We start from the raw sequence: 72,089 nt of genomic DNA on the forward strand, positions 1-72,089 counted from the left end.
AAGAACAGTATGGAAGTTTTTCAAAAGACCAAAATATGAACTATCATAATATCCAGATACCCACCTACTGGGTACATAAGCAAAGGAAAATTAAATCAGCATAGCAAAGATAGCACTATGTGTTACAGAACTATTAATACTTAAGGTCTGGAATTCACCTATTATAATGTCATGTACTTAGATGTTACCCCCAAAATTTGTGTCCTCATAGATGGAACTCTTCAGAAGTGCCTGAAACTCCAGTGTGTAGATATGACTTATGAATATGTGATAAAATAATTAGTTCACTGATTGAATTAGCACATAATTGTAGATATGCCTTATGAGTGTGTGATAATGGAATTAGTCCACTGATGGAATTAGCACATAATTGTAGATATAGATGCAGATGACACCACCCAAGAGGTTTGTAGCCTATAGAGAACATAAAGGGATAGAGGAAGGATACTACTTCCTCTTCATTCCTCCTGAATGCCACACCGTGAAGTGTTTCTCCTTAGGCATCCCCCTATACCACTATGCCTTGGAGTCAGCTGACTATGGTCTGAAACCTCCTCAAACTATAAGTAAAAATAAACATCTTTTAACTTGTCCGTGTTTGGTTTTACAAGAAATTAATGAATATAAATTTTAGTACCACAGTGTGGGTCTTGGCTGTGACATTACCTGGTCATATGGTTTAGGAGCCTTTGGAACTAGCTTGCAAGAAGAGTTTGGAAAGTTTTTGTGATGCCAATCCAGTTAGAAACAATGGAGCTGAGATGTCCCTCCCTTCCTTCCACTTAATTATGAACAGTACCCTATAAATATTCCTGATTCCATTGTCCTAAAAGAGGTAGAAAATCACATAGCAAAATGTTTGGAAATCAGATATCCATGCATATTGGATCTCCTAGGTTGACCTTCTGCTCACCTTTACCCTGATTCCACCTCATTACAGCCTTATAGTTGTGCACTATCTCTCATAAATATGATTAAAATTAGCTCAAATTCTGGCTTGAACATGATGCAAAGAGTGCCTAAGATGACTTAGCACCCTGTCAAGCACACTTAGAGATTCAGTGGGAAGCACTTAAAACAGAAGTGTCTGACCTTTAAGTTTTGAGAGCCTGAGTTATTGGCCCCCTTTATTGTTGTTGCTATTTTTGATCTATTTGGACTAATTTTCTCTCACCCTGACACCATTCTTAGTCTGTGTTATACCTTTGTTGGCAAGGACAGGCCTTGAGCATCCTTTCCTATGACCTCCATAAATGTAGGTGTTTACTACCTACTACTGGGTGTAGTATTGGCAAGTCTTTGCTCGGTGTACACAATAATATGGACTGATTATTTGCCAATTCAAATGTAAAAATGCTAGCTGAAGAAAGAACCCTAGAATGCAGTAAGCTTAAACTGATGGAAGATATAGGTCAGAGCCCTGAAGTCCAGAATGTAGATAGAAATGCAACTGATAAACACTAGGCTCAGGATCTTTCAGTTAGGTATAAGAACTGCATTGTGTGTTGGACTTCAGAATATAGGAAAATGAGTCTCTAGGTAGGGAAAGAACAGAATTAGGGCTTCATTAGAATTTCTGGCTAATCATGACTGGGAAGATTTAAAACTTTACTAAAAGAATTAGTTTTGGAGCAATGAAAAGATAAGGGTAGAGAGAGAAGAAAACCAGATATAGAAAGCCGCAGATAGCACATATGGTGTAAGAATTTACATCAAAGGACCAATGGTAGAGCTGACAGGCAAGCACAGAGGAAGCCAGGTGCATGGAAATAAAGATAATCACCCTTCCCTACAAGCAATAAAATGCAAAGGAGGCAAGGGTTGGCTATGTACCTTAAAAGAAAACTGTCATTTACTGTATAAAGTAAGCACTTTCAGGAAGATGGAGGAGTGTCAAACAGGAACAAATAAATCTTTCTAAGCTTCAGAATTCATATCCACTTGTTCCCAAAACCCATACCAACACATGTGGCACATTTCAGGGATAGATTCTGTGACACATCCTGTTTCCCTGCTCAGCAGCAAGCAGAATCTCCCTGGTGTGAGGTCTCTCCCACTGCACTGGGTTTCTTAGAATGTTTAGTAGTTCATATACCCTCCCTAAACCCCAGGGCTAGTCTGCCTGCTCCCCTTCCAGGGAAATAGGATCCTTTGGGAAGATATTCTGTGGACTCCTCAGTCAAAGCCCCTATGCTGCTTATCAGGGTCTGGCGTGTTATCCCATGCCCCACCCGTTGAACCAAGACACATTTTGATACTCCTGGCTCAGAATTCCTTAGTTTATTTGTGGTTTCAACTGAACATCCTGTGTGAATTGAATTTGGAACACAAATGTTTAAGGTTAGTGAAAACCTTAGGGCCACAGAAGTAGGAATGTCATGGGCCCCTACTGTCTGTATGACCTTGGCCAGGGTTTCACCTCACAGGTCCAATACAACCTTTCCAACATGGATAGATCCACCTTCTCAGAGAGATCTGTGGGTTTCACACACAATGGTGCAGATGACAAAGGACAAGTCCAAGAGACCAAATTTAGGGGGCCCCAGGGCACTTTGGGGAGCAACCAGGTACCTGGGAGAGTGCCCGTGATAGGAGGGTGCTTTCACCTCACAGAGCTCCTCTATTCTGAACCCAGATGCTACTGCCTGCCCCTATCTGCCAACCCTCAGGCACCAGGACTCCTCCTCTGGGATCCCAATAATGGGCAATTCCAATCACCCCAACATCTAGCTCTAGTCCTATATTCCCCCTAAGACACACAACCATATGCTATATGCTAGGACTCCCACCTTGGAACACCATTTCCTTCCCAACTCCTAGGGTCACATTCCACAACCCTGGATCCTTTTTGGGATCCAGATCTCCCTAACTATTCCTGAACCCCACTCACCCTCAATCCCCAAGACTTACTACAGCCTCTACCCCACCATCCTCACAAACCCCAGCCTCCAACCCCTAACCTGCCCTCAGTCTCCATCCTCAGTTGCCCCCCCCAACTTCTAGTACAGCCCACTGGTGCCTGGTCCTCAGTGGAGCTCCAGAGAAACCACACACCACACTGATCTGGAGACCTCAAATCTCCTCCACTGGATTAGGAGACATTGTCCACTTTTTCTGGACTGAGAACATGGGCTGTGGAAGGGCAGGAGGAGCAGAGGAAAGCCATAAAACCTGTACCTGCACACTGCAGAGTTGACTGACTCAGGGCAGCCAATCCAGATGGGGTGAGAAAATATTCTCAGAGTCAGAAAGGCCATAAACTGCCTAGTCCAGCAGAGCACAGTTCTGCCCAGTGCTCATGACTGACAGGTCTACCTCTACTTGCAATGCAGGACCAGCTGACCCACTGAGCCGAGCTCTGGAGCACTAGGTGGTAGGGTGGCTGTGGTCTAGGCACTGACTGGTGGTTTGTGGGAGCATGGCAGAGGCTGCCACCTCCCCAGGGTCCAGAGGCTCCTCTTCCTGAGAGGAGCTTGAAGAGGCCAGACACTGATAGCCCCAGGATATGTGGGGTTTGTGAATCTCCCATGAGCCTTAGGTAAGATCTTGCAGTTTTAGCCTGGGAGATCGCAGGTTCCGTTTCTGCAAAACTTCCAGTTACCTCAGCCCCAAGATAGCCCAAAATGCTGCATCCTTGAAGGACTTCACTCACCTGGAGGGACTCAAATTCCCACAGCCTGAGACTCTAAGTCTGTCAGCTTCCAGGACTTCACCCAGAGGAACACCAAATCCACTTGCCCTAGACCCCAAACACTGGAGCCTATGAGCCCAATCCTCCTGTGTTCTAGAATCCTAAATAGCAGAGAGAGGCCAGATGTCCCAACTGCAAGACCTGGACTCTGTCTGCTAAAGAGTGATCCATCAGTCCCAGATTCTCCTTTGAAATATCTTCACACCCTAGGACCCCAAAATTCCTCAGCTTTCAAATCCCCAATGTATACATCTTGTGGAAACCACATACACTTAACCTCAGAATCCCAAAACTTTACTTGAGCACCTTAAATTTATTCCTTCTGACAGAATCAGACTTGAGAGAATCAAAGTCTTGCCCCGACAATACAGAGGTGCTCTCCATTTAAAATAATCCACCACCAGCTTCCTTAGTGTGACAGTACCCAAATACCCCATCCAAGAAAGCCCTTTCCCCAGTATAAGTGACACCTATAATCACCTATACAAAAATTCTCAACACATTCCCCCATCCAAGACCTAGGTGCAACCCCAATTACCTCAGCACAAGGTATGCAAATATTTCCCAACCAAGAAAGCTGTTTTTCTCCAGTCTGAGGCTCTCCAAATACCCACCACCCCAAAATCCAGTTTCCTTATTCTGATGAAACCAGAATAATCCCCCTGGAGAAACACAAAGTCCCTTAAACCAAATGAATGCAAATATTCCCCATCCAAGTAAACCAATATCCTCAGCCTGAGGGTCTCTAAAACTCCCCCTCCAAATAAAAACCAATTTCCCTTGGCTGGGGTGCACTAAGGCACTTATCAGGGTATCCATCTACTTACCCCCAACATGGCTACCTGCAAAGCACACATGCTGCCCAGGGACTCCTGGATCCTCAGGAAGAGGCCCCAGCTCCTGTGACATGCTGTGGATGGAAGGTGATTCTTGTGTCTGCTGGTGGTCCCTTTCCCAACCTGGGCTTATGGCTCCTCTACTCTGTGTGCACCTGGCCACCTGCTCTGAGATCCAATCATGGGATAGAAGCCACATCCTGGTTGGACTCAGGGTTTCCATCCTCTTCCCCTCTGACTTCTCCCTGCTCATTTTCTGTAGAATCAGAGAGAAAGGCTTCTGATGCTAACCTCACCCTTCTATTGATCTCCATCTTAGAACTCAGAAGAACAGAGGTTGAAGGGAAGATGTACAGCCCATGAGAAAGAAAGGCTCAAGCATATGAAGAGGTGAAGAAGCCCCAAAATGATGACCACCTCTTCAAGTGACCTTTTGGCCCTTCATGCAGAAGGATGTTCTGTCCTGGTACAATTCATCTGGTCATCTAACTGCCAAATCCTGCCTTTGTTCTTGTGATTTGGAGTGCAGAATTGAGGGGAAGAGATTCAACTGCTGGACTCTTCTATGGATTTTTACGTCCAGGAACATGCACATTCCTTTCCCAATCTCTGCTGCCCCCCTCAGATTGAAAGAAGTGCCAGAGCTCCTTCACTGACAGATGTGTTGCTCATTGGTCCATGAGGTTTTAAAGAACATTGTGATAGACAAGTGGCATCCCAACTACTGACTTTACTCTGCCCTGTTGGCTGAGAATTGCTAAATCCAGCATCCCTCAGGCTGGGTTTGTAGTGTTGAATGATGCATCTCAGTTAACACTGTGTCTGTGATTTGGCCCCTACAAGTATCATAATGTAGTGGATGAAGAAACAACCAGGAGTATTTGCTGTCTTCCCGGTTCCTTGGTACTACTCAGCTGTGGAGTTGGGCAACACAGTCTTTATATGTACATGGAACTCCTACTTCAGGATCAGGGGTTGAGCAGGAGGAGAGGTGTACAGAGATGAAGTGCATGTAATCTGACAGGGCCTCTGGCATGACTTAAGGAATCTATGCTCATGTATAGATGATGACTACAGAGCATGCAATCAGAGTACATTGGGCAGACTGAAAGGGTGTCAATGAAAGCAGAATAATTTAACTGTGTTCATTATCCACCTCCCAAGCCTATATCTTCTTTTTCAGAAACCCAGATCAAAAAGGGAGGAAACAGCAATGAATATGTACAATTTTAGGGCAAGTTCCAGGCTAACTGGATGAGGTGAGGCCACTAGGTGTTTGTGTTCCAGAGAAGATAGTCACCCCTTTTCTTGTAATCCTGATTCCCTCTGTGATTCTAATAATCTTTCTCTTTTTGTTTTTCTCTCTGCACTATGCTTGTCCACAGCATGAACAATCAGGACAAATAAATACATATGATTACCAGATTTTATTTTTTGAAAATACAGATGTCCAGGATAGACAAAAAATTCAGATTCAGGGATAAATTTTGAAGATCCCAGAGACCTTGGAAAACTTGGGTTCACACAGTATTCAATACATGCAAAGGCCCTACTATATTCCAGTTTAGGAAATGGACTTCATTACTCAGTCAGATCACAGCCCATTCCCTCATAAGGTTGTATTGGAAACACACATGAAACATTTCCTAGGACTGCAATTTTTCTATTTTTTTCAATAGTTACACAATACCGGCACAACTTACCTCAAGGGCCTTTTACCTGTGAGAGCATGAAGTATTTATAGTCTCAAAGATATTGGCACTGGGTGCTGAGCTTCAGAAGTGGGGGGAAGGGCCATGGGCAGGAGAGCATTGGTTTTCTGTTCAGTGCTGCAATCAATTTATATGAGGGCCTAATTCTTCTTTAAATTGGATAGAGGATATGAACTAATTATTATTGTTTTGTGATGTCATGCTCAGATAAAGAGAATTCTAAATTTCTAGAGAAACCTGGGTGAGGTGGGGGCGTGGTAGAGTGGTAGTTGGTGGGGAAGTCTCTCCACAGAGAGCTTGTGCTGAGTATAGAATGATGTGATCTAACCTAGAAGCAGAGTATACAGCACAACTCAACTGTGTGGTAGATATCCAGATTCGATTTGAAGTTTATAAAGCTAGTGGTCACTGTGTTCTATGATCAGTTCAGTGGAACATGGGTTAGGAATTGGACAGGGAATTCTACGTTCTTGGGTGTGGGTGGAAACCTTCTAGGACACAACAGCATTGTGAGGACCTGGATCTAGGAGAGCTTATGACCTTGTGGGAGAGACCTAGGTAAGGAGAGAAGGTTCCCGGGTGTGTGGTGGAATTGGCAGAGTCCTAGCACAGAGGTTTCTAGGATTAAATGAATGGCTGGAGGCAGATCTATTGGGGAGCAGAAACTGATCAGCTGCTATTTCCTTCCCTTTGCTGCCTAATACCCAGGTAGGTGAACTATGGCTGGGATGAAAAGTAGCAGAACCTGGTAGCCTTTCAATACCAAGGATGGAACTTGTACCACACCCCAGAGGTCACTGAGCAAGCCACTGAACTGCTGATCTGGTATAAGCACCCTGGCACCTACAAATCAAATGTGGCAGCAAACAGAAGAAGCAGTGCACAGCCAGAAGAGGTGGGCATCACTACAGTTTCAAAATATGGAGGGAAAGAAATGGTTTTCCTTGGGAATAGTAATTTTTATCTCTTAAGGAGAGTGAAATGCAGACTATAGTCTGCAAAATTTTACATGAGGTACTTCTGGACTTCCAGATTCATTCCCAATGCTCTTGAACCATAGGAACGATGTGTATATTTTTCCATATATGTTCTGCTTATTTCACTATACTATGCACAAATATGTAACAACATGTAATGCTAAAAACCTTCTGTTTTCCCGCTGGCCCTTTGTGTGTTCCTTCCTAATTTTCCTGTCTTTGTAGATAATATTGTATATATAGTTAGGTATCCAATACATCTATTGGTTGTCATGAACACACAATTTGAACAGGATGCTCAGCACACTGACTGCTGTTGGTCAGCTGACACCTGAAGTAGGCATATGCACACATTCTAGCAAGTGCATAGTAGCAGGCAGTGACTCGTGCTCTGAATTAGCTCATCCAGGAAAAGTGTGTAGCAACACTTATGAGGGCAGTTTAGATTGTAGTAGACATTGCCATGGAAGGTTCCTTGCAGCAGAAAATTTTTGAGAGAGGAAATTATCTGTGGGCAGAGGATTCCAGAAAAGGAATCTGTTTAGCTGTCCTGACACAAGAAAGAGTTGAGGGTTTGAAGACTGGGTGATCCTTCTCAGAGAAAAGAAGTAGAGGACAGAGAGGACTGTAGAGGACAGAGGATAGTAGATGCACTGGACCCTGGACATGCAGTGTCACTGCCTACTACTATGACACAGGGCATGGAAACAGTTGTTGAGTTGTGAGTTCTGTTTTGAGATGATTCTCTGGTGAACTTTTGGAAACTACAATGCAACATGTAATCCCCAAGGAGCTGCTTCAGTCTTCAGGTAAGAGAAGGTGGTGGGTTGGGTGACAGTGGAGCAAAGAGACAGATGAACTCTGGTTAGGGATGTATTTTGAGACAAGATGTTTTGATATAGGCTAAGATACTATAAGATATTTGAAATAGGCTAAGACTGGATGAAATAGGTCAACTACAAATAGCTGGTGTGGTGCCTGAGGAAAGTCATAGTTTCAGTTCATGACTTGTGGAGCAAGAGAGAAAAGTGTTCATGGTCAAGTTGTGCAGAAGCAGCTAGAGTTACTATTTTTTTTTCCAATGGGACACAAGCCACACTGCCATGGTCAGCCTAATCCCTACATCTTGATGAAAAGGTAGGTATATGAGTGTCCCTCAATATGTCCACTTGAACAGAACAGCCAGATTCAGATGTACTCATGTATGAAGTTTCAACACCACCATAAACAGCCTCCTGTGGTTGTGAATCTGGAACTAGATGTGCCCTAAATTAATAGATCCTTGTATACTCTCAGGAAAAGTAACTGAGGATATTTCCACTTAAACCATAAAGCATTACTTCATTTTTTTTTGTACCAAGGATTGAACTTGGGTCTTTGCACCTGTGCAGCAGGCAGGAAAACCACTGAGCTAAATCCCCGGCCCTTCTTCATGGGTTAAATAGCTAGAGGCAGTATCCAGGAGAGGTGGACAAGAATCTGTTTGAGCTGCAGGGTTATGTGGCAGAAGGCGGCTCTGAAAGATAGGATACATCTTAGGAGGCTCTTGTGCATGTGGGGCATGGCCACTGCCACAATACCAGGAATGAACATACCTCTGCTGCCACTGGGAGGTCCACAGTTTGGGTGGCAGGTAGCAAATGACTTTGATGTGGGCTTTCTGGAATCCTGATGATGGAGTTAACAAGAACAGAATGGGAAAACATACTGTACAGGAACACTTAGTGAGGGATAGCTTATGTTGTTAGCAGATGATCAATGAGTACAAGGGAAGGCCTTACCAAATAGCAAAATAGTAGCATATTCATCTGGCCTGACAAAGGACATCTTCTTTCAGCAGATGCAAAGCCAGAAATCTATTTCTTCTCCAGTGAGAAACTCCTGTGATAACATGTAGAAGAGAGTCAGAGATCTCATATCTGACCAGGAATTTTTCCAGGACAGAAGCACATCAACTTCAGGAGCATTGTGATTCACGCAGATGCAATGACACAAAAGGAGGTCAGAAGTTGAAAAGAAAGAGAAATAGGCACATAAAAGGATAAAAATGAGGGAGAATTCAGGGACCTTTTCTAGCCTACCGAAATGATGAAAAGAAAGATCTTGAAAGGGTGAGGGAACCCTTTACAAAGAGCTCTGAAGAGGCTAGAAAGAGAAACCAGAGTGCCCAGGAAAATGGTTTGAGGAGGTTAGGAATGCAACACTTAGAAATGTCAAGAATGAAGATCATGTGTCTGAAAGGCTTCAGCAATGAGTCAAATGTCATTGGGCCCCAGATATCACACTGGGGGAGGCTTCTATGTGTAGACAGTTTGGGAGAAGTTATAGCTATAAGTCAGATGTCAGCAAGCACCAGAGGACTAACATACAGGAGAAACCATATGCTGCAGGGAGTATGCAAAAGATTTGATACATGTCACTACTCATGATGCACTGTATCACACACTCAGGGAAGATACCAGTATGCAAAGAGTATGGGTGAGGCTTTAACCATAAATCAATCCTCACCAGGCATGAGGAGACACATGCAGGAAAAAACCCTCATGTATGCAAGAAATATGAGAGGTACTTTAGGTGTAGCTCAGAACTCACCAGGTAGAGGAGAAGCCCTGAGCATGCAGAGTGTGAGAGAGCCTGTGCATGAAATTCAGTCCTCCTTGCACACTAGAGGAAGCAGACAGGAGAGAAACCTGTTTGCAGGGAATGTGGAAGAGCTTTTAGCTCAACTCAGGCCTCACCATGCTCCAGTGGGCACACACAAAGGAGAAGCCCTGCATTTACTGGGAGTGTGGGAGAGGTTCTAGCTGTAAATCCACCTCAGCAGCTCAGGAGGACACACACAGGGAAGAGGCCCTGTGTTTACATGGGTGGTGGGCCAGGCTTTTCCTAGAACACAGACCTCACTGTACACCAAAGGACACCCACACCCAGTCTGCAATTTTGGAGGCAGGTAAGGCTTCAGCCTGCAGCCCAACCTCACCAGGCACCAGAGGACACACATGTATTTGTGCACCTGATGCTCTACAGTTGATGGTTACATTTATGCTGCTTGCTCTCTGTTCTACAATACTGTGGATTCTTTTGCCCCCGTGAATCCGGAGTGTCCATTTTCTGTTCCTGTTAGTGAGATTGACCTTTGAGTTCCTTGTTACAATTATAGTATAGTTACTAAGAGGATGTTTAGGTGTCAGAGAAACCACTCAGTAAGTTGCCATTTGAGGCAAATGTACAGAGATTATCATATTCAGTTTGTCTATGAATTCCAGGAGGAATGTGCATATCTTTATTATTTTCTCAGTTAGTCATTCACTTGTGTAGGTACTTATTTCTTTCTTCTTTTTTTTGTATATCCTTTTATTGGTACATTTTAGGTGTACAATATAATGACATTCATCATTGGAGATATGCACCTTTACATAATCTCTCTTGGTTCTTATTTTTCCCCCTTCCCCTACCCTCCCTTCAACCCCTCCATCCCTCCCTATTTACAAAGACTTTGTTTCCATTTTTTCATTTTCTCATATTAATTCCATTCCCCTCTTTCCTTTCCCCTACCCCTCCCACTTCCCCCTCCCCTTTGCCCTTTTTATTCCTATTGTAGGTACTTATTTCTGCTGGTGGGTACTGAACCAGGGCCTTGTGCATTCTAAGGCAAGCTCTGGCATTAACTTACATCCCCTACTCTGAGTGTTACTTGGTGACAAAACTACAGGCAATCTTAGTGCTACAGAGAGGAGAAATCAAGATTGGAATGCCATTGCTGTGGCCCCGGATTTGAGCCAACCTCATCCCCCGGAACCCCAACCCTCCCTGCTGGCCTGACTTGTCCTTCCTCACAAAAACACTGCTTGGCTCTTACAATTAGGATTGGAGCCATGGAATCAACAGTGTTGTGGGGTGGGGGGTGGAGGTGGGGGTGAGCGGGGATTGCTTTTCTTTACTGTAAAATGGATAGTGACATTGATATTTATTGGTAAAGAAGCAGAGATCTGTTAAATAGATGAAGCTTTGGCTTTAACCACAAGTTCACACTGTGAATTGGTGGTGTTTTGTTTGTTTCATGTAGAACAGATTTTTAAATTGGTATATGTTGGCACTACATATTATTTGCATTCATTTTTGGAAAACTGATGCCTATGTATACAATCTCTGTGTCCATTCCAATGCTATTTGCCCCCCTCTGTAACCCTTCCATGAGCCCAACAACTGTATTTTACCTTTATTTATATTTGGGGTTTCTCCAGAGTGAGAGTAACCATGTGATATTTGGATTCTGTGTCTTTCCTGTTTCACCTCACATTGTGGTCTTGGGAGCCACCAATTTTCCTGCCAATTATGTGAGTCGGGCTTCTTTATTCCTGAAGGTTGCATTTGGTTTTGGACTGGTCTGTTGAGGTTTTGTTTCTGTTGCTTGCATGCTTGCTAGCCAGCTAGCTACTTACTGCTGTATTTATTTGTGTATTTGTTTGTTTTTATTTCTTTTTGGCAGGAAGCAAACATCTAACTTTCTGGGTAAGGTTTTCTCAACTCTATCTGTTCTAGAACTGGAACCACTGCTAAATAGACAGCTTTCTGTAGACAACAGGGTATATATACAATATCATACTGGAACAACAGAATTGGGAACCCCATGATCTGAGGTCACCTCTTGATCTCAAGCAGGAAGAACTTGAGATACGTCCCAGTCCTGGGGTGGTAAGCTCCCCAGAGGATTGCTAGGTGTGCTGGGACAGGTCACCCTGTCCAAGGCCTGGAGAGGCAGGAAGGGGTGCATGCACAGAAGACCCCAGTTTTGACCTATAGAAAACCAGCTTGCAGGCAAACACTCAAGGTCTGCAGCTGGCAGTGGCTATGGCTATGTGCTGTCAAAAACAAGGACTCACAGACTCTTGGAGGAAGCTGACAAACAAGTGGAGGTGGGTGAAGGGTCAGTAGAGGGGCTGGAATGGGTTCCTAGGTTGTACCCACACCCAGAAAGGAAGACACATAACATTTGGACCCCATCTGGGATGGGGGTGGGGGAACAGGCAAGAGGAAGTGTCCAGGCACTGGACAAACCATAGGACCTGGCACCCACTGCACTTGGAGAAGACAAACACTTCAGATCACCAGCCTCTGCCCTTTCAATGTCTCCCACCTGGGGTGTCCCTCCTCCCCCACTGTATCATCCTCTGCTTGGTAAGCATTAATTCTGTGACCCTGCTCTAGCATATTGACTTGTGGTAGATTAAACGTGGCCCTGGATTCTGCCCCTCCCTGACTCCACATTCTTTGTAGCCCCAGGAGGGCTGGCCATGTGTGCCAAAGGAGGCTGCAAACCCTGGCTGGACTCCAGTGCCAGCAAACACATGCAGGCCACTCTGCTGAACCACAAGGGACTGTGGCTTCTCTTGCCTGCCATACTAACCACACCTCACCTGAGACAGGAATGAGACTCTGCTCTGTTTCCAGGCCTGGCAGAGTCACTGGGGGGCCAGCCCAACTGGAGACCCCATTCTGTGCCCATCCAGAGGAGCAGCCTGGTATGCCATGCCGACCCCACATTGCCACCCTTGGCAATTCTGAGAAAACTAACCAATGGTGCATGTGCACTTCTAAAACTTCAGGCACCCAGGAATCAGTGGCCAGAGGACTGCCAGTGCCACTGCGGCCTGGGAGATTTATCAAGACACTCTCTCAAAATGAACAATAATTATAACAGCTGGTTATGGAGTTCAGTGGTACAGTGCCCTAGACTGAAAAACTGCAGAAGGATCCAAAGCAAAATAATAACTAACAGAAGCTAGAACAAAACAGATGCCGACACTGCCACCACAACAGAGAGGGAAGGAACAACAGCAACATTTGCAGAAGCTTTTATGCACAAGAAAATGAGAGAGAGACCCAATGTCCTCCCCATCTCCCTTTGCCCTTCCGGACTGGCAGAAACACTCTCTGGTTAATCCACCTCTCTGCATGCTTACTCTAAGTCTTACATGAGTCATTGGGGAGCTGTTCCCAGGCTACAGTCATGAACTATGTGGTCTCTGGGGTGGAACTCTTGGACCTCACACCCAGAAAGCACAGGAGATAGGCCACAAACTGACCCCGGCTGGTGCCTCTGATGGGTCATGCCAGCACATCCTACTGCAAAAAGTGTCCTTCCTCCCCAGCCAGCCAGGGAAGCCACCTGCTTACGACCCAGCTGTGTGGTAGTCCTCGTGTTCCCTGCCCAAAGCACAGGCTCTTCTCCCAACAGCAGCTGACAAGGACAAGAGTGTAGCCTGGGAAAAGAACAGGAACACTGCTTAGTCTTTCACTTACAGGAGAATACACAAGGAGCAGTGTTCGCTGAGACTAGTGTGGGGAGTTCTGGGCAGAACACTAAACTCCCATTCCACTGCCACAGCCAATTCCTTGTTCTGTCCACAGACAGGGAGGACTGTGTTTCCCCCACAGGAGACAGTGCTGTGGCCTTCACCCTGCCTGCCTGGAGCTACAGACACACACACCCCGCGAGATGCAGTACTATGCCTTTCCCTCAGTGGCCTTCTGCAGAGTGTGCTGAAGAGGCCACAGGAACTGAAGGACACCCCCAACTTCTGGAAAGAGTGTGGGGTGGGGGTGGCATGTCAATCCTGGGGGGAAGACATCCTTACTGGAGTGTACCACAAGAGAGCCATGCACACCCAAGTTGGCTACTCATTTTCACTGTGTATCTTCATCCAAAGTGGGAGTCTTGGACAAAAGCATCCCCCAAACACAGAAAGGAATGTGAGGCTGCTAGGATTTGTACCCAGGGCCAGCCCCCTGGAGACAGAGAGGAGGATGAGTCATCTGGCCCCAATTCCCTCCTCTCTGTCTCTTTGCCCCTTTAGCATGATCCAGGTCACCTAGACCTACAAGGCCATTCACAAGAGGAGAACTGTGAGAAGCCCTCCTCAACTACAACTTGTCTCAACCCTTCACTCACCCTTGGGAGAAGCACACTCATCCTTATGCCATCCCGCACACATGTTTTCATCCAGCTCATTTCCTAAATGTCTCCTGAATACCTTGGGACCCTGTCCTTATTCTCTGAGAGTCAGGCCCTGAGGGGGCTCGGTGTGCCAGAAGAAGACACTAGGAGGCTCCTTGTGCCAAAAGAGAATGATGCCTTTGCGCCTTGGGGAGGACACATGGTCCAGCAGGAAAATGAACTTTAAGGCTTTCATCTCCCTGGGCTTCTGTTTTCTAGCTTAGGAAAGGGAGAACACTCAGCTAACCCTTACCCTGGGAAATGGGACAGTGAGCATGTCAGGGCACTGGTGCTCGGGCCTGGCCTGGAACTAACCACATGTGCTGTGATGACCCATGAACTTCTACCTTCCTGGCTTCTCTTTTCTCTTTGTCCTCCACAAACAACCCGCTCTGCAGAAACAATCGTGTCCTCCACTGGAAACTCAGACCTTGATTTACCCCACTCCCTCCAAATTTACAGGTGGAACCCTTCAGATATGAGAGATTCCTGGGCCCAGAAATGTAAATCCCCACAAGGACCTGACCTATTTGTTTTCCTGCCACAACCCTGCACACATACACACAGAGGTGTGGAAACTCAACATTGTTTATTCGCTCCAATATCAGGTCAGACCTCTGCAGATGTCCTGCAGTCAGCATTCACTACCACCTGTTCTGCTTTCAGAGTCCGGTCTGGTCATCCTGTGAGGTCCAGGTCCTGCTGAGCATTCACACCTTGAAACTAAATTATTTCTGTGAAGGAACACAAGTCAAGTCAGCTACCCATTGGACCCCACTCAAGATCTGAGAGTGCACTGAAACACAGCACACAAACACACATCAACATTTATTTTCCTGGAACCATCTCAAATTTGTGGATGAGCTCTCTTGCCTCCTGATTTGTGGCTTCTTGCCTTTCTTTTCACCACGGGTTTAAAACTAGTGTTCTCCATCACACTTTCCCCATGGCAAGCAGTCCCTGTATGGGAGGTGAGGATGCATGAGACTATTACAGAGGTTCTCTTGGCCAGAAGAAGGAAGGAAGGGAGGGAGGGAGGGAAAGGCAAGGGAAGGAAGGGAAGAAATAGAGAGAGAAAGAGAGAGAGAAATGAAGTAAGGAAAGAAGGGAGGGAGGGAGGGAAAGAGGGAGGGAGGGATAAAGAAAGAAGGAAAGAAAGAGAGAAAGAAAAGTGTGGGACCAAGGGGAGGAAGTGTCATGGAGGCACTGCTGGAAAGAATGCCAGAGAGTTCTTTTGGTGAGTCTCACTTGCAGAGCCTTACAGGAGGACAGGGTGTGGTGCTGGGCACCATGGAAAGAGTCAGGGAGGTGATACTGATTCAGCTCTGCTTCTGTGCAAGACACGGAGGTTTCTCACTGCACCTCAGTAGGATTAGTCTTGAGCATGATGAAGCTTCCATGGAGAGGCACTGTTTTGCCCCTCTGTCCACCAAAGTGCTTGTTTCATTCCACCTAGATGAACTGGTTTTGGTCACTTTCCACTTTTCTCTGGGCTTCAATTTGTACATTGGGGACCCGGGGGGACCACGTGCATCCCAACTCCCTTGTACTCACCTGCTCACCTGTATGTCCCACTCCCTCTTCAGGTGGCTTCTTGCTCTTGTAGTTGGGCAAGGGATTGAGCCACAGGTCCTTCACGATGATCAGGAGGGAAGGAAGCACACATTCCCTCATGATTGCATCCCAATAGAGCAGATGAGGAGCCCATCAAGTCCAAAGGGACACACCCATCCCCTCACTGTGGAGGATGTGAGACGTTCTCGGGCCCTTGGATGGGATGGCCTTGGGAAGACAGACTGCCCTGATGTCTGTGTCAGGCCCAGATAGAGAAGTTAAAGATAACTTCAGAAGGCTGTTTGTTATTCCCACAGTGTTCATGCACTGTGGTCCCTTAAGACTCTCAAATATTTGCTTGGTATAAGAATAGATAAGTGTAGCTAATTCTTTAGAAGCTTTAAGTAACCAAGATGATTTAGATAAAATGCACTAAGATTAAATGGGCACAGATGGTTCTTTAGATGTTTTATGTACTCACAGATATAACTGGTGGTTAGTTGGCTAACATTGTGAATTGTTAATGATTGATGTAGCCTGCAAAAAAAATGTATAAAAGAAGAATACTAACAATAAAACTTGCCTTAACTCCTCATGGATCTCTGGTCCCCCGTGCCCTTCCCTTTATAAGTTTTGTTGGATACTGTCTTCAGTTTCCAGTCTTCCCTCGAGAAGACCCCAACATCTCACCACCCACTTGAGTAATCCTGTGGCAGCCTGTGAAACTGTGCTCCATAAATCAGTTGAAGAAGTTAGGACTGCTGTTGTTCTGCCTGGGGCTGTGGGCTCTGCATTTATAATCAGCACACCACTGAATTGCAGCAGAATGGGATGTCCTGTAACCTGTAGGAAGAGCAGTGTATGGGGAGAAGCTGTAGGTTGGTGGGCCACTTCAACACTCATCTTGGGATCACCCTGTTCTTGCCAGTGATGTGCCAGAAAAACTCCTTAACAATAACTTCATTCTGGAAGTAAGGGTTGTTCCTGAAGCACAAGGAGATCTTGCAGCAATTACTGGGTGGACCCTGTTCTTCCACCTGTCAGAACAAAGTGGAGAAAGTTCACATTCCCCATTCTGCTGACCTGTTTGCACTTCCTGTTTGCAGTGGGAGCTCTTTTCCTCATCTCCACCACCCCCATAAGCAGCCTCCACACTAGGCCTGCCATTCTGGAGGCTCCATAGTCCTAACTTCCAAATGGATCATGTAGCTAAGCGTGTCTTCATCTTCCTCACTGATCACTTATGACATCTCTGGGTGGTTGGGCATCTGCCTAGGGTCAAGGAGGTGATCACTCAGGACTTACTGTGCCTCCACAAGCTTCTGAGAGAAAAACAGAGAGAAAGAGAAAGAGAGACAGAGAGAGAAAGAAAGGGAGATACAGAGAAAGAGAGACACAGAAAGAGAGGACAAAGAGAGAGACACACACACACAGAAAGAGACAGAAAAAGTAAGACAGAGAGAGACAGAAACAGAGAAGATAAAGAGAGGTAGATGGGGGGAAGGGAGAGGGGAGAGGAGTCTTATAGCAGAGAGCACATGGGATCTGGGATCTATAGACACACAGGCCTTGCAGGCTCCAGTCCCCTTCCTAGGTCCCTGACTGACTTTCTTCAGGCAAGCTCCGGGCTATGTGGGGCATCTTCCAGGTTGTGTGCACATCAGACTGTGGCCAAAAGCCTGCCCTGTTGACCACCACCACCCCTCCCTGAGGGGCAACTGCCTGTGTGCTGAGGCCCAACAGAGAAAGTTCTTGTGTCCACACAAGATCTTACTATGCCTCTGGTTCTGTCCCCTTTCCCCTGCAATTAACAGTGCCACAAGGAAGTGCAATGCTTCTTGTAATCCAGGTTCCACAGGAGCCTGGCCTTCCTTGCCCTGTGCTCTCTCTGCCAAAGGGTGCTGCTGAGCAACAGGAACAGCTGTGACACCAGCTGGAGCAGAGAGCCACCCCAAGCCCCTGCTTGAGCTGGGCCAGAGCCCAGTTCTCAAAACACTGGGAGTTCCCGGATGCTCCTTGTGGGGTGGGACTGCAGTGCTGGCTGTGCTTCGGGTGGGCGATCCTGTCCAGGGCACCTGCCCACCTTGCAGGTCCTGGTGGCCTTGTCCAGGAGATTGGGTGCTAAGGTGCCCTCTGGAAGACAGCCTGTAGGATCTGTCTTTCTTGGAGGCACCCAGGCAGGAGGGCATCCTGGGCTTTCCCATCAGTGGCTGCCTCCCATCTGCGACCCAGGTAAGGCACCAGCCTGGGCCCCATGCCCCAACTTGTCCTGTGGCTCGCACAGTGGCCCCTCCAGGAAGTCTTCCAGGCTGGTGCTTTCTCACTTCTGCCCAGGCACCTTGCCCCCTGCCACAGCCATGGCCTGAGCAAGACTCGCACGCCCAGGTCAACAATCTCGCCAGACCCGCGGGTGCGCAGTGGTGAAAGCTCAGGGAAGGAAAGGCTGAAGGCCCGGATGCTAGGGAGGTGGCCCAACCTGCTGTCCCCTCATTGCTTGGGTGGGCCCAGAAAGACGAGGGAGGACTGGCTGCCAAGCTAGTCTTCAGCTGGGCGAGCATGGGGAATCCTTGTCCTGCACACAGTGATGCCATTGTCCCTGAAAGAAGAGCCCCATGTCCCTGGAAGTGGACACAGCAGATGTGATACGAGGGGCCACCCCACCTGCTGTGGGCCTGCTTCTTGTGCCGGCTTGGGGAGGGAAGACATAGCAGTGTGGGTCAGCAACTGACCATGGGCCTGTGGCTCAGGGGTTGGTGTGGCTCACCAGGAGGCAGAGAGATGGGCTCACAGAGGCCCAGGTGTTTGCATCACACACATAGAGGCCCACCTTGGGTCAGTAACGACCCTGTGCATTCTGGCCAGTGTCTGTCCCCCAACAGTTTCCATCCCTCTGGACCAGATGGGGAGTTCAAGTTGCAGGAAAGCTGTGGTTGGAGAAGATCAGAACTCCATAGGGAAGTCGTTGGCCAGGCCATGTGAGGACTTTGGGACTGAGAGACAAGTCAAAGGCACCGGCAGGCCCTGAGAGAAACAACAGAGTGAGAGCATGAGAGAAATTGGAGTGAGTGGGGCAAAGCAAGGGAGAGAGGAGACAGGAAAGAGAGTTTGGGAAGGGCTGAGCTGGACCTGCTGGGGAGAAGAAATTTTGGAGTTTAATGTTTGGCAGGGCTCCTGAAAGAATGGGGGTGGAGGTTATCTTTTAGGAGGTGTAAGGACACAGGTGTGTGCTGCGCCAGCCTCCCAGTCTACCACAGATGTCACAGGACAGCCTTTGCTGGACTCCACCTGCCTAAGTGCATGTGGCATGCTCCTCTCCAGATTTACAAGCTGTTTTGTTGCCCATCCTTTGCTGCAGCTCTCCAGTTGGAGACCTGAGTCTCCTCTGGCTTGCCATGAAGGGAAATGAGGCACCTCTCACTGAAGTAGAGTGTCCCTGAGGCTGAGAAGTCCTGGCAGCTTTGGGAGTGGGGAGTTGTGGGGCTCTTGTGCCTGTTTCCTTGACAGATCAACTGTAGCATGAGCCATGTGCCCACTGACCTTCTAGGATCTGAGCCTCTGCTTCCCCATTTTCACTAGGGGAGTGGAGAATATTTCCAAGAACAACAAGAGCAAAGCACGCAGGTGTTGTGTACTGGACAAAGGCACTGCCCAGCAAATCCCACAGGAGGTGCATAGTGAAAGGACAGCTCTGCACAGCAGATCCCAAGGGCCCCCCTAGCCACTGCAGTCGACAGGGCAGTGCTCAGGAAAAGTCTGCAGGGAACTCGGCCTGTAGGGCACAGTCCCTTGTAAGTCCACAAGGCTGTGCACAGAGCACCAGCAACTCTCGGGGGACCCAGAGAGCATGCACAGAACAACTCTTAACCAGAGAGTTGTGGCAGCATCCACAGGCAGCCTGATGGACTACAGCACGGGCCTATACTCCATTGTTTGTCTCCCACCTACTGGAGGGGTGGATTTAGACAGCCAACCCATAGCTTGTCTTTCTTCCCACACTGCATGCTCCAGTATTTGAAGGACACTCTCACCTAACATTCAGACCAGCAGGCAGTTGGTACCGGTAGCACAAGCTTGGCTAGTTTCCAAAGTCCCTGATATAATTCTTAGCCAAATATGCTGGTCGCCATCAGCTTAAAATGCTCCCTTGGTTACATGAGACTTGAGCCTCCATCGGTGTATGTCAGGGATGTGCTTTGAAATGCCCTGGTCTTTCTAGTACCGTGTATCTATTGGAAAGGAATAGAGACAGGATCCAATGATGCTGTACCACACACACAGGTTCACAGCTGATGCTGGGGTGTGCACAACAGTCACAAGTGGAAAGAAACCACCTACCCATGGACTGATGGACAAACACAATGCAGTACAGGGTCATATGCTCAGTGGAATCCTCTCAGACAGAAAAAGGCATGAAAATCTGCTCCTTGTGACAACACTGATGGAACTGAATGTAGCCTTGCAGATACAGCTGAGTATGAGATGTTACATGTTCATTATTTTATAAACACCTATCAATTACATACACATGGCGAGGTCATCCTCCAAATATAATCTTGTGTAAGGTCATAAAACATCGGACAAGAAATGATATTACATGGAATTTTAATCTGAAAAATTTAATAATACAGGTATTTAATATAAAACCATAATTTCTATTTCTAATTAGCATTAAAAATTAATGGAATTAGTCCTAACAATTCTTTATCATTGGACTCAAAAATTTCACACAAGAAAAGTTACCATATGTTCCTTGGCCCTTCAAAACCAACATACTTATTTTAGTAATATTCAGGTAATGTAGGCAAAGTAGCATTTAATTTTCTTCTTTTGGGTACTTGGAATCGAATTTGGGTTCTTGCACTTGTGAAGCAGTCAGCGGAACCACCTAGCTAAATCCCTGGCCCCTTAATTCTCATTTTTGGAAAGGAAGTTTGGTATATAACTGACTCTAATATTTGCTTCAGTCCCCTCTTTCAGATAAGCTCTACCCATGACCTCCTCTGGAACCCCCACACCTTGAGCCAGCATATAACTCACAAGAAACAGGGTTCATCCTATCCACTGAAAACTGAATCCCTCATTCTTGTCTACCACTATGCTCATGACCACTCCGACAGGTATCCCTTTGACTGCTTGAGTAATTTTCCCTAGTTCCACTGTATCCATCCCATATGTAGTTAGAATTATCATAGTGATGGTTTCCATCATGTATCTGTGGGTTCCCTTTTGTAGATGCTGATCCACAGGAACTCCCTACAGGGAAAAATAGTAAAATAACAAAATTTTAAGGACATTAAATATTTTTGTAGCATTCCATAACTTTTAATTTTGAGTATTAAATATTTGGGAAATTTTACTTTTTTTTCTGAAAATGAGCTTATATTTTGTTCATACTGTTCTAGAGCTCAGAATGTTAAACACTCATTCTTTACCAGTATTTTAATTTCTCTTTAGTAGGACAAAGAGACTATTTATCCCAAATCCCAAACTTTTAAAATGAGAATTAAAATAATACAAAGGTCCTGATACTAACAAAGAGGCCATGAATATCTTTCCTCTCAGCAGAGGAAAATTTCATTAAGAGTGAAATCTAGTCTATGAAATATAATTCTATGAGATACAAGTCAAATCTGAACTCTTAACATAACTCTCATATGCAACTCTGTAACTAGCTCCACTTGGATGTTCAGAATACTCTCTATCTCATCCCCCCACTGTAGCTGTCAGAGTCACTGAAATTCCACATTAAAAAGCTTTCAATTCATATGAGGATTAACAACTTCAGCAATTTATTTGGTACAGTTTTAAAAGTTACCTATAGCCTTTAGAGGAATGTTCATTTGGAGAACAATAATGGCCATGACGACAGTATCCATAGTCTTTCAGTGGTGAAGCACGATCTTTGATGTCTCGGGAACTTGCATAGACTCTGCCTGAGTAACTGAATGCACCAAAAATATTACAGATAACTCTTAAAATGGTCAATAAACATCCCTCCAAAAAAAAAATGGCCACAATATATATGAAAAGATGCTCAATTATAGTTTATAGGAACAGACACACACACAAATGGAGGGTTATTCAACAATAAAATGATTTCAATATTGTGGAATGCTGTAATCTGGAGAAATCTTGGTAATATTATCATGAGGAAAAGTATAGGCCTCCAAAACTCATGTTAATCCCTAATATAAGGACATAATTGCTTAGTTGGAAAAGAGCTTTGGGGAGTGGGTGGGTGAAATGCTTCAGAATTAGGTAAAAATGTTGAATGCACTGAATTTGACTGAATTGCTTAATTTGGAAGTATTTTAATTTTTTTGAGATATGTGGTGCAGGCTGTCCTTAAACACACTACGTAGCCCAGGCTGGCCTCTCATTTTCAGTGCTGTTTCATCTTGAGTGTCTCAGGATTACAGGAGAGTGCCACTCTGCCTTGCTCAAGTGTTTTAATGTTAAACATTTCACTTCAACAAAAAAACAGTTTTATTATAATTTTTCTTTATATATCTTTAGTAGAGTAATTATCATCCTTTGGTGCTACATAGTCATTTCTCCAGGAAGAAACTGGTTCTCTGCATGATGTACTCCCAAAATTCTCTCTCCCTCATGATACTGGACCTTTAATTTTGAAGTGCTTATATAAGTATTATATATATATATATATATATATATATATACACACACACACACACACACACACACACACACACTTATATATAATTGTTTTTCATGTGATATTGTATGCATTGGTCTTTTCCTCAGTGAATGACAGAGCCTTTCTGTACTTGTTTAAAGCCACAATTAATTTTCACTGTTCTGAGTCTTGCAGTGAGAAAGTCCGTTGCTGTGCTTATGGTGCCCCTGGAGCCAGCATGCCTGGGCCTGCCCTGGGTGTGCAAATGTTAACAGCTAGGCCCCTCTGTGGCCTGAGTTCCCCAGCTGCCTGGGACCCTGGGCCACCTGGGCAGCAGCTGCAGGACTGAGAAGATCTGACCTTTACTTAACAGAAAGTATGCTAAAGCTGGAAGGAAAGCACAGTGACAAAAAAGAACTACTCCAGAGATGTCACTGTTACTAGGGAGGCTCTCAGAATTCTTCTCCTTAGAGCCTGGGCACTCCAGCCCTCTCACTCTGACTTCAAAGCCATAGCAGAAGTGACCAGCACTACTTCTGCTTCCTGGAGGCCTCACACGGAAGCCAACCTGTGGGTCTCTTCCTTGGCAGCTGGAGAGCATAGCTGTGGAGAGGAGGAGGATGCAGTACCTGGGCCCAACTGCCAGTCCCGGAGCCCAGGCACCCACTGTGGACTTGGTGTGCAGGGAAAACCTGCACAGCGAGTTAGGTTTCCATGATCTGCTTTCCTCACCCCATTACCCCTCGCATGCCCTGATTAGCTCGGCCTTCCATCTAACCGGGAGCCTCTGGCAGACAGTATCACTTCAGCCTGCAGTGCAGCCTCTCTCTGCACACACCGCTGCCAGGACCCCAGGGACTCTGCCTGTGCCACCCTCCGGGTGAGGCCCGGCAGGCCTCCAGGACTCTGCCCGATCAGAAGATGGATAAATCTTGCAATTTCCTGTGAGCACTTGATATCGCTGGGGGTTCCACCACAACAGAGCACCTGAGAAGGCTCTTTAACCTGAACAGAAATTTCCAACTAATGAGCCTAATTTCTGGAAGCCTGCTTTACTATGTGATCCCCATTTACAAACACTCACTTGGATTTAAGGAGGGTTCTGATTCCACAAATTCATAAGGAAAGACATAACACAGAACTCACAAGGCACCTACTTTATTTTTTATTGATATTTTGTATGAAATTTAAAATTCCCTTTTCTTTTTTTTTTTGGTACCAGGATCAAACTCGGGTCTTTGCGCTTGTGAGGCAGGCTGGGGAACCACTGAGCTAAATCCCTAGCCTATTCCCTTTTCTTTATTGAGACTAAAGAACAAGTAAGACAGCTTTTCACATTTGTAATTACATGGAAATTGAGTCAAATTAGAGAGCTACCTGTCTCAAGGAATCCACATCCCCACCACCTCGGGATACAAAGGCATTCTGAGGAGCCTCAGTCTGGTGCTTCATCTTCTCCAAGGTCCAAAGAAATGAAAACCACAGCACAACACACTCAAGTAGAGTCACTTCTTTGTACTCAGGTTGGGTTTCTCATATCACATGTGAAATGTAAGGCTTCACATGCCCGGAGCACCAGGCACACTGCAGGGGAGTTCTCTCCCTTCTGCTGGTGTGGCTGAATCCAGAGCTGGACTCTACTTCTAGAATGTGCAGGTCACGTTAGTCATGCTCCTGAAGAAATAATATGTCTTCTTCAAAATTCAGTCCTGCAAGTAGTATGCTCATCTTAGCAAATAAACATTAAATAATGATGTGCCTTCTAAATACTATTGCATTTGTATATGTGTTTTCAACAGGATTACATGTATAACCATCAGGGTAAACAATAAGGTATAAATTACTGTTCTAACTAAACCCACCTTCTCAGTGATATTTCAGAGAATGGCCTAGGAAGACTGTGTGGATGTCATGATTGACACAGATGGCTGGAGTCTACCAGGAGATAGGATGAAAGATTCAGTCAGGCTAGTCCTCCAGGCCACAAGGGACGGCTTCCATAGGAGTGGTCAGTGCATGAAGGTGGTGGAGCAGAAGCTGAAGATAGCAACAGAGCGATTCAAGGACATGACCAATGGCAATGGAGGGGTTACTAAGCAGAATGGGCATGTGTTTAGAGATAAAGATCCACACGGAAGAATAAAATGACAGCCAAGTTGATGATGACAGCCATGGTGTACAAGATGGTGACAACCTAGAAGAGAAGTGAGTCTGCCTTGGCCTCTCGGGTGTACCAAAGAACAGGAGGGCTGTAGGGAAACTCTGATGGTCCTCACTTGGGTCAAGGTTGCAATCTAATGGTACACAAGATTATATATGACAATGTGGAAAGGCTATATTGTCATTTTAAAGGAGACAAGCCTTAGTGTGGGCTATAAGATATAATCTCTCTTTCATAAATCTATATTGTTAATCCCAATGAATTTTGTAATATGCTACATCCAAGATCAAATTCAACTAAAATACCTATGATAACAGTGTACCCACATGAAATTCTAACATCATCACCTCAGAATACTGGTGTATGTGCATATTTCTTCCAGGTTGTACTTTTGCACATGTTTATGTAATATATAATTATACATAATTAAATGTCAAGAATACCTTTTATGTTTCATTTATTCCAGAAGGAGCAGATACAAATCTACATTACTTGGTGATTTTAATGAGAGTGCGTGAATGAAAATTACATCTGGGCTGCCGCTGCAGCAACAAATGCGGGAGGCAGCCACAGCCATGCCAGCCGAAGACCCTGCGAGCCGCCCTGCTGGGCACAGCGCATGGAGCATGAGGGGGGCTGGTCACCGGGCTGAGCCACGCGGAGCGGCCAGGACGTGGATGTAGCCTCGATTGCCTGTCCCCACCCCGCCTAGCTGGAGCTGCCCCCGGAAAAGAACCTGGAAAGGGCTGGCAAGGGGCAAGCAGCAGATAGACAGTCTGGGAGGTGAAGATGTGAGGAAATCACACTCACCGGGCTCTCAATGCAGGGGCAGACTCCAGGATGGATAGATATGAGAAATGAGTGTTGGACGTCAAAGAATAAAGCTGTTGGGTATCCTGATGATGGCAAACGTCTTCATTTATTTGATTGTGGAAGTCTCCAAAAGCAGTAGCCAAGAAAAAAATGGAAAAGGGGAGGTAATAATACCCAAAGAAAAGTTCTGGAAGATATCTAGTCCTCCCCAGGCATACTGGAACAGAGAACAAGAAAAGCTGAACAAGCCGTACAATCCCATTGGCCAACCAGATGGGGGGTGGATATGAGTCTTCAAATATAAGCCATCTGAAATATTGTGAACCTGACCTGAGGGTCACATCAGTTATAACAGATTTTAACAATTTGCCAGACAGATTTAAAGACTTTCTCTTATATTTGAGATGTTGAAATTATTCACTTGATTATAGATCAGCCAAATAAATGTGTAAAGAAACCCTTCTTATGGCTAGCTATTAAGTCCCTCACTCCACATTTCACTGGAAGACAAGCAATTCGGGAATCCTGGGGCAGAGAAACCCATGTGGGGAACAAGACAGTGGTGCATGTCTTCTTGCTGGGCCAGACCCCCCCAGAGGACAACCATCCAGACCTTTCAGATATGCTGAAATTTGAGAGTGAGAAGCACCAAGACATTCTTATGTGGAACTACAGAGACACTTTCTTCAACTTGCTTCTGAAGGAAGTGCTGTTTCTCAGGTGGGTGAGTACTTCCTGCCCAGACACTGAGTTCATTTTCATGGGTGATGACAATGTTTTTGTGAACACCCATTACATCCTGAATTACTTGAATAGCTTGTCCAAGAGCAAAGCTGAAGATTTGTTTATAGGTGATGTGATCCACAATGCTGGGCCCCATCAAGATTATAAACTGAAGTACTACATCCTGGAAGTTGTTTACTCTGGGGTTTACCCACCTTATGCAGGGGGAGGTGGATTCCTCTACTCTGGCCACTTGGCCCTGAGGCTGTACAACATCACTGACCGGGTTCATCTCTATCCCATTGATGATGTTTATACTGGAATGTGCCTTCAGAAACTCGCCCTCATTCCAGAGAAACACAAAGGCTTCAGGACATTTGATTTTGAGGAGAAAAACAGGAATAATATTTGTTCCTATGTAGATTTGATTTTAATACATAATAGAAAACCTCAGGAGATGACTGATATTTGGTCAAGGTTGCAAAGTGCTCATTTAAAATGCTAAACTATATACAAGCTAAATTTTGCATAGAAAGGCATATCTGGATTAGTTATCAAATTGTATTTTCACTGTAGGTAATTTGTATGTTAAGCCATCAGAATTGCCTTTATAAGTAGTATCCATTTGAGGGCCTCCAAGCCCTTCAATTTGGTACTTTCATGACAAGGGAAAGGAGATGACAATTTTTTTATGGAGAATGTGACAGGGTGATTGGTTCTTATTCTTTCTACTGGCTAATGGTCTTTATTTTCTAATTTATCCCCTTTCCTCTGAGTCATGTTTTTAGAATTTGACCACTGTAAGTTATTTTTGTTTTGCTCTTCTATATGAGAATATTCTTACTTCCATTATAATGACTGATATATCTGTAATTCAGGTATATTGAACTTATTTGCTACGAAGATCTTGTTGTTCATATCTCAATGGTTTTTGTGAAATGGAATTATGTTATTTTCATAAGATGTGGATGAATTTTGTTTTTTCTTGTTTGTTTTGTTTTTGTTTTGTTTTTTTGAGACAGAGTCTCACTATGTAGTCCAGACTGGCCTTGAACTTCCTATGTAGTTGAGGATGGCCTTGAAGTCATGGCCATCCTCCCAAATGCTGGGATTACAGGCATGTGCCATGATACCCAGCTGAAATGTGGATGAATTTTAAAAATTGTTTAGAAAATGGACTATATCAAAGTTTCCTGCCACCCCATCAGTATTTTCTTATGTTAATTAATTACTTAATTGTATAAAATAAGAGTCACTGTACGACATAAAAAAAAGACTACATCTGAACAAGATGCACCCACTCTCTTTGTTCAGGGAGAACTTGAATCTTCTATCATTTTCTGGGTGCATGTAAAGAATCTTGATATAGAAGACATAAAATTTTTTATATAAGGCAAATCTAGTTTGGATAAGTGCCAATTTAAGCAAAGTGACTTAAATTGAGTAAACAAACTTTAAAAATCTTGATAAATACTCTTACCTAAGAAATGTCTATAACCTACGGGCGTAAAAATAAATATTGAAGAATTAAAATAACTAAAAAATACAAATGTACCAAAGGAGAAATTTATGAAATTTGATATTACTTGAAACATTTGCTTCATGCACAAAGGAAAAATGTTTTGCAGAGGTTTTAGCTAAATAATACTTATCTAGTCATTGGGTTTAACAAAAAAGGTGCGAAATCCTAACTTCCTCTCTTCCTAGAAAGTTAAAATTGCTCAGAGGAAATTAAGAATATGAGAGACATGAAACACAAAACAATTCATTGAAAATAAAATGAGTTGTTCTTTTGAAAATTAGATTGTGAATGTGGCAAAAAAATTCAAAAAATTGTGGGATAATTACAGGGATTCGTTCTCTTCAGTAGCAAGTTCATAGGAAAACCCTGATTGCATAGAAAATATTACAATCAACAACTGAGACAATATTGTATTACAAAGCTTTTACACAGCAAAAGAAACAACCAACAGAATGAAGAGACAACTCTCTGTGTGGGAAAAAAACATTACCATCTATTCTTCAGACAAAGGACTACTGTCTAGAATATATAAAGAACTCAAAAAAATCAGATCCTTAAAATTTGAAGACTCTATCCAAAAATGGATATCTGAAATGAATAGACACTTCTCAAATGCAGAAGTACAAACAGCAAATAAATATATAAAAAAGTGATTGACATCACTCGCCATTCCTGAATTGCAAATTAAAACAACACTGATACTCCATCTCACTCCAGATGGAATGGCTATCATCAAGAAATCAATAATAATAAATATTGGTGACACTGTGGGGAAATGGAACCTGGCTTCAACTTTGGTGAGAGTGTAAATTGGTACAACCATTATGGAAAAAAGTATGAAATTTCCTCAAAAAATTAAAATTAGGGGTTCCATCTGGTCCAGGTAGTCCTCTTCTAGGTATCTTCCCAAAAGATTTAAACTCATCATACCACAGCAATTTATGTGAGGCCATGTTTATAGCAGCCCAATTTGTGAGAGTGAAAGCTCAGAAACAGCCCAGATGCTCATCAACAGATGGATGGATAAAGAAAATGTGGTTTTTATATACAATGCATTGCTACACAGCCATAGATGGGAATAAATTTGAATCATTTTTAGGTAGATGGGTGCACTTTAAGGACATAATTTTAAGTGAAATAAATTAGACACACATTTAAATATCACATTTTTTTCTTCATTGAGAAACCCAAGGAAACTAGATATGGAGAAGTAGGAAAAAAACCATTCAAATGAAAATTGAAGAAGGGGAGGAGGGAGGGAAAGAAACGGGAATATGGGCTGGGGATTTAGCTCAGTGGTTCCGGCACCTGCCTTGCAAGTGCAAGGTCCTGAGTTCAATCCCTGGTACCAAAAAAAAAAAAAAAAAAAAAAAAAAAAAAGAAAGTAACAGGAATAAAAAGAAAGAATGGAAAGAAAAAATGGAAACAAAGTTTTGTAAATTCAGAGAGGAGTTGGTAGGGAGGGGCAGGGAGTGGGAAAAAAGAATTAAGATATGATATGTACAGATACAAAATCCCTAGGATGGATGCGATTTTTTGAATTGCAAATATACCAGAAAAGTTGATTTAAAAAAGAAATAGATGAAAGGCTTGCTTTGTCCTCTAAAAACAATAACAAATTCATAGGTATTTATTCTGTGTCTGTCATGTACCAGGCATTTAGCAATGATGCAGAAATATAAATAAGAGAAATTTTCTGCTTGGATACAGTAATAGGTTTATGGTAGAAGGACACAGCAATTATATACATGTACCAATAAATAAGGATTAAAGTTTTGCAGACAATAAGTTTTGTAAATGAGTAAAGCCATCAGGTTATAATAACTGAGGAGAGCAGTGTAGAAGAAAGATGTAGAGCCTGATCATTCAATGTGAGGGAAACAGAACAACAGCTCTGCTGTGGAAGTTGACAGCCCCGGAGTTCAGCACAAGGTGATAGCAGCTAGAGGCCCATGAGCAGGAGGTGGTCAGATCATTCAGCTGAATTTAGGAAACCTCTTCAAGGTCCCCTGGACATGCTCTTGAATTGATATGTATTCTTGCTTTGCAGACACCCTGATTTTGTTTTAAAAAAGTTCATTCTACTGTATGAGGCATTATCTCAACTAAGTTTCTCAGTTTCCATGTTCTATTTCATTTATTTATCTTTGCATGGCTCAGAATGTAGTATTAAATAAAAGTGATATTTGAATAAATATGTCCCATGTGTTCATCTGGCTTGACTATTCAAAATGATATCACAGATTCAGTTTTTTCATATGCAACAATAAAATAAATTCAGATCAACATTATCATGCAGTTATTTGTTTAAAAATTACTGAGTTAAAAATAATTGAGTTGTTATTATGGTTTTCATCTAAAATGACTCCTAATTTCTCATGTTTGGAGCTGGGGCATGGCAAGTCACTGGGGTTGTGACTTGAAAGGGTGCATTCTAATCTCTGCCTCCTTTTCCTCTCTTTGCTTCATGGCTTTTATTATTTGAGCACCTTTATTCTGCCCTACCAAACTGACATCCTGTTCTTGGCTGGGAGTCGGTAGAGTGTGGACTGAAATCATGAGTCTAAATAAACCTCAGCTCTTTTGATGTGTGGTTGTTGGGTATATTATCCCATGACAAGAAAGTAATAAGCAAATACTAGTATCAGAGTAGAGGGACCATTGCTGTGACTGTATCTGACCATGTGATACAGAAGCCTAGAGTCCTAGTTCTCAAGGGGAATTTGGAAAGTTTTAGAGATGCCTTGTAGACCTAGCATGTTGTAAGCTGAATTTGATGGGAGATTCTCATCAGATATTTGAAGGCCAGTATTCTACTAGAAAAGCACACAGTTTCAGGAGGCCAGGCTAAGGAGGTTTCAGTTAGGAACAAGGAATCCATTGACAGCTGGACTCCAGGTCATGTGTTATGGTCTGGCAGAAAAATTGGCTACATTTTGCTCATGTCTGGAGACATAGTTGGAGATGGAGATTAATTTGCAGTAGACTAATTAATCTAACAAAAGAAATGTTGAGTTGGCCCACCATTCAGGCTGTGGCGTGGGTACTGCTGGGTGCTTGTAGCTAAATCTCCAGTGAAAATAAGGAGTAAATGGCAGAACTACACTGTTTGAATCATTTTCTGTTTTGCTCAAAAGGAAGTTCCTGAAAAGTTGGGGCAAAGAAAACCATTGATGTTGAAAAAATATCTGCATTAAAAAGAAGCCAAGTAGTTTGCACCAGGACTTCAGGAAAGATGGTTTAGAGGCATCCTAGGAATCAGAAAAACCCCATCTTTCAGATTAAAAGTGTGAAACTGTAACATTTCATTAATGAAGTGTATCCCCTGGCCTTCTGCTTGGGAAGGGCACCTAGGGAATTGGTTCTCTGCATTCTTTTCACAGTGCTTATATGCTGAGACACTCAAAGGCTGCATGCATGGTCCAAGGTGGGCTGGTTACTGCCATAACTGATAGCAGACCTTGGCATCATTGATGTGTTGCTGGTTATATAGGTATCCAAATGCAAGAGTTATGGGGTCATGGAGGTTTCTGCACAGATTTCAGAAGAAGGCCTGGGAGGCCAGGCAGTGTGCACGCACCCTCAGAGGGCAGTGTGTGAAGCTATAAGACTGAAAGCAATAGTGCAGTGAAGAGCCCAGGAAATTTGAGACCTCAGAAATGAGTAAGATCTGCTGAGGAAAGCCATGGGTGTGTACTGAGGCACCTGTATGCTACAACTGGCAATAACAGAAAGTCAGGGCTGCCCAAGTTCTCTGGAGCTTATGTCACAACACAGCTTGGCCCAGATGCTGGACATAGAACTTCAGGATTTAAGGTGTTCTCTCCTTGGGTTTAGTCTTACTTTGGCGTGTTTCTTTATTCCTTCCTTTTGGAATGGGAATGTTTATCATGTACACTATATATCACCAGCATTTAACTATTTTGTGTTATACAGGTTCATAACTAAGCATTTACTTTGAGTAGCAGAGGAGAGTTTGGAGTTGGACTTTGCTGGAACTGTTAAGACTTTTCAACTCTTAGAGATGGGCTAAATTCATTGTTTATAATAAGATGGATGTAAGGCTTTGAGACCCTGCAGCAGGATGGTGTTTTGGCTATAATTTCAAGTTTACATAAATTATCATGAAAATGATAGTACAATGAATCTCAGATACAAATAACTAGACTCACTCATTATTAATATTGCATCCCCTTATACTCTACCGTTTCTCCCTCTCTCTGTTTCCCATATCTGTTGTAAACTTTATGACAATTTCCTCTAAATAGTCTATCATGTATTTCCTAACAATATGAACAACATTTTTCCTATAGTTAAAGAGCAGTTATCAACGTTAGAAAACATAGCATCAATAAGACACAATTTAACAAGGGTTTTGAGTGGACAAAGAGGACACAGATGGAGAACATTCAGGAACAGTAAAACAATTCCTTAAAAAGGGATGATGTGAGCAGAGACCTCATGATGTGAAAGTCTGAGGAACAATGGTCCCATAAAACCCTAAATCTCTGATGAGCAGAGAGAAGGAAATGAACCCATGAGTACATGCATTCTCTATTTTACCATGTTGTGAAAGGCAGGTCTCACACTGCACATTTTCTTCAGAGCTTCTGTGACATCCTTGTTCCTAAGACTATAGATTAAGGGGTTCAGCACAGGAGTGAGTATTATGTAGAACACAGACACCGCCATGTCCTTCTCAGGGGTGTGGTAGGAGCTGGGAAGCATGTAGGTGTAGACAGAAGCCCCATAGAAGAGAAGCACCATGGTCATGTGGGAGGAGCAGGTGGCTAGTGCCTTCTTCAGGCCCTCTGATGAGTTCATCCTGAGCAGGGTGAGGAGGATGCAGGTGTAGGAGCTTGAGATGACTGTCATGGGGACGAGGAGCATGACAACACAGCACAGGTACATGAACACCCATAGAATGAGGTGTCTGAGCAGGAGAGCATCATCACAGCAGGGACTTCACAGAAGAAGTGATTAATCTCCCGGGAGTGGCAGAAGGGGAAGGTAATGGTCACAGGGGTCAGCATAAAGCCGTCCACTGACCCCAGGAACCAGCAGCCAGATGCCAGGAGGGGACTCACTCTGTGGTTCATCAGGATGGGGTAACACAGGGGATGGTAGTTGGCCATGTAGCAGTCATAGGACATGGCTGCCAGAAGAAAAACTTCTGAACTTGCTAGCATCAAGTAGAGGAACATCTGCATCCTCCCACACTCAGGAGCCAAGATCCTGTTCTCACCCATGACCTGGTCCATGGGCATCTTGGGGACAGTGGTGGAAATGTACACCATGTCCATGAGGGACAACTGGGTGATGAAAAAGTACATGGGGGTGTGAAGGCAGGTGTTGGCGCATATCAGGAGGATCAGCAATGCATTTCCTGACAAGGCCATCAGGAGCATCACAAAGATGACCAGGAACAGCAGAGCTGGGTGTCTGGACTGAGGGAAGAGCCCCACCAGGATGAAATCTACCCATGTAGTGTACTTGGGCATCCAGTTGGGGCTGTCCATGGGGTTCCACCTGGACCAGGAAGAGAAGTTGGGGGTTAATGTAACATGACCCTCTGGAAGACTGTTTAGAGAGCATCCTGGAGTCATATGCACGAACCTGACTGCATAACCAGAGGCAGCCCCACAGGCCTGGGGCCTGATGGATATATATGTATTACCTGTGTCTCAAAAAGTGAAAAGAAGCTAAGATCTCACCACCATTATTCAAATTAATTGGTAACTGATAATGAAGTTCCACATGTCAAGGTTAGGAACTTCTTGATGACACTGTAGTTTATCAACAAGTACAGAAGGTTTACCAACTCAATGCTCTCTATTAACATAATCAGCAAAATCATTGCCAATAAGAGAAATCAAATTTCTTATTCCTTGAGTTTTCATTATTGAAGTAGGAAACACGTCCAATCATTATGTTTTTAAGATTAAGTATTAAAATGCACTGATGTATGTTCTAAATATGACATATTTAAAATAAGTGAAATATAATATGTGTGTGAATTTCACACTGAACATTTAAACTCCCTCTGCCCATAGGACCAGGCCATTCCATGAGGACCTGTGTTTGTGTGGAATGATGCTCACATTCCCACGAGCAGGGTGGGACCCTCACCAGGCCTGGAACCTGGAGACCTAAAGGTCATGGGATTAGGGTTCCAGACTCTGGCCAGATGTCAGCCTCAGCTTGAGCTGGCCCCTATCTCCTCCCATCTTCCATTCACTCTTCCTTAAAGAAAAAGAAAATAATATTTGACTTCAGACATAGTGAGGATTAGGTGAGGCAATGTAAGGAAAGCTCTCAGATGAGTGCTAGTCACAAATGAATAAACATGCATGCTTTGGGTTAACATCTACACTAGATTCTGCAGAGGCAATCTTAGAGATGGCTGTTACTACTCTTATGTTATGTGTAAGTCTTTATACATTCAATACTTTGGTATTCAGAGTACTGTGAGAAAAATCTGCAAATAAATAAGTCAAGCATGCAACTCATCTTTAAAAAGGAATATGGATTTGATAATTTTTCTGGTTTCTATATTTGCTTATTTTATATACATGTATAAATTTATTGATATAGACATATTAATATGAACCTGTATATATAAACAAATGTATGACATGTGCATTAGTGTAACCCTGATTAAATAGAGCTTCATGGATAATCCCTTTTTTGGTCTAGAATATGTATTTTCCTAAAAGTTCATCTCCATAAAGCTCTTACCATTAGCGTTAAATCTCAGAATGAAAGAAATAGAATTTAGGGAGTCTCTGGTATTTACCAAACAAGACTTTGGCTGTTTTTGCAATCACTATAGGTTTCACTAAGTGCCATAATTAATTTTTCTTGGAAAATGGAGAGCAGAGAGGAAAACTAAGCAACACTGAAATGTTCCAGCTGTCTGTTCCTCTTCTGGCCTGATGCTCATCACCTGTCTCCGTGCATGATTGCTTCAAAAAGTACAGGTTCAAATACATTTTATGACCTCGTAATAATTTCAGAAACTAGCCCATATATTCAGCTCACTACCAGCATCATGTTCTGAGGTGATGATGCAGTAGATGACACACTGATGCACTGATATAAGTATCCAAAACCCAAGACACATTGGGAAGATGGATAAAATGATAGAGGATAGATAGATAGATGGCTGATAGAATATGAGGCAATTTCCTTCCAATCAAATCCTCCCTCCACAGTCAGAAGAAGACAGAGCTTTGCAGAAATTTAAAAACTTCCCAAGAAACCACAGAGCACACCTGCTGATGTAATCTGTATTTGTGCACAGAGTGGATTGAGTATGAAGTAGTGAGCAGCATGTGATCCCCAGGTGCTGTTTGCTGAGTGAGCAGAGGGGAGCAGGAGGTGGATGAGGGTGGAGGTGTGTTAGGAACATCTCTGCTGCTCCTTGTTCAGGGGAATTCATGGTCATGAAGCCACACAACAGCCACTGTGGATGTGGACACCAGACAGACCAGGGGACACTGTATGTCTGTCACTCACGGGCACTGATCTACCTGTTCATTCTTCTTCTCTGTCCAACTCCTTGAGTTTCAACTACACAACTTAGGGCATGGTTAACTGGGGGGATAAGTAATGGTGCTGTAAGGTGACACTGAACCACTCTTTGAACTTGACATCATCATTCTGAGCAGAGTTCTAATGCTTCCCCATGTTTCTTCTTCCCCAAGTGCGTGTCAGTTACTTACCTTATTTTCCCTCACAGATTTCAAAGTCAGATTCTCAGGGTATTTGCCTAACACTGAAGAACTAAACTGAGGAAAGTCTCATGTCTAGCCCAAAGGTGGGACACTAAGCAGTAACCCCCCATTCTCCCGTAAACACCATCCTCCAGTGTAGTCCACACTTTGTGTTCAGCCAAGCACTGTCAGTTTCCTCAGAGAAACATAAATATGATTGAGTCCCATATTTCCTCCATTTCTGTAACTTTCCAACATTGTCCCCTCTTGGAGTGTAACTGTCACTTTCTCTCTGTAAAAGCTAAGTCCCAGGAAACAAATACATCATATGATCATCTAAACATAAGGCATAAACATGTATTGGTTTGTTCAGAAATACTGGAAATCAAATTCTTATTTCTTACTGTGCTACAGTAAAGAAATGTTATAAATAAATGCTGTATGAACGCTTTAAGAAGAAAGCACATTTTCTTTTCTCAAGAAAATAAATGATATAGAAAAACTATGAAATATCATCAACAACTAGCAGAAAGTTTCAGCAGCAGATCCATGAGTCCAGAGCAGTGGCTGCCCTTTGCTCCTCCCATGCTCTCTGCCTGTGTGGTGAGCTCCCCTCAGATGGCCCTGCAGCCTCACCTGGTGGGTTGGTGGGTGTGGACAAGTTAAGTGTGCATGGCAAGGTGGAGCAATAATGTCACCTTGAGTTTTACTATGCTCTCCATGGGATTGGATCAAAGTTTTGTCTGAAATTCTCTCTGGACTTTGGAGAAGAAAGCAATTAGGAGAACAGTGGAGGATAATAAGTACCTTCCCCATGGTTCTGATTTTATTCTTATATACTTTAAAAAACTTTTTCTCCTGTAAAATTCACAATCTTGAAAGTTTTGTGCTATTATGTTTCTTCTTTGTAAGAGAGAATCTTTTTTGTCTGTCTTGTATTCTGAGTAACAATTTTGAAGATAATAATACATTGTGCATTGATGACTGTTATTCTATCATTATTTTGTTATGAAATTTTGTTTTTTTAGAAAATAAAAAATAGTGATCATAGATATCCCAATTGTCAATAACATCTGATATATAAAAATCAGTTAGTCATTGTACAGCAACTGCTTTTTCATTTTATAGTCATTACTGTATATATATAAAATGAAGGAAATATATGTATATAAAATACATATATAAATGTACATATTTTTAAGGTATTTTTCTTTCAAATACATGAATTCAATCTAGATGTCAAGACATCACCACTGATCAGTGCTGTGGTAATATTTATGTTGATATCTAATTCTTGATATCTCCATCTCTCCCACTCTTTATTACTGGCTGTACTTCAGTCTTGAATTTGATTGTAATGTATTTGTTTTTTACTTTAACTGCTAACATGAGATTAAAGAAAATTCTAAAACCAAAAACTGGTTTAATGAGAATTTAAAAATCAAGCTTAATATATTCACCAGATGGAGATCACAGTTGGAAAATTGCATTGCTGGAGCTTTCAGACAGCAGCCCAGGGGCAGCTGGCTCTGCCAAGATGCTGCAGGAATCTGGTCCAAACCATCAGGAGTGTGCCTCTGGAAGGAGAGGAGAAACATTGGGAAACAGTAGTTTGAAGGTTGAGTGAGCTAGTAGCCACATGAAACCTAGGAACATTGGTATTTAGTAAGATAAATAAAGTAACTGGACTAACACACACTGGCCCTGAATGAAACACTCCTCAGGGGAACTTTCCCACCACATGTCAGGAAGAGAAAAACCACAACATATAGTTGGGAGTGCAGACTTTGCTACTGGATAGAGATATAGCCTGATCAGAAAGAATATCTGAGTTCCCCTGGTGAATGGGGGCAGGAGTGAACATTCCCAGTGTGTTCATCTGTGCTTAGAGTGTCTGGTCAGGGAGCCTTCCAAGAAACCCTGTGGCTGCCTCAGCAAAGCAAGCAGGACTGTGGTCAGGAGCTGCCTGATCTATCTCCTTCTGCTTTCGGACAGGGCACAGGAGAGCAGAAAACCCCCATTATTTTATATTTCCAGGTGGGAAACAGTGTCAGCAACAAGTGGAACATTCCCAACAGCAAGTGAGGGCCCATGAAAATGCTAACTGTGACAGAGAAGAGCTAAAATAATGGGCTGGAGGGAAGTCTTCTAGTGCTTGACTGGTAGGAAGCTGAACTCCAGGCTGGGGAGTCTCAGGTTAATGGCCACATGGTGTGAAACCCAGAAGACAGCAGGCACAGTGAACTGGGCACAGGGGAAAAACAAAAAGAAAAGCAGCAGGAAGTAGAAAGTCTGTCACCATTGAGAGCTCAGCTGTGTGGAGATTTGTGGAGAGGGGGTCTGCACTGGGGACACAGCTGCAGAGCTCAGCAGGATCTGGTGCTCATTTGTCCCACTCCAGTGAGACCCTGCAGGCCTGAACACTTCTGCCCTGCTCTGGTAATCAGAGTGAGCACAGCCAGAGCCTGGATATTTCTGCAGACACACTGAGGTCTGACCAACAGGCCAGGTGCCTTGGTGCCCTCCTTCCCAGTTATGCTGAGATTGAGCAGGTGACCATGGGCCAGTTCGCACTTTAGACCTACCAGAGACTGTGCCACAGAGGGGCAGAGCTCAAATTTGAAGCCAGCCCAAATTTATCTTCCTGCTGAGACAAGAAGAACAGAGAAATCTGGACTGTGAAAAAGAGATTTCCATGTCTTTACTTGGGCTGTACCTGACAACAGAACTCTGAGGGAAATGACTGTCTCCAGTATAAATACACACTAGAAGGAGAAATATTTAAAATACTTAAATTTTGACCCCAAAGTGACTGCTTATAAAGTAGTAGCCAAAGGAGTTGTGTTGTTGAGAAGATTAAATAATAACTAATTCTGTGAATAGCAGTTAAAAAATGCTGTGTTTGCAAATCAGGGATCAGCAGACACACCTTAACCCCACCCTGTGACAACTTCAAGAGGCAAAAGTGTGAACATTTCATTTGGGAAAAGAGACCTGAGCTTCCTACTGGAGAAAGGATCCCTAAGGATTAGTTCCCTAGAGTTCTTTTTACTATATTCAGCCATATTTTACCATATTCAGGTACTAGCTAACAACTGAGGTGGTGTCAGGCTTTAGCGTTATTCTTATGATGTTGGTTATTCAGGCAAGTAGAATGCAAGTTGTGTGGTCATGGACACGTCCACCCAGAGGTCAAAGAAAGAGCTGTGAGGTCAGGCAAGCTGCCCCTCAGAGATGGACCTGTGAAACTAAGGTTCAGTGGAGACCAAGATAAATTAGAGATGCCAGTAACACAGAATAGCTACAGAGGAAAACCACAGACTACAAGTGGTCCCACCCAAAAAGAAAGGTTGTGGGGGCTGACACAAGAAAGGCCTCAGAACTCACATCTTAGCACTTTGTGCCCCAGATTCTAGATATGCAGCTGCAGGACTTAATGTTTGCCCTGCTGAATTATGGTCATGCTTTAGCCTGGTTGCTTTCTATCCCCAAATTTCTTCCTTTTTGAATGACAGTGTTTAGATTACACCACTGTATCTTGGCAGCATGTAACATCTTCTTGAGTTTTACAGCAGTTCACAACTAAGCTTGCCTTGATTCTCAAAGATGACTTTGACTTACCCTTTTGAAAAATGCTGAAACTTTTGAGATTTTATAAAAAGAAATTATTTGAATTTTGGTTGAATGCAGGATAGTTTATTATGTTACTATAAAATTAATATTGTCTTTATATGGTGATTAAGTATGGTTTAAGGAGATGAATTTGTGTGTCAACATGACAAAAGGTGGAATGTGATGGTTAGTCTTACTTCTCCACTTGAGTGACTTGGTAGGATTTATAAATCCTCAGGGATCTGTAATGAACACTTATAACTGTGTGGGACACTGAAGCATGATCTTGAGGTCTGTATTCAGTTTATGGTCTCATCATTTCTCTTGCTGTTCTGCTCTACTTACTGGCCACAAACAGTAAGTATCTTTGTTCTGATATGCCCTTCCACCAGGAGGTTTTCACCTTGGAGCTAGCCAATCATGGACTTAGAACTATAAAATCAGGAGCCAAATGAAGGGCTCCTCTTTTAAGGTGTGAGTATCCATTACTTTGTCCCAGCAACAGTAAGACTAAACAAATTCCTGATCGTGTGCTGTGGGGCCATAAATGCTTCCATTACAGAGTGTCTCTTTCATTTGGGGAATTTTCTACTGTAATTTCAGTGAACAATTTTTCTATGCCACTAATCTGTGTATATTTCAGATTGTAAATGCTCCCATTACCTGAATATCCCTTTAATGAAAAGACCAGAATGTTGAGAAGAATGTGGATAATAAAGAACATACTCAAGAAGTTTGAGATATGTGTGTGTTACACTTTGTCCAAAATAATCTACAATTGCTCATTACTCATGTCCTAAGAATTTGTGGGAGACTGAGATTAAGGACTTAGGATAAATTTTATCTCACTGAAGAAATTTCACATCATCCCAGCATTCAGGCTGTGGCATAATACAGCAGTCTGCTTTTAGCCAGGTTAATAGCAAGTAATAGGAGTGGAAGCAAAAAAGTAATGTTTGAAAAACTCAAATTTTGGCATGGAAGTAACCATGTGTAAAGTTGAGACCAAAAGAAGTGTGCTGTTGAAAAGGTTAGTGTCTTTAAAAAGAAAAAAGTACTTTGTACAAGGGGAAGAAGAAAGATGTTTTGAGGGCACCTCAGGAGTCAGCAATACCCCACCCATCACAGGCTCCAGTGCAAAAGTGTCAACTTTTCAATTGAGAGGACAGCCCCGGGGCACTGAGAAGGGACATCCAGAGAGTTGGTTCCCTGGAATTCATTTCACTGTGTTCATCCACCCAGTCATTCTTGGGCTGTGGGTGCCTTGGTCCTAGGAGCCCTGCTTATTGTTTTCTCTGATACCAGACCATAGTGAGCTCTGAGTGATTCTGGCTTCACCAACGTGCAGAATCCAAGAGTTGTGTGATCAGAAAGGCTTCCACTCCAACTTCAGAGGAAATACTGGGAGTGGAGGCAAGGATACACAGAGAGGTAAGTACATGAAGGTGATGAAATGAAGTCAAAGGTATCACAGGAACCTGAAGATGCCAGGAACATGGAACATCTCCAGAGGAAAACTGCAGACTGTGAGTGGAGCCAGCTGAAGAGAGAGGCTAGATGAGCTGTGATACCATGGTGGGGCCACTCAAGCCCTCTGGAACTCACCTCTCACCTCCATAAGCCCTGAGTGTAGAATGTGGAAGAGAGGACTGAATGTTCATCCTGCCAGCCTTTGTTTTTTCTTTGATCTGATTATTTTATGTCCCCTACTCCTTTCTTTTGGAATAAGAATGTTTACCGTGCACCATTTTATCTTGGATCAAGTAACATTTTTATCTTTACAGAGGGCGATGGCTGAGAGTTTGCCTTGACTCCCACAGGAGACTTTGACTTGATTTTTTAATCAATCCTGGAACTGCTCAGACTGGGCAAAACATTTCCAGTGGTGTACAATTATATAATATTAGGTGAAAATCCAAAGTTGCTATTGTATTGGTTTGGAGGTTAAGTATGGTTTGGGGCCTTGTTAAGTTGACAAGGAGTGGATTGAGATGATTAATCATGGTTTGTCAGCTGGTTTGTATAGAGAAACACCTAGAAGATTACTGAAGTATATTTCTGCATGTGTCCAAGTTGGTTATGGTGGTGTGACTTTACATATTTATATTGTCACTAGTCCCTTCCTTTTTCATACCATCTGACTGCTGTGCTTCCCAGCCAAATGCACTAAGCATCTTTGGTCTGCCATGCACTTTCTTCCTTGGAATGAGAGAACCATGAACTGATTACCCAAGAACTATGAACCAAGTAAATGTTTCCTTCTTTAAATTAGTGGTGTTGGGGTATCATGTATGAAAATAACAATATGTTATATACATGTACTGATATAGCACATGAATCTCACTATCCTGTATTAATAATATTCACCAATAAAATTGTTATGTACCTGGTAGGGGTATAACTAAGTGGTAGAGCATTGTGAGGCTCTGTGTATTATCACTAAAAATGAAAAATAAAATAAAAACTGTATGGGCCAGGTATTTAGCTCAGTTGTTCTGCCACTTGCCTTGCAAGAGCAAGATCCCAGTTTAGATCCCTGGTACCCCAAAATAGATAAATAAATAAATAAATAAATAAATAAATAAATAAATAAATGTTGTATCATGCCTTCATACTGTAAAGCATTGCCTGAGTGTACACCATGCAGCAGATTAATGAAGCAAACAAAAAGAGAGGAGCAGCTCTGCCTTAATGGGTCTTGTAACAAAGTTCTTCTGAAAAAGTTTTGTCTGCAGGATCTGGAAAAATAATGATCACTGTACCTTATCATGGTGATCTTTTCATGACATCCTTCATCCTGACAGCATCCCCCACTGTCAGCCTCACTGAGGGCTGGAGGTTGCTCTGACCTTCAGGACCTCAGCAAGCGATGATCTGTCCCAACTCTTTAACTATCTAGTTTCCTGTTAGCTCTGAGGAGAGGCCCCAGGAACCCTAAAGGGTGGACAAAAGAAAGACACAAAGTTATTTTACTTCTCCTGGTGATGGTCTCTGGCCCCTGCTGCAGGTGTGGACATTGGGGACTCTTGGGGCTCAGGCAGCATCTAGTAACCTAAAGTCGATTTGATTAGCACTGAGAGGACACAGGCCTGGACTGCTGCAGAGCACAGGGCAGAGCCTTCCCAGGACCCACTTTCTGCAGAGTCCACCAGCACAGCAGTGAGGGGCTTGTGCAGGTCACCACGCAATGACTGCTCCCAGTCCTGGGGAGACCACATGCCCTCTCACTTGACTCTGCTTCACCTACCCTCCCACAGGTCACTGCTGCCTTTGTACCCAGTCTCCACATCACACCCCTTCAGCTGGAAGGATGCAGTCTTGCTGTATCACTAGACACTGACTCATGAGGTTAAGATCTATCAAATTATCAATAGTACAAAGGCCACTCTTCCCTAATAGTGAATAGCTATGCCAAGTTCAAATTTTTTACTATAAGTCAGGTTAAAATAAGAATGCTTATACAGAAATTAGCCTGAATATCACCTTTTCCCCTACAAGAATTATCTATCATATAGTGATTCAAATTTCTTCATACACAATAATTTATTGTTTTTTGCCACAAGCTTCTTCAAACTATGCAACAGCATCAACTTCACCTGCCTTACCATTGAATTTTGTTTGCTTTTCCATCTTTGCCAGTTTTGTAGATATCATTATTTAACTAACATTTTGGATGACTAATAGGTTTGCATGATTTTTCATGTTTATGCATGTAACTAGTGCTTTGGTCAAAATTTAATTATATCTTTGCATATTTTCCTTGAAAGATTTTATTTGTAAATATAAATGTGTTTGTAAAATCAAAACAGTAATTTTGTGAGTTGTATGGACTGTAATTATTTTCTTTCAGTCTTGGTTTTGATATTTTGCTTTCCCATAATTTAAATAAAATTCTGTTGAACTTAGTAACTATGGTCATATATTTCAGTAGTTTTGAGCTTGGAAAGTCTTCATTTAGGAAAGTCTTCATGCATTTTAGGATTATCTGAAACATCCACCTTAATTTATTAATAAATGAGCTTGAGACATTTTGTGTATTTAACTTCTAATATAATAATAATTTATTTGGGATAAGATATACAGCAGAGTGGTGACATGAGAGCTTCAGGTAGAACCTAGTTAAAATGTTGAATATTTTCACTTTCATTCATTCATTCCAAATTCTATTCAATAGTAATTGTTATATATTCAGTATCAGATATGTGGCAGGTTGGTGTGGTGAAGACAAAGACTAGGCCAATATCAATCTCATATTCTTATAGTACATAAATGGTATAAACTGATAAGCAATGGAAATTTAGGTATTAATTGTGGGGAGGCACTGGCCAAAGATTAATTAAAATTGAGTGGGCTAAGGAAGGGACTTTGGGGAACAACAGTGCCCATGCTCCTGGAATGCATAATTCATGTTTAGACAATAGTCAGCAGCACTGAGAGCAAGTTACTCTCAGAGATTTTCATTTCAGACAATGTGTTCCCTCTGCCCCAGGAAGACTGTTTAAAGTAGGTCGACATGTGTCACTTAACAAACCATCCACTTCTGCCCTGTTCCTCATACAGTATGTTGCAAAATGCTTCCCTTCTACATCTTGGTTCTCATGTCCTTGAGTTACAAATGAATAGCAGCAGAGGTCTCCACTTGTTGTTGTTTCCCTGATGCTCTCTATGCCCAAGAAGTAGAAATGGATGTCAGTAGGGAATGACAGAGCACATCCAGACACTCTCAGGGAGCATCTCCCAGAGAAGCCCGTGCTGTGGTTGCATCCCTAGTGAAGCAGTATCAGGAGTGGGGTCTCTGGCTGCAACCCTGTCATGTGCTGTAGCCACGACAATGGATTAACCCACTACTGAGAAGGGGCCCTGCTTGAGGGAGTGGGTCATTGTGATACCTGCAAAACATGGACAAATCAAAACTGTAATGATGACAACAGCAAATGCAAATAACGAATGAATAGATGACATGATTGGTCTGTATGTAAAATAACTAATTCACCTTGTGACTACGCGCAGGCAGGTGGCAACATTATAAGCTGGAGGCACGCCCTACCAAGGTCCTGAGTCCCATGGAAGACACCGAATCACCCCACTGCAGATGGGCAGGTCTGTGCACACCCTACTGAGGTCCTGAGTCTCACAGAAGATGCCGAATCACCCCACTGCAGACAAGCAGGCACCTGGTTCCACACTACAAAGACGCAGAGGACACCAGACCACCAAACCAAGGTGCTGAGTCCCGCTGTTCCTGGCCCAGAGGCAGGGGCTTCTGAGCCGCCTTCCCACTGCTCCTCATCCAGAGGAAGGGGCTTCCCGACCACCATCTCTCCCACTGCTGCCAGCCCACAGGAAAGGGCTTTTGGGTCACCATCCCTACTGCTACTCCCGACCCCTGACCCACCTCACCCAGCTCAGAGGAGGTAATCCATGCAGGTGCTAACAGCCCGCTGCCCCAGGCGATAGGAGAAAACATAAATAAGTCTCAACAACAGACTTCCAGATCACCTACAGCAATCCCAAAGGGAAATGAAATGGAACACTCTGATACTCAACCACCTGGACCCACTGAACTGGCAACAAAAGGGGATCTGGAAAAAATGAAATCAGAAATAATTTCTCAGATAACAAGAGAAATTGTGCCCCTACTGCAGGACATGATTAATAAATCTAGAGAATTGCTCAGGAATATGATGGAATCCCAACATAAGAAAAAAATGGAATCCATAAAACAGATGCATACAGATTTCCAGGAGATCAAAAACTCCATTGAAAGTTTACACAGCAGAATGGGCCAATGTGAGGAGAGAATTTCAGATATAGAAGATAAGATTGGAATTAGTGAACAGGAAAAGAAAAATTGCTTCAGAATTGTAAGGGACCATGAGAAATCAAGACAGCAACTGCTAGATGAGGCAAAGAATGACATAAGACTGATTGGAGTCAATGAAGAAACAGGAAAGAGTGCAGATGATGTAAAAAAAACTGTTGCAGAAGTGATAGCAGAAAACTTCCCAAGCAGGGGAAAAGAACTTGACATACAGATAAATGAGGCATATAGCACTCCAAATAGCCTTGATCAAAAAACATCTACACATAGGCATATAATCGTTAAATTCCAGAAACCCAACCGATGAACTAAGTTCTATGAGCAGTTAGAGAAAAGAAACAAGTCACATACAAAGAAAAGTCCATCAGAATCACAGCAGACTTCTCAGAACAAACCATCAAGGCAAGAAGAGCTTGGAGTGACATATTCCAAGCCCTAAAAGAAAACAGCCTCCAACCCAGATTGATGTACCCTGAAAAACTATCTTTCAAAATGGATGGAGAAATAAGATACTTTCATGACAAAGAGCACCTTAGGAACTTCGTGAGTACCAAACCAGCACTACGAAGAATTTTACACAATATCCTAGGAACAGACATTGAGGATCACAACCCCAGGAAGCTAAGCAGAATGAACCCATCTGGCATGACAAGAAATTAAATGTAAATGGGGAGAACTCAACAAAAAGAAAAAGTCATGGCAATGACAAGTCAATACGTTTCAGTTATAACCATCAATGTTAATGGTCTCAATTCACCAATCAAAAGAAATAGACTGGCAGAATGGGTCAAGAAGCAAAATCCAACAATATGCTGCATACAAGAAACACACTTCATTCAAAAGGAAACTCATAGACTGAAAGTTAAAGTGTGGAAAACAATACTGCATGTGACAGGAACCCGAAAAAAAGCAGGAGTAGCTATCCTCTTTGGAGATTAAGTAGATTTCAAACCAACGCTGGTTAAGAGAGAGGAAGAAGGACACTACATCCTTCTAAAGGGAACAATCCAAGAGGAGGAGATGTCAATCATAAATATCTATGCACCAAACACTAGTGTGCCCAACTATATAAAACAAATACTAACAGACATGAAAAGTCATATATGCACTAATACACTTGTAGTGGGTGACCTCAACACCCCACTGTCACAAATAGATAAACTAGACAAAAAATAAGTGATGAAATATTAGAACTCAATCGAACTCTTGAACAAATGAACTTAACAGATGTTTACAGAGTCTTCTACCCCACAAAATCAGAATACACATTCTTCTCAGCTGCACATGGGTCATTCTCCAAAATAGACCACACACTCACACATAGAACATGTTTAAGTAAGTGCAAAGGAATTGAAATTATGCCCTGTATATTATCAGACCATAGTGCGATGAAGTTGGAGATCCATAGCAAAAGAAACTCAAAAAATTTCATAAACATGTGGAAATTGAACAACACACTTCTGAATAACCAATGAGTCACAGAGGAAATTAAAGAAGAAATCAGACAGTTCCTTCAATTAAATGGCAATGACAATACAACATATTGGAATCTATGGGACACAATGAAAGCAGTCTTACGAGGGAAATTAATAGTAATGAATATGCATATTAGGAAAACAGAACGAGCCCAATTAAACAACCTGATGCTGAACCTCAAGCTTCTAGAAAAAGAAGAGCAGGACAACCCCAAAGCTCATACAAGGGAGGAAATTATAAAGATCAGAGGAGAAATCAATGCAATGGAGACTAACAGAACGATATGAAAAATCAATGAAGGCAAGAGTTGGTTCTTCCAAAGAATCAACAAAATTGACAAACCTTTAGCCAACCTTGTCAGAAAAAGGAAAGAAAAGGCCCAAATTCATGCAATTAGGAATGGAAAGGGTGAAATTACAACAGACGCAGAAATCCAGAGGATCATCAATACCTACTTCCAGAACCTATATGCCAATAAGATGGGCAACACAGAAGAAATGGACAGATTCCTAGATACATATGAATTATCAAAGTTGAATGAAGAAGACCTAAAAATTCTGAACAACCCAATATCAACCAATGAAATTTAAAATGTAATTCAAAACTTATCAACTAAGAAAAGTGCGGGCCCTGGTGGCTTCACTGTTGAATTCTACAGGACATTTAGAGAGGAACTGCTGCCACTACTGTTTAAACTCTTCAATGAAATTGAAAGGGAAGCAATACTCCCAAATTCACTCCTGGAAGCAAGCATCACCTTGATCCCCAAAGCAGAGAAACACTAAACCAAAAAAGAGAACTATAGGCCAATCTCACTAATGAACATACATGCAAAAATCCTTAATAAGATACTGACAAACAGAACGCAGAAGATCATCAAGATCATACACCCTGATCAAGTGGGATTCATCCCAGGGATGCAGGGATGGTTCAATATAAGAAAAATCAATTAATGTAATACACTATATCTATAGAGCCAAGGACTAAAACCATATGATTATCTCCATAGATGCAGGAAAAAGTATTTGACAAAATCCAACATGCTTTTATGATAAAAACCCTACAAAACTTTGGAATAGATGGTCTCTACCTCAAACTGATAGAAGCCATCTATAAAAAACCAACAGCCAATATCATACTAAATGGTCAAAAACTGAAATCCTTCACACTAAAATCAGGAACAAGACAAGGATGTCCACTATCACCACTCATGTTCAATATAGTTCTGGAAACATTAGCCATGGCAATTAGACAAGAGAAAGAAATAAAAGGAATAAAGATAGGTAATGAAGAAGTCAAATTGTCATTATTTGCAGATGACATGATACTCTATATAGAAGACCCCAAGAACTCCACCAAAAGTCTTCTAGACTTAATAACCAAATTCAGTCAAGTAGCTGGTTACAAGGTCAACATACAAAAATCAATAGCTTTTCTCTACACTAATGAGAGACTCACTGAGAGAGAAATAGGGCAAATAATTCCTTTCACAATAGCATCCAAAAACTGAAATACCTAGGAATCATCCTAATCAAAGAATTCACAAAGACCTCTTCTCTGAAAACCATAGCACTCTGAAAAGAGAGATTTAATATGATATCAGAAAATAGACAGACATCCCCTGCTCGTAGGTAGGAAGGATTAATATAGTGAAAATGGCCATACTTCCAAACATGCTATATAGATTTAATGCAATTCCAATTGAGATCCCAGCAGCATACTTCATAGACCTTGAGAAAACAATCCAAAAATTCATTTGGAACAAGAAGAGAGCCAGAATAGCAAAAGCAATTCTAGGTAACAGAGACATGACAGGGGGTATCACAATGCCCAACCTGCAACTCTACTACAAAGCTACTGTGATAAAAACAGAATGGTACTGGCAAAGAAACAGAGTTGAGGACCAGTGGAACAGATTAGAAGATGCAGAAACAACACCAGACACACTCAGCCATCTCATCTTCGATAAAGAGCCAAATACCCTCACTGGAGGAAAGATAGCCTCTTTAATAAATGGTGCTGGAAAAATTGGGCTTCAACTTGCCACAGATTAAAACTAGACCTGTGTCTCTCACCATGCACTAAACTAAAATCAAAATGGATTAAAGATCTCAATAATAAAATAGAAACTCTGACACAGTTGGAACAGAGGTTAGGTAGAACCCTTGAACACATTGGTGAGAGAAAAGATTTTATGAACAAAACCTCAGTTGCCCGTGAACTAGCACAAACAATCAATTAGTGGGATCTCTTCTTATTAAAAGGCTTCTGCACAGCAAGAGAAACCACCAGCAGTGTGAAGAGACCACCCACAATGTGGGAGAAAATCTTCACCTGCTCTTCCTCAGACAAAGGTCTACTATCTTGAATCTATAAAGAACTTAAAAAGATCAGGCCTCCCAAATTTAAAGACCCAATCCAAAAATGGGCATCTGAAATGAACAGACATTTCTCAGACAAAGAAGTAGAAATAGCAAATAAATACATGAAAAAATGTTCAACATCACTGGTCATTCAAGAGATGCAAATGAAAACAACACTGAGATTCCCCTTCACTCCAGAAAGAATGGCTGCTATCATGAAATCCACCAATAACAAATGCTGGTGGGGCTGTGGGGAAAGAGGAACCCTGCTCCACTGCTGGTGGGAGTGTAGACTGGTGCAAGCCCTGTGGAAATCAGTATGGAGATACCTCAAAGAACTAGGACTGGAAGTCCCATTTGACCCCACTATTTCACTGCTGGTGATCTTCCCCAAAGGATTAAAAGAATCATACCACAGTGATATATGCGCACCCATGTTCATAGCAGCACAGTTTGTAATAGCTAAAACTTGGAAACAGCCCAAATGCCCATCAACTGGAGACTGGATAAAGAAAATGTGGTTTTTTAATAAAATGGAGTAGTACTCAGCCATAAAAAATGAGAAATTGGAGACATTTATAGCTAAGTGGATGCACATTGAGGTGATACTCTTAAGTGAAATAAATAGGACACACATGAATAAATTCTGAATAGTTTCTCTGGTGTGAGAAAGTGAAAGTGTAAATAAGGAATAAATGTATAATAGGTAATGTGAAATAGGAAGAAAAAGGGCAAAGGGGAAGGAAGTGGGAGGGCTAGAGGAAAGGATAGAAGGGAGTGGGATTAATATGAGAAAATGAAAAGATAAGAACAAAATCTTTGTAAATAGGGAGGACTGGAGGGGTTGAAGGGAGGGCTGGGCAAGGGTGAAAAATAAGAAACAAGAGAGACTATGTAAAGGTGCAAATTTCCAATGATGAATGTCATTATATTGTATACCTAAAATGTACCAATGATTAGAATGAATAATCAATAATGTAAAAAAGGAAGAAAAGGTCCAAAGGGGTAGGGGTAGTGGGAGGGGCAGTGGAAAGGAAAGGAGGGAAAGGAAAAATGCTGAGAAATGGAAAAAATGGAAATAAAGTCTTTGTAAATAGGGAAGGGTGGAAGGAGTGAAGGGAGGGCTAGGAATGGGGAAAAAATAAGAACCAAGATGCATTATGTAAAGGTACAATTCCCAATGAGAAATGTAATTGTGTTGTATACCTACAATGTACCAATAAAAGAATTTAATAAAAAAAAACCATCGTAAGCTGGAGCATGGTGCACCTCAGCCCTGTCCTGCCTGGGGCCCTTCCCCTTCTCTGCTTCCTGGCTGCCATGGATGGAGCTGCTTTCTCCACCAATTCACCTTCCAGTTGCTTCTGCCTCAGAGCCTGTCAAGCACAGACTGGAACCACAGGCCAAATAAACCATTTGCTCTTCTAATTGTGCATGCCAGGTATTTCATTCCAGAGATAAAAGAGACTAATGCAAATCTTTATTAGTTCTACAATATGTTTACTGATTTTTTGAATAAATGCTATATGAACACACCAAAATGAAACCTATTATTCTGTATAATATGCATTAATAAAAAATCACTATAAAAATACCACAGTGTATGCCACATATATATATATAATGTATTCTTGTAACTTTATTATGCAAATGTTTTGTAAGAACAGTAAAATAAATAAATAAGAAAAAAGATCATAAGCTATAATCTATCATAAAATATACAGCAAAAACTTATAAATTATAAAGCTTAAACAACTACATTTGAATTAGTTTAATGTATTAAATAACAATAATTTTTATAATCATACACTGATTTCATTTACCCATTGCTATGCAACAATAAGGCCATGATATCTGCCTTAACATAAGTAAATGAAAAATATAGTAATAAAAAATAGTATTAAAAATGTAAATAAGAAACGAATATACATAAAATGATTGATCTATGTGTGTAAACAATTAGCATTATTATTTATTCCTAAGTGGGTCTTACATTTACAAGCTGTAGAAGGCACTACAGGCTTTCTGTGGAGAGACCTGACAAGAGAACCTGACAAGTAAGTTCTTTTTCTTCATTTTAAAAGTGGCACAAGGAAAGTCTGAGGGCTTGAGCAAGCCTATGAAAGTCATATTGTCCTTCATAAATTAGATAGAAACTCAAGAATGACTTATTTAAATCCAGCCTTCTTCAAGTATTCTATCTTATTACTAAGTTCCCTAATGTACCAGCGCCCTTAAAGATTTCAGTTTTTTTTTTTTCAGAATGTAGTACAGAGCGGTAAAAAGACAAATGGATATTCATTGAAAACAAAGAAAATAAAAGCCAATCAAAAGCTCATGAAATCTACACACTGATAATAAATGACTTCTCTAACAACCTCAATGATATAATCAGGAGAAAAATGCTGTTGATAATTGATAATGGTATCAGGTACCTATTTGAGCAGTTTTGCTCCTTCTTTTTAATTAACTACATCGATCTATAAAACTGATTCTAACCACCACTAGACAAGCTCCTCTTACTTTACAGGGGCTATGATTTTGCCCAAGTCAGTAGGATTTACTTCCAAATTCACACAAATTCTTTCATACACTGCAGGAAAAATTGTCCTTGGGAAACAGGAGTGTCCAGTTGTCATGCCATGTGGAGAAAGCCTGGCCTGCAGAAGATGTAGCAGGCAGGGTACACCTGGCTTCTGTCCTGTGACTGCATGTCAGGCAAGCCCAGCACTGTGAGCCACACGATCCTAAGAATCAACTCTGGGATCGACACCACCTTCTTGCATATCAGTCAGGGAGAAAGTGTTCTTCCCTAACCTGTCTCTTTACAGGAACACTGGTTGCATGGATTATTTTGTTCATGAACATAACAGTGCCCTGGTAGATCCACAGAAATTCCCTTAGTTGCATGAGACATAGCAGGGGACATAAATGCTAGTGACAAATCTAAAATCATAGTATTGGTTAATGCAGTATCAGAAAAACAAAAGTCAAAAAGTTAAGAGTTCCAAAATCCTTCCTTCCATTGTTCTCCAAGATTGCTGTTGTATTTAGTCTAAATAGAGTAGAGAATCATTTAGAATATGATTTCTAAATCCTATAGAAATTAAAAGGAAACCACTTTAATTTACATCTTGTGATTAGACAAATCCATTATCTTTTGAACTTTAATATTCATAAGCCTTTTACCCAGGTAGTTTTTATGGGCAAAATATTAAGAAGATTGATGTTTGTACCATAAACTTCACTTTCAATATTTCTAAAGCTTGTGTGCCCTTGTACTTCCTGAGGTACAAGATCAAACTCATTGGTGCAGGTATCATAGGTGAACAATGACTTACAGGATTTTACAAAGTGAAGAAACATCCAATATTCCTCTAGAGTTCTGGTAGGATCTGAAATTGTCACAGTGAGTCTCCTTCAGGATTTAGATCCACACCTATGTGTCACATTAAAATATTCAGTGAGCCCAACACTGGAAGAAGATAAGATCAAGGGCACTGTGTGTGTTTTGTGCTTAGGTCAGCTATTGGAACCCACTTAAAAAGTCTCTAAATAAAATATAGTGTGATAAATAGAATGCATAAGTCATGTGGAGGAGAAATTCTACATGCATGAGAAAGTGAAAATATGGCTGGGCTCCTGTCGGAGACCGAGATGCTGAAAGTAGATGAGGAGACAGATTGGGATGGAGGAGGGATGGAAGGAAGAAAAGATGGCCACTCCCAGGCTTTCCCTCTTACAGTCCTCCCGAGGCTCACCCTCTACTAAATCATTATGGTCCACAGGGCCCCGTGACTTCCTTGTTACAAAGGCTGCAGATGAGAGGGTCCTGCGCTGGTGCCATGATGGTGTAGAAGGCAGACGCCATTATGTCTGCTGGGCTGTGTGGTGGGAACTGGACAGGATACAGGCATAGACGGAAGCCCCACAGGAGAGCACCACCACGATTATGTGGGAGGAGCAGGTGGCAAAGGCTTCCTGCGGTCCTCGGCTGAGCTCCTCCTGTGGGAGAGGCACAGGATGAGGGTGGAAGAGTCTGAGATGACCAGGATGGGGACCAGGATCATGAGGACATAGCACAGAACAAGCTGTATGTAGAGGGAGCTGTCGAGCAGGAGAGCTTGCGCAAGGCAGGGAGCGAGCAGAAGCAGCTCAGGACTTTCCAGGACCTACTGCAGCGGAAGCTCATGGTGATGGGGTGAAGGGACCATGATGGTCAAGAGTTAAGTCAGAGTCATGTGATGGAAGAATGACCCTGACACATGCCTGTCCCGGAAAGCACTGGCCCCCTCCAGAGTACAGTAGACTTTGATACAGAATGAACCATCCTGAGAACAGAATTCAGCCCTGAACCCTAGCCGGGTCTGGGAAGTGGAAACATTGCCCTAAGTCACATGTGCACATTGGCACAGGGCCACATTTGTGTCACACGGTTTATAAGTAACAGCAGTGGCAGAGAGAGAGAGAGAGAGAGAGAGAGAGAGAGAGAGAGAGCTGCTGTGGTGAACTATGCTGCAAGTCGCGCCCCAGAAGGGAACCTCGTTGCAGCGAGTGTTGCTTCCCAATCTGGTGGTGTATTTTACCCTATGTTTGACTTTCTAATTCCCAGTGTTTCCTTGTCTTTTCCTTCATTCTATTAATCTATTTCAACACTTGGGTGGTGTGTAGTGGCTTTATTCAAATATTGAGCCTCAAAATCTGATTAAAGGTGCACCTCTGTAGGAGAATTTACCTTGTCAACTCACGGGGGTGATCAACAGACCATCAAACATCCCCAGGAACCAAGCCTCATTCTCTAGGAGCTGGCAGACCCTCTGGCTCATCAGCAGTGGGTAAAGGAGAGGTCTGCAAATGGCAGCATAGCAATCATAGGCCATGGTGCTCTGAAGAAAAAATTCTGCCCCAGCCAGGGTCAGGTGGAAGAACATCTGGATCCCACCACCCAGAGGGACTGTGTGGGCTCCAGTCACCTGGCCCGCAAGAGTCTTGGGCACCATCGCTGTGATGTACTTGAGATCCATGAGTGAGAGCTGGCTGATGAAGATGTCCATGGGGCTGTGGAGGCAGCGCTTTGTGTGGATCAGGAAGATGAGGAGGGCATTACCACCCAGGGCCATCAAGAAGAAAATGAGTATCACACTAGAGCAGGGGAGCATGTGTGGTGTCTACAAAGAGCCCCATGAGGGTGACATTAGTGCTTGGAGTTTGACTCTATGAAGTTAAATTCCCTGAGTACATGTCTGGCATATAATTTTCACCTGAGAGGAAACAATGAGTCATGATTTTATACCTATCTTGTGCATGAGACTCTATTTTTGGTGAAACATGGACTTTGTGCTGTTTTTCCAAACACTGGGCTAAACTGAGGTGGGATCATAGACTCAGATCTTGGAGAGTTCAGGCTGCACATTGGCCACAAGTGAGAGTGAAATACAGAGCAGACCTGGGAGGTGACCACCCACGGGCTCTGTGAAGAGACAGGCATTTGCACTCATTACCTCTTATTTATTTACCCCAAATTCAGAGTGTACAAAGACTTACAGATGGGATAGAAATATACATTAATTCTGTAAGAGAAGTTGAATTAATGTATTCACAAAATTTTAGACACAGTACCTCTTCAGGCTCAGTGATGGAAATCACTGTTGATGAAAATGATAGCATTAAAATTGTTCATAATATGAAAATCATAACTAAAGATTCCTGAAAACCTTATATCCCTTAAATACCTTCTATCTCTATTACAGTCCCTTCCATCACTACAAGTCTTCGGTCTCCCCAGCTGTTCCTTACACCATCTTGTTCTGTAAACAGAGTGGTCAGGATTGGAGCTGGGTGGGGTTGCAGCTGGCCCTGGAGCAAGGTGGAAGTGAGCAGGGCTGGTTGGACCCTTGTGAGCCACAGTGAGGTCCAAGGATTTCATTTAATTCTTTTGCAGACAAGTGATCTTAGCAGAAACTGCAGAAACACGAGTTGCAGATTCCCTAAATTCAAAGTTTGTATTTAGTCGAAAAATAACTTATGTATGTATTTTTCCTTTTGTTGATGCTATTTATTCCCTGAAATATTGCCACCAATGTCCATCCTTCCTGGCACAGTGAACAGTGAATGAATAAAGCTAAGGCACCAGGTGGAGAGGATGCATTAAAACTTCTGTGAAGCAGCACCCCTGCAGTCCATCTTAGGAATCCCTCTAGTCTTGCATCTCAGTTTACTTAGAAAATGAGTAAAGTCCTCCCTTTATAAATCCACAGATTTGCTCAGGAGCTGCTTTGCCCAAATACATCCATTTTAAAATTTATGGTCAAATGGCTTGAGTGTCACTTGACAAAATTGTACTAAAAATCTTTTACTCTAAGGGGAGATTTGTGTTCTAGATTACCAGGGTCAGGGGCACCAGTGTTTTAGTTACTTTTATATCCTTGCTGAGACAAAATACCTGAAACCCAATGTTAGAGGGGGAGGGGTTTAGTTGGCTTACAATTTATAGAGGTTTCAGTCGATAATCAGCTGGCTCCAAGGCAGGGATGGCAAACAGGCATCACAGAGGAGAAGCATGGTGCACACAAGGCAGCAAAAGTAACAAGAGGAACTTAACAGCATCTCACTGCCTCTTTTACTTTATTCAGACTACTTAGGGTGGGTAGCATTCACACCCTTCATCCTAATGTCCTTGAGCCTAACATTGCATAATGAATCAATTTCAGCTTCACACACTCTAGATCAAGCCTATGACCACATGAGGCTTTGGGGGAACCTCTAGACTCAAACCATTACATTCTGCCTCTGCACCCCCCAATGACTCATGTGACTCCTTCACACAAAGGCATTTAGTCCATCTGTAAGTGTTGCTGAAGTCTTAACAGTTTTAGCATTGCTAACAGTCCAAAGTCTCCCTGAGATGTAAGAAAAACTCTTAGCAGCAAGCCCCTGTACAAATGAAAAGAAAGATAAACACTTCCAACATTCAATGGCATAAGATAGACATTTTCATTCCAAAAGTTACAAACAGGGGGATACAAAGGAATGGAACCAAAGCAAGTCCAAATCCAGCAGCGCAAACATTAAGTCCTGAAGTTCCATGTGTAGCATCCAGGGCAGCCTGTGGCAAGTTGTGAACTACAAAGGCTTTGGTGCTCTGCCCCTGTAGCCCTCCCAGTAGTTGAGTCTCCCATTGTTTCTCTTGGAGCCAGATCCATTCCCTCTTTGAAGTTTTCCTCAGATGATCCACACTCCTGGATTCTCCAGACTTCTGGGATCACCATTGCATCTTTGGCTTCACACTCACAGCTTCTCATGCTGCCCTCTCAGAGACACATGGCCTGGCCTTCCAGGCCTTCTTCTAAAATCTGGGTGCAAGAATTCCTGACTCCACAGCTCTTTTATTCTGAATGGACCTAAAACCAGCACTACATGGATGTTGCCAAGGTCTGCTGCCAACTAGAGCAGTAGCCAGGCTTCGTTCTGTCCTGGCTGTAGAAGTGGAGCACCTGATTGCTGAGCACTCTGAAGCCAATCTAAAAGAGCAACTTCCCTAAGCAGCCACTTTGGACAACTTCCCTAGGCTGCCACCATTCTGGAACATGGTACTCTGGGGCTTCCTTCTCAAGGCAAAGTCTTTCACATTTGCCATTTTGAGGCTGCAAAGGGTAGAGTCCTGCTGCTTCTTCTGATGTCTTAGGGCCATCTTTTTCATTCTCTTTTTCCTTATCAGCAATCAAGGTCTCCTCTGCTCTATCTCTGCAATCCACAGCTTTACTGGAGCTTCCTTTCTGGCCAAACTCAAAACATTTTAAATCATTGTACTGGGGTCTTTTCTCTTGCTTCTCAACATAGATCTGGCTAAAAGTCCGCAATAGCATGCCATGTGACTAGATAGTCCAAACTCCTCCACACAGGTGTGGAGTCCTGCTTTGCTCACAATGTATGCACAGCCACAGGGTGACAGATGGCTGGGAGTCTGTGTTATGTCCCTGCACAGATCCCCATGAGGAAGGGAATCATTATGTACAGCACACATGTAGTAATAAAAATAAAAATTAAAAGTCAGTGAAATAATTTTTTAAAAAGAAAATTTGCAATTGAAAATTAGAACTGCTATCTTAGTACAATTTTAAAGTTGTCTTTGCAAAGTTAGATTAAAAACCTATTGTCTTTTATTTTCCTTTAACTCTTTATGTGTACCTCTAGCCTTCTTACATGGGATTACTGGTTTTTTAAATTTCTTATTCACAGAATGTTGGGATTTTTCTGTATATTAAATCCTATATGATACAGTACTTAATTTTCCCAATTTGTCTTGTCTTTTGTTGGTTTAATGGATTTTATGTCTCAGAAAAGTGTCTCTTTTCCAATGGGAGTAGCTGTCCCTGTATTCTCTGGTTTCTTCTTACTCTGAAGAGCCTCTGTACTCACTCTCTGCACCTGCAGTTACAGAGCTGCTCACTGAGAAGGAATTACTCCTCTTCAAAGAGCATAGTACCATGCAGCCTTCTTCCTATAAAAATTTTAACTGCTCAATTATTTCAAAGTTTTGAAAAATCAAAAAAAAAATTTGGTAAGGATGAGTGTGAACTGGAAATGCTTGCCCTTTTTCAAAATGATTTGAATGGAAACAACATCACTAAACATCAGGAACTTGTAGATTAAACCCACAATGAAATGCAACCTCTGAACAATGGAATAGCTACAGTAAGGTAATACAAACAACTTGTTGCAGACAGGGAGGAATTCATACTCACTGTTGTGAGAATGTAAATGAGTGCATTCATTATTGAAAACACTATAAAAATGAAAAGAGTGAAGATCCAGAAATTCCACTATCAGGTATATAGCCAAAAAACTTAAAATCACATATTGAAAACACCTGCTTTCCCATGTTTATTGCAATGCTATTCACAATATCTAGGATGTGGAGTCAACCTGAGTGGTGGACAAATGGATAAAGGAAAGGTGCACATGCACCACAGGTTGCTAGTCAGCCATAGTGAAGCATGATGTCCTATCATTTGCAACCACATCGATACACCTGTAAAATAATAACCAAATAAGCCAGGCATGGGGAGACATATACTCAATGATGTCAGTCATAGTGGAATCTAAAAATTTGATATAATGGAAATTGAGAATGGGATCATTTTCAATGTCCCACAGAAAACCCTCCTCTCACTTAGAGATCAGTGAACACTTACATAAATTTAAATATTTCCAAAATTTTCAAAAATACACAAACCAAATTAAATTCTTTACAGATTATTGTGATTTATGAAACTCTTTAAAAATAGTTTAGTATTGTTGACTTATGAAAGCTGGATATGTTTTCTGTGTTATTAGCATTAAGCATAATATGAGCATGGACTTTTATTCTATTTGGGTTTACTAATTAAACCAATGTTCTACCTATTGAATATTTAATATAGCAGTTTTAGAGTTCGCCTAAACATAAATGTATGAGTACATATGTATACAGTTTGAAAGGATTTTTGGAATCAATTGCTTCACTTATATGAAACAAAACATTAAGACAAAGCAAACAAACACAAAAAAGTATATTTAATATTTTAGCTTTATATTATTGTGGTACTTGCTTAGAAATGAATGTGCTGGAAAAATAGTGAATAACAATGTAATTTGAGATAATCACTCATTTATCTAAGTAGTAGATGCTTCTGAATCTTTCATTACCAAATATACATTTTAGTTTGACAATAATGCAAAAATAATTCAGTAAAAGCCTAGATATTAATGTCCAGATTGCAATGATGCTCTCTATATTGAATATTTTAAGATAAATTATACACAGAAAAAATATTGAATAAATTTGAGAGTCATCATTTTTATATTTCCTGTTATATTATCTTATAAAATTAACAAAAATGCAATTTTTGGTCATCCTGTGTTTAAATAATTAACCTGTAAGTAGTAAAAAGTTTAAGTTTGTCTGAAGTGTTACCCTACAGAAAAAGTATTGTCATAACAGAAAAAAATGTGTACAATTCCATATGTTACATTTGTATAGGTAAATATTAATATAAAATAAATTTTCAGAGATTGTGTGAGGTTTATAATATTTTGTTATTTTCCACATCACTCATGATCAGCCCCAGCACAGTTATATCAATAACAATTCCAGTTATTATTTAAAATGTTGTATGTATTGAAGTCAGCAAATGTTCTATCATAGGGTCTTTAACCATAATTCTTTTAAGCCTCTTTTCATCCACAAATGGATATCCTGATAGATATTCAGACAATTTCCTTTAATTTCACATATCAGCTATAAGTTAGAGTGCTTCATCTTTAGTAAAATATGATTATTTAGGGGACAAAAAAGATAAATTCCTTAGGAAGAACCACATAGGACTGTGTCTATTCACCCACCTGTTAAATGCTAACTACATGGCTGCTCTGTGCCACATACCAAGCTAGATGTGGAAGATGAACACAAAACACAAGAATCACAGTGGTATACAGAACCTTAGAGAAATAAATATCAAATTAGAACTACAGTGTTATAAAAAGAAGCAGTGGTGCTCAGGAGCCCATGATAGAGAATTAAACTAGTTTGGAACAACCGTAGGCAAAGGTAACCCCATTAACAAAACTGCCAGGTATGAAAACTGTTATTAAATCAGAAATGGCCAGCAATCTACACACAGTGTGGTTAGATGTGCAGCAGGTACAGTGGCCTGAACTCTTATTGGCTTCAACTTCACAGTCATGGTTGCTGGTGTGGTCTCTCTAAACACTGTAGATACGTGACAGCAGCCCTTGCCCTTCATGGCAGAGTTAAGTTCCTCTCTGTGTATTTGCCCAGCTTCTTTGCCTCTGTCTGCTAAGGCAATCCCCTTCTCTCTGCCTCCTTATTTTCATGACAAAGCTGTCAGTAGCTCCCTGTCTTAGACCACTCTCAGTTCTGTGGTTAGCACCATTGTAACTTTTCTACAGCCCATAATCTGTGCTGATTTGGCTTTTTCCTGCTTTCCCTCCACTTGCAGTTGTTCATCTTTCTTTTTCAGTTTCCATCCTCTCCGTCATTTAAAACAAAGCTTAGATACATCCTGCTGTAAACAATGTATAGTCTCTGTATGGTTAATCACATCTGTTGTAAGGCCATCTGTGTCCCTTGATTTCATCCCATGTACCCAAAAGCTTACTTTAGCATTTCCTTAAGGAGAAGTATTGATAAACAGTATAGATGAATTCTCTTGTCTCCATCTCTTTTCACTAGACTTTCAGGACACAAGCAGTTACAGAGATCAGCATGTAGTGGGTTTGGGAAACAAAGCAGAAGATAGAAGGACAGAGCTGTGTCGAGATTTTGCTTTCAGACTGCTAGTGATAGGAAACTAATTCAGTAATACCTCAGTTCATGAAAGTTTCTGTTTGCAAACAATTTGGTTCCCAAACAGAAGCATTCATCAAAATTTTGCTGCAGAGCATGAACTTCACATTGGGTATTGAACAGAACTGCAGCCATCTGCCCTGCATGAACATGTATCAGTCTCTTCCCTAGAATCCTGGAATGAATTGTTTGTGAATGAAGGTACCACTGTCTAACATAAACTTAGCTCTCTATGTTTGTATAATTGTATGGCATTTAGTATTGTCACATGGTTGGGTCTGTCACTTCTCTCCAGTTGCTTAAATATCATAATAGATTATACATGTCAGCTCACGTGACATTTCAGATCTCTCCTTTGCTAAGAGTGATCATGTGTTTGGTTTATCCAGGAGAGGCCAAGTCTGTCTCTGATGTCTCAGCATCCTTTTGCTCACAGCTTGGAGAGCAGAAGATCCCATTAGGATATGAGAAATAAGGTCAACACATATCTAGCTCATCACATGTGGACCCTACTGGCTTCAATACCCCCTTGATCAGACATGAAGCCCACTTCCCAGTCACACTGTAATAGGCAAGACCAGATTGTCATGAGAATTCTGAAAACATCCAACTTTTCCAGACAAAGGAACCTGACTGTTCAGAGAGCTGTGTTGGGGAATGAAAAGACCATGATGCATGAGGCAAAGCTCTTCTAATGTGCAGGGCAACACCAACTCTGCTGAAGTCTCCTCAGTGCCTTCTGCATGTCTTTGTTCCTCAGACTGTAGATGAGAGGATTCACAGTGGGAGGCACCACCATGTAGAAGACAGAAATTGGTAAATTAAAGGATGTTGGAGACTTGGGCAGGGGGTGTAAATAGGCAAAAAACACAGAAGACAGAAACAGAGTCACCACAACCAGGTGAGGCAGGCATGTGGAGAACACTTTGGAGCGGCCTTCTTGTGAGGGAATCTTCAGCACTGTGGAGAAGATGTGGAAGTAAGAAACATCAATGAACACAAAGCAGCCAATGTCCAACAGGAGGCTGAGCCCAATGACTACCAAGTCCCTGACATTATAGAAACAGGCAAGGGAGAGTAGCTGTGGGACATCACAGAAGAACTGGTGGACCTCAAGAGGTCCACACATGGGCACAGAGAATGTGGCAGCTGTGTGCAGAACTGCATTGAGACCTCCACTGGCCCATGAGTATGCTGCCGTCTGCTCACAGGCTTGGTGGCCCATGATGGTCCCATATCGGAGTGGGTGGCAGATGGCTACATAGCGGTCATAGGACATGACTGTGAGGAGAGCCACCTCTGTAGTGGCTAAGAGGATGAGGAAGAAAACCTGGGCCACACACACAAGGAAAGAAATGAGGTTGAGGTTCATCAGAGAGCTCTCAATGGACTTGGGCATGGTGATGGAAATGAGGCACAGGTCCAGGAAGGACAAATTCTTCAGGAAGAAGTACATAGGGCTGTGCAGGTGGGGGTCCTTGGTGGTGAGTGTGATGATGAGAAGATTGTCCAGCAGGGCCACCAGGTAAATCCCCAGGAAGAGCACAGCATGTAGGATCTGCAGCTCCCAGAGGTGAGAGAACCCGCTGAGGAAGAACATGGTCCCTGATGTGGCATTGTCCATTTCTCCAGTATGTTGCTCCAGTCTGTAAAAATAAGCAAGTGATGTGAGACTAGACCAAAAGTCCAGCCTGCACTCTTTTCTTCATTTCTCTTTCTCTGGCTCACATTTGCATCTTTCAGAAATTTGAGATCAGACGGAATGCCAGGAAGCCCCCATGGAGGCCACTTAACCAGGGCAGGCACCCAGCAGGTGAGACTGGGCAGGGCCTCCAGGCAGAATTTTGTGACTTAAGATTTTATCTAAATTGAGGTCTATAACCTGTAACTGACTCAACTGAATCATACATACATATATACATACATACATACTTTGTGTTAAAAGACATGCTGAGAAGAAAACGCATATTTTTAGAGCTAGGAGTCCTAAGTCCAGTTTTCAACTGACCTATTTATTAACTTTGTGACTTTGATTAAATTTTCTGAATAACAGTTTAATTAACTTGTAGTCAGTGCTTCATCATCTGTTGATTATTCCAGTTCAGCTGATGGGTTCATTTAAAATACTGTAGCCAACATGGCTGAAGGGTAGCTCATTGGTAGAGCTCCTGTTTGGCTTCTGGGAGCCCCTTGGTTTGATCCTCAGCACCTACAAGAATCTGCCTCCCAAAGGCATTTATCAAATATTCTACATCCTTCCTTAAGGCAGTGTCAGAGAAAACTGAAAAACTTTGAAAATGAACAAACAATAGAAAAAAGAAATTAGAGTAAAAATCATATATAGTTGCTTTTTTTTTCTTTGAACTATTTTACAATTCCATAAATTTTAGGAAACTGCTAAAAATGTAAATTATTTCAGTCAGAGAAATGCAAATGAGTTGAGTTTCCAGTTAATGCAATTCACTACTGGTAGGTACATTGACTTATTTCACATCTCTGTGTAATTTTCAGCTCTCTTCATCTGTCCTTATCCATGTGGTATTTTGTTTTGTTTCATTTTGTTTTGTTTGGTACAAGGTATCCAACTCAGGACCTTGCACTTGCCAGGCAAGCTTTGTGCAGCTGAGCTGAGCTACATATCTGGCCCTGCATATGGTACTTTGATTTCTCCTCTGAACCGTCTATGATATCTTGTGAGTTCCCTCATAATTACAGATTTAAACCCTTTGATTTGTGTATTTTCTCATTGATACTCAATATTTGTACATTTTTACATGTAGGAGTGTTATAAATCGACACATGTGTACAATATGCAGTGGTCAAATCAGGGTGCTTAACATTTGTATCTCCTCACAGTCTAATCATCTCTATTTCTTGGGATACGTTGGACTCTTTGAGTTATTTTGAAATACATTACGGTTTGTTGAAGTCTGTAGTCGACTTGCAAGGCACAAAGAGACAAATATCACCTCAGTTCCCACTTATTTGTTGGTCTTGTAGAGGAGGTGACTGGAATGGTGTTCCCCGGGGACCTGAGAGGGAAGAGGAGAGGAGAGTAGCTGCCTAAGTGTCATCAGAGCTCAGTCTAGTGTTCCACAGCCTGTGTTCATGCTGTGTTAGCATGAAAGCCAGGATCCCATCCTATTTCTAAAAATATTTATTCCCTAACATGAATAACAAATGCTGTCATCCCAGCTGAAGGTTTTGAGAAAACTCAGTAGATGTTGGAAAAATTAAACTAATTTCCCAGAGACAACAACACTGGAAAGCTATCAGATATTGTTTATGCTTTTGTTCCACTTATTTTATTTGCCTAAATATTATGTCTATTTAAAATGGACCATGTTGATTGCATAATGTAATCTTCAAATTCATTTTTGTATGTCAGGAACCTTAGAATTATCAATAGCCTCCCCAACTGTAGCAATGTCTCCTATCAGAAATGCTACTATGAATGATGTGCTTTTAGCAAAATCTAATTTATTGCTGGGGACAAGAAATTTTCCTTCTCTGTCAGAGCTGTCTGACTGGGTTCCTTTTCCCCCTCTGTTTTTCTAGACCTGAGCCTCCCCTGTCCTCATTCTTTTCAGTCTCTGAGTGTTATTTTATCAACTGCATGGGTGAGAATTGTAAATGTTCCTGTGTTTCTCCATGGAGTTGCTGTTTTCTCACTTATTTTACTATTTTGTCTCAGAGCAAGAAAGTTTCCCTCTTTCACAGGGTCCTAGTACAGGACTGTGCACTGGTAGCCCTTGTAGTTCACTGAAGCACAAACACTAATGTTCATATATATATATATATATATATATATATATATATATATATATATATATATATCACTCTGAGAGGATGACCTAGGAGGATCTCTCCCTGAGACCAAGCCAAATAGATTGGTGTTTTTCACAGATATTTCAATCTTGGTTCTGTAACTATTAGCACAGTGACTATAACTAATATTTTCCTGAACTGTGATGTTGATTTTACAAGCTCAGCTTTTTGTGTTGTTCTTGATAAATCTCCAGTGTCCATAGATTTTCTCTATAAATTTCCCCTCTCTTTCTTGCTCTTTGACTTTCATGTTCATAACTGCACAGAAATTCATCTAAAATGCTGAGGTTGATTTTGTGAAAGGATACCCATTCTGTGGGAAAACACCAGAGCTCATATTCTACTAGATGTGGTTAGCTACAACTACACAGAAATTAAAATACAATGTGGTCTTGTGTGGCACAGGGCATATTACTACTTTTAAAAATAAGCAAACACCAGCTCTTCAGAATTAATTCCAGTGGTCACAGTGTTTGACAGTGCTCCCTCACCTCCTACAGCACTTTCTCCTGGACTTCTGCTTGGCTTGGTATTGCACGGTTCTCCCTGTACATAAACTTCATGCTTCTTGAAAGAGCTTTCTACATATGGTGGCTTACAATTCACCTTTATCCTCCCACAATCTACCCCATACTTCCTGTCAAAGAAACAACTACCAGCAAACCTAAAGCAAAGCATTCAGCTCATGGCTCCTGCAATCCAAAGTGGGCCAAGCCTTTTCTCTCTCCCTGTTAAGGACCCTCCTTGAGATCTACAAGAAATAGCTGTTTTCCACTAAGATCACCACTCAGCAGAAATGGTGGTCCTCAAAGTGTGACCCTGGGCTCTGCACCACTGCCATTGCATGAGAACTTGGTGGAAACACAGTGTAGACCCTGCCCAACCTCAGACCTGAAGAATCAGAACCTGGGAGAGGGGCTCAGAGTGACATGCTCCAAGACCCCTGCTCCATGATCATGGTGGTGTCTCCACTCGATTAGGGCAGATCCCAATAGAGAGAAGGAAAAGGATGGAAGGAGACATAGAGTGGACAAGAAGATCAATGTCTAACAATAGGAAAGGGGTCCAAGAGAGCAAGGGAGAGGGGTGAGAGGGAGTGGAAGGAGAAATAGGTAGAATAAAGATGCCCCATGGACAGGAAGCTAGTAACCCCCAAGAATGTAAACAACATGTGCCATAGCACGAGCTAGGATTAGTAATATCAACAAGAATGAAAATGGGGAGAAGGGAATTAGAGGAGGGAAGGGGGATAAAAAACAATCATGTATTATGTGCTTGAACCATGTCCCCAGGAGAATTCCAAAATGCATGCATGTACTGCACACATGGACTAAGAAAATTAAAATTTTTTTAATATTAGCTTTTGAACAAAGATCCTGATGCCCAGTGGATCTGAAAACCACAGCACAGAACAGTATGGTTCCTCAGGTTTCTGTCTCTTAGTGGAAACGTTTTGCGTTTTGTGCTAAAATCCCCCCTCCCGCCAACATGTTCTTTTTTGCTTTTCTTCAATTCTATCTCCTAGTTCTATTCTGGAATTTCCAGCTTTCACAGTAAATTCTCAAGAAGAACTCCACATTTCTCCATAGGCAGTTGCTCACCTCAGAATGCCTATTCTCCATTTATGTTGTAATTTCTTAACTAATGATAATACAATCATTTCCTGTCAGGTACTCCTGAAAACATGCAATTATGCACAACTATTTAATATGCAAGATGGTGTCTATTACACCAAATGTGGGCAGACACCAAGTACATCATGGTCCTCAGGGAAACAAAGTGGGTTTAATGTAGAAATGTGGGACATGCCAAGACAGACATTGGGAAGGTGGCTCTGTTTAGGAAAGGAACAGCATACCTTCTAGGGAGCCGGTAAACACAGCAGGCCCTGTGCTCCCTCTGCAGCTGGAGTATGCAAATGGGTGGAATTTTGGGTAAGGGACTTGGAGAGATGAGTCCAGGCTGGGAGGTCTCATTTTCCTGTGTTCCCATCAGGGCTCAGTAGGGTTGCATGTGAAGGTGGCCTAGCACCTAACTCTTCTTCATATGGAATAAGTTTGTCAAGGTGGGTATATTCCAGGTGGAGAAAACAGTTAGGGTTTTCTTTTCAATAGTATATTCAGAGTTATTAAAAATAGTCTGTAATAAATACTTACACAATAGACATGAAAAGGAAAGGGAAAGCACTAAATGATTTCAGGAGAGAGCAGGTAAAGGGAAGGACTGAGCATATTTCTGAATAGTGGGAGTGGAGGGAGATTACAATGCACTGCAGTTTGTGAAGCTTGGTAATAAATACACCACCTCCACTGTGCACCAGGATAGGGTGAACTCAGCTCCACTTTGCCCTCTTTCCTCTGCCTCTTTCCCACCATGATCCTCCTGTCCAGATGTGCTCATGCTCCAGAGCAGCAGAATCACTTCTCTGATTAGAGACTTGGGTGAGTAAGACTGCAAGAGTCCTCACCTCCATGAAAATGAAGCAAGTGCCTCATTATGAAGCAGGTGCCTCATGTCTCACCATAAAATAGCTTGTACATACTCCTCATAATAACAATAGCAACACCGTGTCATCAGTGCTAGGAAAGTCCTTGTGTTACTGATGTGCAACAGTAAGTGTTGGGCAGGGGAGGCGATGCTCCTTTGTCCCTGAAACACCAGCAGATTTCACACAGCGAGCTCATCCTGGGACAGCCAGGGAAGGCCAAGTCCAGCTGCACAGGGGGAGCTGAGGTACACCCTTTGCTATCTGTCACCAAGCCAGCATTTGGGTTAAGGTTTTCCTGAATCCACTATTTTTGCCCTCCCTTTCTTTCAGTACTGATGACTGAACCCAGAACTTTTTACTGAGCTATATCACAACCCTTTTAAGGACTAGCTAAGCTGCTAAGTTGTCCAGGGTGGGCTTGAACTTGTGATCCTCCTGCCTCTGCCTCCCAGAGTGTGGAGATTACAAGCATGAATCACTGAGAAGTCACATTTGCTGGTCACCTGAGAGGAGTTGTGTGGAGAAGTTTATGAACAACACAGCCCCAACTCTAGTCTTCAAAAGAGGTTGCTCTTAGGCATTAGGCAGGCTGGTCCACACCAGGTGTGGTTCAGTTTCAGAAATGTAGTTTTGAGAATGAGTGTTCCTGAGCAATGACCTGCACCAGCCACACTGCGAGCTGTCCCCAGTGCCCTTTGCTGTAACTCTCCAAGTTGCTGAAGGAGGCCCTGTATTCCAACTCTACAGCAGGAGGATTCCTGAGGAGGGAATCAGCTCTAGTTTACACAGGGCAGGACTGGGATGGGGATACCGGTGTCCTGGCCCCATCCCACACTTGACAGGAGCAGCCTAGTGCAGTGCCTAGGACTCAGGCCAGCTGTGTTGAGTGTGCACTGCCAGGAGGTGGTGCTGATGAGGATGAGGAGAGAATATAAAGTCTTAATACCCTGGCTCTGTCCTACACTCCCCTGCCACCTCTGAGCTCTGAAGCTGACCTCTTAACCACAGCATAAAGACAAGACTGAAAAGGACACTTACAGAAGTGAGGCTGGCAGAGAGGATGTACAGAGGGAAGCAGGAGGAGACACAGTTTGAGGTAGGAGTTTAAACTTCCTTGGAGTTGTTCAGCTGGGGAGCAGGAGCGTGCCCCACTCTGTCTGCAGCAGAACACTGAGCACCATGGGCAACTGCCTGGGCTTCCTGGGGTTTAAGTGATTTTCCTTGGGTTGGGCAGCAGATGCCCTGGGAATAAAACCAAATTAACCACATATTGTCCTTGGGAAGAAAGGGACTTCTCATGAGACACCTCATTACTGAGAGTGGCTAGGAGTTCTCAGAAGAAATCATTCCAGGTTTGCCCTGGGTCCCCACTGCTCAGCACTGGAGTAAGAGAATCAAAGTGTCTCTTTACTCTGAAGAATGAGAAACTAGAGACACTTATGGCTAAATGGATGCACATGGAGGCCATACTCTTAAGTGAAATAAATAGAACACATATATGTAAATATTGCACAGTTTCTCTGGTGTAAGAAACTGAAAGTGTAAATTAGGATCACAATGCATAATAATGTGAAATATGAAGAAAAGGTCCAAAGGGAAAGGGGAAGTGGGAGGGGTTGGTGAAAAGAAAGAAGGGGATGGAATTAATATGAGAAAATGAAAAAATGGAAACAGTCTTTGTAAATAGGGAAAGGTGGAGGGGTTGAAGGGATGACAGGGGAATAGGGAAAAATAAGAATGAAGATAGATTATGTAAAGGTACAGATTTCCAAAGATGAATGTCATTTTATTGTATACCTAAATTGTACCAATAAAATTAGTAAAAAGAGAAGTGTATGAACAATTTTTGTTGTTTCAAATGAGATATAGATTATAAACTTTTCACTAGTATTTATTGATTTGCATTGCTGTATTTAGGCTTTCCATGCATTAGGAAACAGACCATGAAAATATTATGCTTCTTTACTATAAAAGTATTTATTAAAAAGTTTGGCTTTTATTTTTATCTTTTGTGATTCTATTTTCCCATGAGGTTTTATTTAAGCTACTCAACTTGCCAATTTCTTTCTTTATGACAGCTGACTTTGAGATTTTGTTTGGAAAGATTTCTTTCCCTCTGACATTGTTTTAAATCATACTCTCCAATTTCCATTAGACTCAGCTAAGAATTTTTTAAACCACATACTTTTATTTTTCCTCCACTATGGAGAACTTTTAGTTTCTACCTTTTATTCTCAGAGCATCATTGGTCAGCTGTTATCTCCTCTATTTCTATGGCATTAACTAGTAATGCACTAATCTGTTGTGGACTTGCTTTTCCACTAGATGCTACACAGTTGTGAATTACATACATATGCACACAGATCCTATGGTTTGGTATGTAACAAGGACATACTGACAGTGATTGAATTATCCTATTACAATGTTACTTAAGTTTTCTGTTCATCTCAGGTTTTTCCTTTCTTTCATTTTTAAAGCTTCTGTTTTATTCACACATATTATCATTTTTATTTATATATTAATGGGTTCATTTTAGGTATATAATACATTTACATTTATCACTGGGTGTTTGTACCTGAACATGATGTATCTTAGTTCTTATTTTTTCCCCATTACCTATGCGGCCTTCATGCCCACCACCCTTCCCTATTTACATGGACTTTGTTTCCTTTTTTTTTTTCCTCATAATTTTTCCTTTCCTTTCATCCCTTTCCCCTTCCCCTCCCACTACCCCTCCACCTTGGGACCTTTTCCTATTTCAAATTATCAATTATTCATTTTAATCATTTTCATCCTTATTTACACTTTCAGTTTCTCACACTAGAGATACTATTCAGTATTTACACGTGTGTCCTATTTATTTCACTTAAGAGGATGGCCTCAATATGCATCCATTTAGCTATAAATGACTCTAGTTTCTCATTCTTTACGGCTGAGTAGACTCCATTTTATAAAAAAAACCCCACATCTTCTTTATCCAGTTTCCAGTCGATGGGCACTTGGGCTATTTCCAAACCTTAGCTATTACAAACTGTGCCGCTATAAGCATAGGTGCACATATATTTCTGTGGTATGATTCTTTTAATTCTTTCGGGAAGATACCCAGTAGGGGAATAGCTGGGTCAAATGAGACCTCTAGAACTAGTTCTTTGAGGTATCTCCATATGGATTTCCACAGTAGTTGCAACAGTCTGCACTCCCACCAACAATGGAGAAGGGTTCCTTTCTCTCCACACCCCTGCCAGCATTTGTTATTTGTTGATTTCTTGATAGCAGCCATTCTTTGTGGGGTGAGGTGGAATCTCAGTGTTGTTTTCATCTGCATCTCTCGAATGACCAGTGATGTTGAACATTTTCTCATATATTTATTTGCTGTTTTTACTTTTTTGTTTGAGAAATGTCTGTTCATTTCAAATGCCCATTTTTGAATTGGGTTTTTGAATTTGGGGAGGTGGGTCTGATTTTTTTCAATTTTTTATGCACTCTAGATAGTAGACCTTTGTCTGAGGTACAGCTGGTAAAATTTTTTCCCATATTGTAGGTTGTCTCTTGGCTCTGTTGGTACTTTCTCTTGCAGTGCAGAAGCTTTTGAATAAGATGAGATCCCAGTTGTTGATTCTTTGTGTTAGCTCCTGTGCTACTGAAGTTTTGTTCATAAAGTCTTTTCCTATGCCAATGTCATTGAGAGTTCTACCTAACTTATCTTCCAGTAAGTTTACTGTTTCTGTCTTGATATTTAGCTCTTTAATCCACTTCAATCTTAGTTTAGTGCACAGTGGTAGGTATGAGTCTAGTTTTAATCTTTGGCAGGTTGAAATCCAGTTTTTCCAAAAGCATTTATTGAACAGGCTATCTTTTCTCCAATGAGGGCAATTGGCTCCTTTGTCAATGATGAGGTGGCTGAGTATAACTGGAGTTGTTTCTGCATCTTCTAATCTATTCCACTGATCTTCAGGTCTGTTTCTTTGCCAGTACCGTGCTGTTTTTATCACAGTAGCTTTGTAGTATAGTTTCAAGTTGGGAATTGTGATAACCCCAGCCATGTCTCTGTTTCCCAGAATTGCTTTTGCTATTCTAGGTTTCTTCTGCTTCCAAATGAATTTTTGGATTGTTTTCACTAGATCTGTGAAGTATATTGTGGGAATTTCAATCAGTATTACATTAAGTCTATATAGTAGTTTTGGAAGTATGGCTAATTTCACTATATTGATTCTTCCTAGGAACAAGGGATATCTTTCCATTTTCTTATATCTTCTTCAATCTCCTTCATTGTGCTGTAGTTTTCAGTGTAGAGGTCTTTTGCTTCCTTTGTTAAGTAGATTCCTAGATATTTCATTTTTTTAGATGCTATTGTAAAAGGAATTATTTCCCCAATTTCTCTCTCAATGGGTCTGCTATTTGCACATAAGCAGGGTATTGTTTTTTGAGTGTTGACCTTATATCCAGCTACTCTACTGAATCTGTCAATTAGATCTAGAAGGCTTTTGACCAAGTTTTTTGGATCTTCTATGTAAAGTATCATATCATCAGCAAATAATGACAGTTCCACTTCGTCCTTTCCTATCTTTATTCCTTTTATTTCTTTCTCTTTTCTAATTGCTATGGCTAATGTTTCCAGAACAATATTGAACAGGAGTGGTGATAGTGGGCATCCTTGTCTTGTTCCTGATTTTAGCATGAAAGTTTTCAGTTTTTGACCATTTAGTATGATGTTGGCTGTTGGTTTTTCACAGATAGTCTTAATCAGGTTGAGATAAAAACCTTCTATTCCAATTTTCTGTAGGGTTTTTAATCATGAATGGGTGATGGATTTTTTCAAATGCCTTTTCTGCATCTATTGAGATGATCACATGGTTTTTTTCCTTGATTCTGCTACTATAGTGTATTACATTTATTGATTTATGGATGTTGAACCATCCTTACATCCCTGGGATAAATCCAACTTAGTCAGGGTGTATGATCTTCTTGATAACCTTCTGTATTCTGTTTGCCAGTATCCTGTTGAGGATTTTTGCATCTATGTTCATTAGGGAGATTGGTCGGTAGTTCTCTTTTTGGGTTGGATCTTTCGCTGGTTTTGGACTCAAAGTAACACTTGCTTCCAGGAAAGAATTTGGAAGGTTTGCTTCCTTTTCAATTTCCTTGATGAGTTTAAAGAGTAATGACAATAGTTCTTCATTAAATGTCATGTAGAAATCAGAGTGAACCCATCAGGACCTGGGCTTTTCTTTTTGGTAAATTTTTAATTGCATTTTCAATTTCACTCATTGTTATTGGGGTGTTTAGAATTTCTATATCTTCTTCATTTAACTTTGGCAATTTGTATATATCTAGGAATCTGTCCATTTCTTCTTTGTTTTCCATTTCATTAGAGTACAGGTTCTCAAAGTAGGTATTGATGATCCTCTGAATTTCTGCTGGATCTGTTGTGGCTTCACCTTTTTCATTCTTAATTTTATGGAGTTGAGCCTTTTCTTTCCTTTTTTTGATAAGGTTGACAAAAGGTTTATCAATTTTATTTATTCTTTAAAAAAATTAGCTCTTCAATTCATTGATTTTTTTTGTATCATTCTCTTAGTCTCCATTGCATTGATTTCTGCTCAGATCTTTATAATTTCCTTTCTTGTATAAGCTTTGAGTTTGCTTTTCTAGGAGCTTGAGGTTTTGCATTAGATTATTTAACTGAGTTCTCTCTGTTGTCCTAATATGGGCATTCACTGCTATGAATTTCTGGCGTAGAACTGCTTTCATTGTGTCCCACAGATTCCTGTATGTTGTACTGGTATTATCATTTACTTGTAGAAACTGTCTAATTT

General features: G+C 41.9%; 1 protein-coding gene and 3 pseudogenes across 1 annotated transcript; 1 reads left to right on the top strand and 3 right to left on the bottom strand.

Annotated features, from left to right (window-relative positions):
- The first annotated feature begins 25,422 nt into the window (after positions 1 to 25,422).
- Positions 25,423 to 26,606, top strand: LOC147826823 (N-acetyllactosaminide beta-1,3-N-acetylglucosaminyltransferase 2-like; annotated as a pseudogene).
- Positions 26,607 to 32,177: 5,571 nt separating this feature from the next.
- Positions 32,178 to 33,142, bottom strand: LOC101714871 (olfactory receptor 2T29-like; annotated as a pseudogene).
- A 19,243-nt stretch (positions 33,143 to 52,385) lies between these two features.
- LOC101715231 (olfactory receptor 2T34-like) lies at positions 52,386 to 53,851 on the bottom strand (annotated as a pseudogene).
- A 6,797-nt stretch (positions 53,852 to 60,648) lies between these two features.
- LOC101715588 (olfactory receptor 14A16) lies at positions 60,649 to 61,581 on the bottom strand. The gene has a single exon (XM_004870950.1). It carries the CDS (start codon positions 61,579 to 61,581, stop codon positions 60,649 to 60,651), a length of 933 nt encoding a protein of 310 aa, XP_004871007.1.
- Between the last annotated feature and the right edge of the window lie 10,508 nt (positions 61,582 to 72,089).

The sequence above is a fragment of the Heterocephalus glaber genome, unplaced genomic scaffold (genome assembly GCF_053883595.1).
Source record: "Heterocephalus glaber isolate CG9 unplaced genomic scaffold, H.glaber_assembly_v1.0 deba00001461, whole genome shotgun sequence".
In the NCBI taxonomy this organism is placed as follows: Eukaryota; Metazoa; Chordata; class Mammalia; order Rodentia; family Bathyergidae; genus Heterocephalus; species Heterocephalus glaber.

What these genes read in the sequence shown, in the direction of transcription:
- LOC101715588 (XM_004870950.1), bottom strand. Translation starts at nt 61,581, where the DNA reads ATGGACAATGCCACATCAGGGACCATGTTCTTCCTCAGCGGGTTCTCT.